Raw genomic sequence first — 72,089 nt, forward strand, 5'->3', positions numbered from 1 at the left:
TCTGCATAGCCTGCTCTCTGTGTCCCAGTGAACACATGGACACTCTTTCTACCTCTTGGGAGCAAAAACTCTTAAAGCCCTACAACTGGCAAAACATTCTTTTTTTTCTGGTATATTTATATTTTGTTTGCACTTAAAGATTGTTCTTTTCTTAATCTTGTTAAGTAATACCTGGCTGAGATTACCATTTGTTTCTTGCTGGAACACAGACTTATTCAAGTTTGGTTTCTATTAGCTACAGTGATAGAATTTATAGTTGAGGTAATTCAGGTTTCACAGAGACAATAGTCAGAAAACCCAAAAGTTCCCATGAAAGAATCAAATTTCAAATTCAGTCTAAAACTGTGCAGCACATTTAAAGAAATATTAATGAATTAGCATTAAAGATTTTAACAAGAAATAGTAGATCTTATATATTTTGCATTTTCATTCCTGATGTGCAGAAAAATGGTTTACAGTCCTTTATAATTTTCTTGCCTCTATGTAATTAGTTAATTAATCTAATTGCCCTTTGAACACATATTTAAAATTGTGTTACAGTTCCTACAAAAATATCAGCAGAATTTTATCTGAGTGGTTGGTTGTTTGCTTTTTGTTAATTCTGCTTTTCAATCTTCTATTTCAACAAATGCAATGTACCTCTAGTTGGCGGGTCAATTTCTCTTAATGGTACTTTCTGCTCCCTTTTTCCTCAGAGTTACAGTGGTGGAATGTTTAGGGCTTGGTCTTTTTTTTTTTTTCATGTGCACTAGCCAACTACTGTCCCCTGAGGAGCATCCCTGGTTCCTAAGACCTGGCCTTTGTTTATTTCCTAGGTCCTTTCTTATTCATCATTACCACTATTCTACTGTAATGCATAAATATAACAAATTTATTGAATTTAACAAATCTTATGAAGATTCCATAAAGCTATGTGGAATAAATATAAAAACATTTAAATTTTCATGAGGAATTTCAGGTGTGAGATACTTGAATAATAACCCTGAAGAAAAAATAAATGGAATTAAAAGAAGTACATTATATATAAAAGTGGATATTTCCATAAAACTGGGTGAAAATTAGGCTGATTCCTATTAATTAAAATTGTTCTAAAAGTTAATAAATGTAAATAGATGGAAATGAGAAATAACAGGTATGAATATGGATATTAGAATGTTAAACAAATAGAAAAGATCTAGCATTGTACCTAGTATTCTGTTTGTTTTATCTATTTTTGTTCTTCTTACTTTATTTTGGGTTAAACTTGCATTTTTTAAATTTCATGTAAATATTTAGCGTTTGTAGTTTTCAATTCTACATTATTTATTTGGGGATTGCTTTAAAGAATGCAATATACATTTTAACCCTCACAATAAGTGACGTCTATATGAAGTTAATATTGAACCAGGTCACAGAAAGTTTAAGAACCTTGCAACTAAAATGTTCATTACTCCCTCTCCCTACATTTACATTAAAGAAAATGCACAAAACTGTTATTAGTTACTACTATAGCTATATTATTCTTTGGGTGTTAGTTATATAAATTTTAAAGAAATTATGAAGAAAAGTATATTTTAGACTAATCCATGCAGTTATTATTTTTACTGTTCATTTTTCTTTCTGATGATTGGCGTTTTCATCTGTTGTCATTTCTTTATCCATCTAAAGGTTGTTTTTTGATGTGTCTTGTGATGCTTTTCTGATGGCAGTTCATTCTCATAAGTTTTATTTTATCTAAAAATATCTTTATTTCATCTTTGTTATTGAAGGGTACTTACAGTGAGCATGGACTTCTCAGTGACACTCTCTATCACTATTTCTAATGACAGGACTTAGGTCATGTGAGTACTGGATATCTAGATACAATGTTTCACTTTCTCTGGCATATAAATTTCTCTAATTTTGATTATAATTCTTTCTACCTTATTTTCTCTATATTTATATGCTCAGAGTTTGCTGATGTTTGGGTCTTTGAAGTAGTTCTCTATGTTTATAAGACCTTAGACTGTCATCGTTTTTTTTTCTTCCCACCCTCATTTTCTCCTTTAGTTCTTTTATTTTAAATCTATCATATTCTCATGAAGCTATTTGCTATTACCTGACAAGTTACTGATCCTGTATTATTTTTATCTTTTTCTATATGCTTCATGATTTTTATTGATCTGTTTTCAAATTTACTGATTTTTTTTCCTGCTATGTTTAATTAATTATTTATATAATATATCCTGTTCTATCATTTCCACTGGGTTATTTTTATGCTTTTATTTCTCTGTTGAGATTCCTTTTATAGTCACTAATTATGACAATGCTTAAATTTTTATTCAGCTAAGGTATACAAGCCTCTTAGCCTCTTTAAATTCCTTTGCTAATTCCACATCTGGATCATCTTATAATCAATCTACATTCATGACATTTTCCATCAGAATTTGTCAAGTTCTTTTTTGTTTAATATGCCTTTTAAATTTGAGTTGTGTTTCCAATTTTGTAAATGTAGAGACTTGAATTATCCTTGTCTCTTTAAAAATTCTTAACTTATTTTATTTTGCAGATAGTTTCCTGGGCTGGAATCAACTTACAAACTCTACTTTCTTCAGATGGACAGCAGCTGAGATGCCTCTTCAGTTAGTTTAGTTTTAGCTAGGCTGCTTATTGTCTATTCAATGCATACCTAGCTTAGGGTGTAGACAGAATCCATTTAAATGCATAGACTCCTCTTGTGTATGAAATATCCTATGTGTTTTAGTTATCTATAGCCACTGTAGTAAAATATCTCACAAATTTAGTGGTTTAAAACAATACAAATATATCATCCTATAGTTGGACAGGTCAGAAGTCTAACAAGAGTCTCACTGAGTAAAAACCAAGGCTGAGTTTCTTTCTGTAGGCTCTAAAGGGAGAATCCATTTTCTCCTCTTTTCCAGTTTTCAGAGTGCTCACATTCCTTCACCTCTGACTCCCTTCCTCCACCTTTAAGGCAAACACCAGTACACCTTTCTGAATCTCTTTTATACTCTTGTAACTGCCTCTCTCCACTTTTAAGAACATGTATGAGCTCATCTGGATAATGATTTGCCATCTCAGGGTCCTCAACTTCATTTAGATCTTCCAAGACTTTATGCTATGAATAGCATCACATTCACAGGTCTTAATATTGCAATATGGATATTTTGTGGAATTATTTTTTTTAAATTTACCATGATACACTATTCTTTATGCACCTACTAAAAGGTGATGTAGGAACTTCCTTATTAAGAATCATTGGGGGCTGATGTTCCTTTCCCATAAATCTAGGCAGGACTGAGACACATGTGAAAATAATATCATAGAATTTCTAAGAGCAGGTGATAAAAGGTAGTACAGTTTACACTTAGTTTTTCCTTTGAATATTTCTTATCAGAATCAGACACCATGCCCTGATACTATGTGTTCTGGACAATTGAGGTCTCTATTCACAGCATCAACCAACAGCTTGAAACCGTCTTGGTGATGCAGTTAGTGGCACTCATCATTGCAACCACAGTGACCAAAGGGAGTGGGCTAATAATGAAGCCAGATTTAAAGATAGGTAGTTATTTTAAGACTAATAGTTTAATAGCCTATTAGACTAGACTCTAATAAAGAAAATTGAGTCTGATCTGAGTCTCACAAACCAGAAACGGCACCTAGGAGATTGAAAAGTTAATGTCCCCAAGGCCTGGGCTCATCCTAAAGACTGTTAATGAAGCAGCCCCCATCAGATAGGGATTGCTAGTTAATTCACCCTAGGCCCGTCCTGCCCAGATACCTCCCTCCCACACCCCATGAACTCACCTGTTTCCCACCTTTTGGCTTTTCCTCCTGCATGCTCCATCCCATGTAAGATAAAGGACAGGAATGTAGAAGAACAAAGTAAACCTTAGATATAAAGAGATGGGACTTCCTCATTCCATGGATTCCGCCTTTCAGTCCCCTTCTTTCTCCAGGGAGAAGTCTGTTTTACCATCCTTAAATAGAGCCTTTTACTTTCTACTCTACAGTTGCCTCAGTGTCCTTCTCTGGTGTTATGCTTCAGCACTCAGGGAAACAAGACTGATTAAGGTAACTGGCAGTATCAATAGTGCCTCCTCAATGGCCCCCCAGAGCTGATTGCTGCTGCTGTTACATAGTGACAGTGATACCACCCATTACTAGTGAGGAGCCCTACTTCCTCACATGTTGAAGTATCACATTAGAGAAGCATGTTGAAGCAAGCATATAAAGCAGGATTTGTTTAAAAAGGGGTAACATAGACTCATATAAAAAAAAGGAACCATAGCTGGTATCCTGGGATCTTAAGAAGTGAGGGTTTTATACCTTTTTAATATGTCCTAGGCTTCCTTTGTTTCCCTGCTCTCTTCCCCTCATTTCTCTCCTTCCTGAGAATTTGACTAGGCCCAGGAGATGCTGGGATGGCCAAAAGGCGAGAAGCAGATGGGCTGGAGGGGCGAAGGTGGAGTGATCTGGGCAGGAAGGGGGCATAATTAACAACCCTCTGTAGGAACAGACAATCCCTGGGACAGGTTACCTTAGCAACAGATTGGAGCAGGGGCATATTATCTTGATAAAGGTGGATAAAGGGCTCTGCAGCAGTGTCTGGCTGGGCACAAATCATGAGTCTCCACACAGCTTGTAGATTCAAACAGCAATTCTTTATTCCCGAACTCACACCGGCCGTCTACAAACACGTTCTGGGGGAATCCACGTTCTCTGCCCAAATCCACACTCTGCCCTAATCCACTACTCTGCCCAAATCCGCTTCTGCCCAAATCCACTACTCTGCCCAAATCCACTCCGCATGGGCTTCTGTCTCCCAAAATATACTGTCTGACCCTAAGCACTCAAGAGGAACTCAGCAGCAGGATACGCCCTATTCTAAAGGGGGAACACCCTAATATCCTATTATGCTAAACTGCCCTATTCTAAAGGGGGAACACCCTAATCTCCTATTATGCTAAACTGCCCTATTCTAAAGGGGGAACACCCTAAACACGGATCCTGCCCTGGTCCTTGAGCAAGGTCACCTTTCAGAAGTCCTTCCACTAGACAGCATGGGAGTAAGCTGGCAAGAAATTTGTCATACCTACTTGGCTGATGGCTCCCAGCAGGGCTCCGAGAGAATTAATATTTCACTCTCCATTTTCTGGATCTGACCCTTGCCCATTTGCCTGTCTGATTTTGGCCTCAACAGGCTAAGTTTGACTGTTTCTTCTTTCCCTCTTAATTTCTAGTTAGTCTGCTTTCCCCAAACCACCTTTCTCATTTTTTTGTTTGTTTTTATTTATTTATCTATTTATTTTGCTTTTAACTGGCGCCAGCAGCTTTTAGACCAAGATCCATCACTCAGCAAATGTTATTCCTTTCATTCAAGTGCAGAACCTCCCTCAGACTCTGCCCATGTTTTTAAAATTAATCAATGTATTTATTGGTTCTAATTTGTTATACATGACAAAAGAATGCATTTCAATTCATAGTACACAAATGGAGCACAATTTTTCATTTCTCTGGTTATAGACAAAGTAGAGTCACACCATTTGTGTCTTCATACCTTTACCTAGGGTAATGATATCCATCTCATTCCACCATCTTTCTTCCCCATGTCCTCTCCCTTCCATTCCCTCCCCTTTACCCTATCCATTCCTCCCGTGCTCCTCCATCCCCATTAAAGATAAGCATCAAATTATCAGAGAAAACATTCAGTCTTTGGTTTTTCAGGATTGGCTTGCTTCACTTAGCATGATATTCTCCAACTCCATCCATTTACCTGCAAATGCCATGATTTTGTTCTCTTTTAATGCTGAGGAATATGCCATTGTGTATATATACCACAATTTCTTTATCCATTCATCTATTGAAGGGCATCTAGGTTGGTTCCACAAATTAGTTATTGTGAATTGTCCTGCTATAAATATTTATATGACTGTGTCTCAGTATTATGCTGTTTTTAAGTCCTTTGGGTATAAACTGAGAAGTGGGATAGCTGGGTGAAATGGTGGCTCCATTCCAAGTGTTCTAAGGAAACTCCACACTGCTTTCCAGAGTGGTTGCACCACCTTGCAGTCCTGCCAGCAATGTAAGACTGTGCCTTTCCTCCCTGAACCCTTGACAACACTTATTGTTTCTTCCATTCTTAATAACTGCCATTCTGACTGGAGTGAGGTGAAATCTTTTGATTTTTGATTTCTAATTGCTAGAGATGTTGAACATTATTTCATATATTTGTTGACGATTGTATATCTGTTTCTGTAAAGTATCTGTTCAGTTCCTTAGCCAATTTATTGATTGGGTTAGTTGTTTTTTAGTGTTAAGTTTTTGAGTTATTTGTATATCCTGGAGATTAGTGCTCTATTTTATGTATGCATGGTAATACTTTGCTCCCATTCTGTAGGCTCTCTGTGGACACAGAAACAAATCCGTACCAATGCAGTTATCTCACACTAGACAAAGGTGACAAAAACATATATAGGAGAAAGGATAGCCTCTTCAAAAAATGGTGCTAGGGAAACTGGAAATTCATATGTAGCAAAATGTAATTACATCCTTTCTCTCACCATGCACAAAACTCAACTCAAGAACCTAGGAATTAGAGCAGAGACCCTACATTTAATAGAAGAAAACATAGGCCCAAATCTTCGTCTTGTTGGATTAGGCCCCTATTTTCTTAACAAGACTCCTAAAGTGAAAGAAATAAAATCAAGAGTCAACCAATGTTATGATTTCAAATTGAAAAGCTTCTTCTCAGCAATCATCAAGTTGAATAGATTCAGTGAGTTGAATAGATTCTGCCCATTTTTATTCTTTTCCAAGTAGCTCCCAGTAGTTGTTTTGATTGTTAATTTTATTTCATAACTTGTTATCTATGAGGAAGGTTTTGTCTAATAGAAATATCTGTCATTGTGAGAAACAAAGGCCTATAGCAACAGATTTTAAACATGTTTACTAAATGATCAAGTTCTATTTAAAATATTTTAAATATACAGAGCAATATCTTTTCTAATATACCTTACATATATATAATCTCTATTTCCATTTATCAAACTTTAATTTTGCTTATTAAATCTAAACTACATTGGTGTAGTACATTTGCTTCAGGTATTTTTACTTCTTAATAAATAATGGATATGTTTGAATTTGTGAATCCCTCTTTTTTCTAAACTAGCATTTCTAGTATAAATCCTGTATGGTATTTTAGAAATATGCAGTGTTACATTAAAGTTGTTAGTAATCTACTGGGGACTTTTCCATTAATATTATAGGTGAGCAAAACTTTTAATTTTACCTATACATATGTGTAAGTAATTGAAATGTTACAGAACAGATGGTAGATTCAAACTGAATTAATTGATTTCCATTTTTTATTCTGAAAAATACCTCTACAAAATTTAAGTAAATAGGGATTTTTTTTTATTCAAGAGATTTAATAAATGTGATTTAAAATCTGTGTTGGCTACATGTTACTTTTGTTGGTGCATTTAATTACCACTTTAATTTTTTATCTATTCACTTTAGTCTACTACTGTTTATAGTAAATGGCGATATATTTCCCAATGATTATTTTATAACTGTATTTTTTAGTTACTAAGCATTTGTTGAGTCAACTTTTTTCTGTCAGCATTTTTTTAACTTTGGTCAGAGATTAATGGATTTTTTAAATTTATTGCAATTTGTTTATTTTTATTTTTATAGCCAGCTTATTGTCTGACTTGATAAATTTTCTATGTGTCTTTGAGAAGAATGTTTATTCTCTTTTTGTTAGTTGTTCAGAGGAGAGTTCTATAAATATCAATCATGTTGTGTGTTAAAAATTTTAAGTTTTTTTTATGTTATTTTTTGTACAAATTTTTTAGGGGTGCAAGATATAGACATTTCCAACAGTAATTATAAGTTGGTTTATTTCTCCTTTCACTTCTTTTGTTCCCCCATATGTTGAGAAGCTAAGTTATTAGGAATACACAATTTAGAACTGATGGAGTTTCCTGTTGATTTGAACTTCTTTATGTTATGAAATGTCCATCTGAATTTTTGGCAATGTTTGTCTTTTATAAGATAGGATATTATTAGTTCTTCATTTTCTATCCAATATGTCAATGCGTATGTACTATTTAGTGAGAATTTTCAAGTCATATTAGTCTTTAATGCAATTAACTACACAACCATATGGCTATATGACTTGAACTCTGTTATTCCTATCTGCTTGTGTTTTTGCTCTTTGCCATGTCTCTTCTGTTGCTGTTTCTTATTTCTTGCCTTAGATTAAATATTTTGGATTGAGTAGTTTTTGATCAACAAGGAATCTTGAATATTTTACTTTATCTCCACTAAAGGCTTACTATCTATAGTGCTTTATTTATAGCTTTCTCTTTTTAGCAATTATTTTATTTTTTAGAATATGTATTCTTAACTTGTAACAGTTTTCCTTCAAATAACACTATACCAATTTATTTCTAATTTAAGAATTTTACATCAGTATATTTCTATGTTTCCTTCCTCATGCTATTTCCTCCCTCATGATATTATAGTTCTATATCAGTTATGTCCCTTGTAATACATTATTTTTTAATATAAAACTGCAACTACCACTTAACATTGAAAAGTGAGAAATTTTTATACATTTACTTTTGTTTTTATCATTTATTATGCTCTATTCCTTTGTATATATCCATTTTTTAAAAATATCATTTTTCTTTATTCTGGCCTTCCTTTCACATTTTTGTATAGGTCTAGTACAGGTCTGATGATTAAAAATTGTCTTAGCTTCTCATTGTTTGCAAAGGTCTTTTTTCCACTGCATTCAAAAGAGAAATGCAAATGAATCCACTCAAACATTTCATCTCACTCCAGCCAGAATGTCAACTACTAAGAATTTTTTATAAGCAATAATAAATGTTGGTGAGGATGTGGGGGAAAAGGTACACTCATATATTGCTGGTAGCACTGAAAATTGGTGCAACCACTCTGGAAAACAGTATGGAGTTTCCTTAGAAAACATAGACTGGAACCACCATTTGATCCAGCTATCCCACTCCTCCATTTGTACTGAAAGGACTTAAAAACAGCACAATAAAGCGACACAGCCACATCAATGCTTATAGAAGCACAATTCATAATAGCTAAACTGTGAAACCAACCTAGATGCCCTTCAATAGATGAATGGATAAAGAAACTGTGATATATATATATATATATATATATATATATATATATATATATATATATACACACACACACACACACACACACACACACACACACACACAATGGCATATTCCTCAGCATTAAAAGAGAACAAAATCATGGCATTTACAGCTAAATGGATAGAGTTGGAGAATATCATGCTAAGTAAACTAAGCCAATACCAAAAAAACAAAGGCTGAATGTTTTTTTCTAAGTGGATGCTGATCCATATTGGGGGTGGGGGGAGAATGGAGGAACTTTGATGGGGCAAGGGCAAGAGAGGGGAGGCAAGGAATAATGGGGGCAGAAAAGATGGTGAAATGAGATGGACATCATTTCCTTAGGTACATGTATGACCGCACATATGGTACAAATCTATATCATTTACAAGCAGAGAAATGCAAAGTTGTGCTCCATTTGTGTACAATAAATCAAAATTCATTTTGCTGTCATATATACCTAATTTGAACAAATAAATAAATAATATTATTTGTAACTATTTGATATGAAATTCAGTAAAAGCAAAGGTATATTTACACATTTTAATTAAACTAATTTTGCAAATCTGTAAACCTGGAGTGATTATGGTCATATTGTCACATGTGAAAATATTTGTATTCATATCTAAAAATGCTCAAGTAATTAACATTAATAAATATTCATATTCTAAACAGTATTCATTATGAACAAGACATATTAACAACTAATGATTAAAAAAGCAAAAATATATTTTCACTGGATACCAAAATATATATCTATATCTGTATCTATCTATCTATCTATGATTCATTGAAAAATTCTTTTATGACTACAGATAATAAATCCCTGTTTTCTAGAGTACATAGTTTCTCACCCAAAATCTGTTTTTTATTTTAAATTTTAAATAAATTTTTATATTTGTTCCTCATTTTGTTTGAGCATTGTAAACTACTCTTAGGCTATTTAGAAAAAAATTCACCATTACATAGCCAAATGTTTGATTCTTCCATCAAAGAATTCTAGAGAATTGCACGTTAATGATTTTCTCATTGTGTAGACACACTCCAATTAAAATTACAATGCTGCATAAGTAAACCAAAATGTATTTCCTTAAAAGCTTCACTTGAGATCTGAGAAAATCCAAAATTGCTTATCAAATAAAATATAGCACACAATCATACTCTTTAGGAAACTCTTGTACCTATAAAATAATTAACTGTGAGGTTTAAAACAATATTGACAACATAAAATTAATTTGCTCATTAACACACAAGTGTAATTACTTTTATCTCTGTCCTAAGACAGCACATTTTCAAACCTGTAAACTAAACTGTGTTCTAGCCACTTAATAATAAAGATACGTTAATTTAGATAGGTTAATTTTTCTTCATTAATACATAATTGTGACCATTAAAGTTCTGATACTGAAGCTGTTTTAGATATCTATCAGTTTGGGGAGAAAATGTTAAAATTTTTATATTTGAATGGTCTTTGAATTATAGAAAATGAAGCTTACCTTTGTTAAAAATCGTCAAATATTGGAAGAAGTGTATTCTCCTGTTAATTGAAGTTTATTTATTATTCTTATAATGTGATCATCAGGAAAAATATGTTTTAGTGGTTATTTTATTAAATGATCTAATCATTTTATTGTGTTAGGAGCATGAAGTATCTGTGCAGGATTTTTCACTCGTCTTCCTTCCTTGTTCCTCTCATTCCTCTAAACTTTCCTTGAATCACATGGTCCTTCTCTTTTATGTCCTGTCTTCTAAGAAATATGCCCTCTTCCTCCATCATGTTGAGCCTTGAACTCTAGACAGATGGCCTCAAGCTTCTGCCTTGTATGATAACCTCTTTTTTCTCCAGATAGGTGAAGGATTGCTGCAGCTAGATATATGTAAGCATACGATGCCATTTTTTTCTCTTGGATTTTGTTCAAGGAGTTGGGAAACTTTCCCTGTAGTACCTACTATGCTCCTGCTCTGTGTTAATATTTGATTTATACCTTCATTTGTCATCTGATCTTTACCAGACAGACTTGAATTATCAAGCCAGTTTACTGGAAATCAAATGGACAATGGTCAATCTGTTGAGATAAAATAGTTCTATAGAATCTTTCATATTCACCACTCTGCACTTTGTTATGTGAAGAGGCAAGAAACCTGAAAATGCAGAGCAGGTCAAAGGTCAAGAATATAACTTGGCTGTGTGGAGAGTATATGGTATGAGATTTGGCTGTGAATTTTTTATTTGACTTTGATTTATATTTGGAATAAATACTTCATTGCCTTATATTAACTTAAAAAAATATTGGTTTTGTTCAACTATACTTTTATTGAGTTGCAGCTCTATGAAATATGCTTGGAATTTGTCAGCTAAAGTTACATATTTCCTTTTTAAAATAGCAACATTTATGGGCTAAGCTTGTGGCTCAGTGGTAGAGCGCTGGCCTAGCTAGTATGAGGCACTGGATTCAATCGATCCCCAGCACCACATTAAAAGAAAGAAAGGAAGGAAGGAAGGAAGGAAGGAAGAAAAGAAGGAAGGAAGGAAAGAAGGAAGGAAGGAAGAAGAAAGGAAGAAAGAAGAAAGAAAGGAGAAAGAATTTGTGTTCATCTACAACTAAACTTTTTAAAAAAGCAACAATTGGTACAATAAAATAATTAATCATTAAGTTGTTATATCTTAAAGGTTTGTGCTTAAATTTAAAAGAAAATCTTTAAAATATTGAAATTTTAAAACATGCATATTCTTAACTTGTGAATTCAGATGACATAGAGGAGAGTATAGAAAGGACCTTTGGGAAGTTTCTCTTTAATCAATGAATTGAATTTTCATGATTTCAATTCATTTCCATGAATTGAAGAATTAACAAGTAACATCACAGAAAAATTCCAAAATTATGTAAATGTCTTCCAAATGTTACATTATGTCATGTAAATAAGAATTTATTGAAGCATAAAACATGCAAAAAAAAACAATTTTAAAAGAGCACAAATGAGGAACTATTGCAAAGGAAATACACCAATGTAATCAAACATAAAGATACCCCCTTTTTTTTAATATGGAACGTTCACCAATTTGCCGGTCATCTTCTCTGTATTGTTCCAATTTTAGTATATGTGCTGCCAAAGTGAGCACAAGGATACCCTTTTATAAGCACATACTCATTTCCTTTGAGTATAAATGGAAGAGGAAATCCTAGGTCAGAGAGTAGGCATGTGTTCAAGTTTTTTAGAAACCATGACACAGTTTCTTACATTTAGAGTTGCAGTTGCTCTACATTCTCACCCACACTTGGTGTTATCAACATTTTAAATTTTAGTCATCTGGAACACCCTCCTAACCCAAATGGCCTTATGAACTTCATAAGTGTGAGAAAATGCATGAGTGATGTTAAATCTGTTCTGTTCTTGGCAACTTATTATGGCTCACACTACAAAAACAATGTACTCTCAGAACTGCATTACAAGAAATATTAAAAGTAATTTTTAAGTTGAAATCATATTTGGGCTTAACCTAGATTTTCAAAAAGGAGTAAAAACCCTAGAAATGGAAAGAAATATAAATATATAAGCTTTTTATTACTTTAAATGACAATCAGTTTAAAGCAAAATTATGAATTGTGTGTGAGAATTTTAAGGAATACAGAGTAAAATGTGACACCAACAGCACAGAGAGTGGAGTGATGTATATTATGTTATTGCCACAGGAGTTAAATTTCTTTAATTTTTTAAATTTTAATTGGAGGATAATATCTTTTTATTTATTTAATAGGAAGTTTTTTTTTTCTTTTGTACTTGTCTTTAGTACTACTTATCAGTAGTTTTATATTGATGTTCTTTGTGTAATTGAGGTTGTAGAGTTTACTAAAGTCAAAGACTGATATTTGTCACCACCTTTGGAAAACTGTCAGTTCTTAACATATTGAAGAGTCTTGCTTTCTCTCTTTCCCATTTCTGAAACTGCAATTGCATATAAATATTGGCTCGGTTCTATATTCCTGTATTATTTGTGTATGATATTTGTTGTGTCCACCATTTTTTTTTCTCTTTATGCTTAAAAGTGAATTTTTTCCTTTGGTTTATACACTAGATTATTAAATTCCTTTTTGTAATATTGATTTCCATCATTACATGTTTATTTTCTTAGCTTCTGAATCTCATTGTTTCCTATTTACATTTTCTAGTGTTTCATTTTAATTTTATAAGCATGATCCCATAGATTCTGATTGATACTACATTATTCTGGAGTCCCTGAGAATTCTTCCTGCAAAAATAAGCTTTGTTCCTGTCTTTTAGTCACTTTCCTTTGCTACCATGATTCCTGTGTGTGTTTACTATTTTATTTGAAAACTTCCAATTCCTTTTGTGACTTATGATGGGTTTACCTCCAGGAAGGAGCCACTGACACTGTGGCTAGTCGTACAAATCTCCATCCTAGATTACCATAAAATAGTCTAGGATTTATATCATTGGAAAGTAGGATTCAGTTCCTGAGTACAAATTTTGTCTAAAACCTGAGTAATTTCCAGGTTTCCTCCCCCTTTGTGGACCCTTTACTTCATCAGTACTTCTCCTACTGGTTTCATTGTCTCAGCCCTCATATCATGCCATTGACATTGGAAGATGTCTGTGGGGTCAAGCAGCCCCACGTGTTGTATACACCTCTCTCCATTACTCCTATAGATCATAGAAATGTTTTTGTGCCTTTGAACAAATGTATTCTTTTTATTTAATTATAACTTTTCTAGTACTCAGTGAAAGTTGACTTAATCCACCTATTCCATGACTTCTGGAATTACCAATTGATTTTTAAGCACGTTAATTTTTACAAAAGTTACCATGACAAGTATTCACTCCTGAAAATGTGACTTGAATCTGTAAATATAATTTGATCATTAATTTTCACATAATCAACCCACTGTCATTAGCGATATTTTTATAATTCTGTGTACAGGAGCATTTATAATGTTATGGATGAGTTAAATCATTGTTTGGTGAATTTATCTTTGCAGAAACAAACAGATAACATATACCTTGAACTTAGGTTTTTGTCAGAAATATCATAATATTTAAACAAATTTTCTACATGGTAATTTGAATTATTCTCAAAATTATCATTTCATAAACCTAATTTCCTTCTTATTGGAATCCTATACCCTAAACCTATGCCTTGAGTGTTCTGAGTGCCGATTTCAAAACACAACAAAATACGCAAGTTGCCGGACAGTGTAAGCCTCTAGAAGTCCTTGCATGACAGGTTGAGAGCAAGGAGGCCCGCCTCTGTTCCAAAATTATATGTCTTCATACTGTGAACCACAAAACTAAGACAATTTGCAATGTGGTTCTATATAATTCCTAAATGAATTAAATAAATGAGTAAAGAAAACAATTTGAGCATAAAGATGAGTGAAACTTTAAGCTCAATCTATGATATGTATAATGGGTTAGAGTTCTTGTAGAACAATCAATAGTGACAGCAGTTTTGCATTTTCATTTTAATTTTTTTGTAGGCTGAGTATCCCACCCAGGGCCTTACACATGCTAAGCATACATTCTACTACTAAGCCAAATACACAGCTCCAGCTTTGCACTTTCAATTTGCGGTAGATTACCAATGAAATATTAATAAACTTTAAGTATGTCTTGTCATTCATGCTTTATAATACTATTTTATTTTCAGAATATAGTTTCTCATTTTTCATACACTTAAATGTATCAATCTTCATTTGTGGTTTTTATCTTTTCATCACTAAAGTTTTAAAAATATATTTCAGTATTTTCAGTGCTATAATAGTTAAACATTATACTTTCTGATTTACATGCTGATAGATTAATTTGTTTAGACAGTTGTTAGCATGCACTGAAACGTTATTTAACTAAACATAAATTCTATAATCTCAAAGATAACAATCCTAAAATAAATACATGCATAAACCACAAAATCAGCTTCCAACAATACTGATAATTCATTTATATCTTGGCAACAACAAGTAGTAATTAAGTATAAATAGATTCTTAGTTTCTTAATTTTAAAGACATTCTTGTTGACTAACTGCAGATCACTTTATGCTTTTTGAAAAAATATGTATTTTTTTTTTGTAAGAGTACTTGCATGTGTTTGATGAGAGTGGATGAGCTCTGGTATAAGGGAGACATCAGTGATTATGTTAACATGTGCCATTTGGTTAAGAGACCACTATAGTCATGAGAATGTAAATTATATGAAACAGAAAAATTAAATATTACATGGGGAAAAATACATTCCCAGGAATTTCTAATTCATATAACTGAGAATACGTCTTATGAAAAATGTTAATGATACGCTAGATCAATATTGTTTGTGCACAATTAACATCTACAATTAAAAACACCTATTGATGCCAGCTTAATTCTGGTGATTACTTTTTATGTAAGTACCCATGTGGTGTGTATTTACTGCAGTCTCTAGTAAGGGACCAGTGTTTGTAGCTATCTGACTGTGAGCACAATGATAGCAAATCATTTCTGCACACACAATGCAAACAATCTGCGGAGAAAAGAACTCTTGCATATGCAGTTCCACGCAGATTCAAAGGATTTAAATCTATTTACTTTTTCAGCTGTGATGCAAATGATAAATTCCAAGCAAATCTCTCAACTGTGATTTAACTGAATGGTGAAAACTTTTCTTGGGAGGAATCCATGATTTATAGAGCTTAGCATCAAATAAAATTTCTTAGGAGCTTGAGAATTAATCATTTTTTGAAGAATTTTTTTTGGTATAAAAATACATACTCCTTTACTTCCACGCTACCCCCAGGCAAGCTCTCATTGCTATCCATTACTCACTGCTATGAACAGGTGCCTCCTGGCTTAAGCACCTTTCACAGCATTGGCCGCAGAAATGGTTAGCATTCAATGACTGTTGACTGAATGTGATTGTGAAAAAGCTGACTAGAGTTAATACAGTGAGGAAAAAGCATGAAATATATTCTCTCCTCCTGATCACTGCAGTATATCATTTTATGCTACTTTCTATTCTCAGGGGCAATTTTTATGTAGCAAAGTAACTCTGTGCATTTTCTTTTTTAATCCAAAGGGAAGGAGTTTTGTTCCAGGAACATGAGACTTCTGCCATACATAACTAATGTAATGAGTCAAATAACTAAAGTGGTAGATTTAATAGGTATTTCCCTTTTATGTGGCTTTGGTATTTCAACAGATGTCATCTTCAACATGGAGTAATGAACAATTCATCTACGAACTTTGGGTCACCACAGTGTGCGGTTGATTAAATAATTTGAATTGTGGACTGTCAGGAGAACTCCATGATCAGAAATATTTCTTTTCTCAGATTTATTGTTAGACTTAGGGTATTAAAGTTAAATAATATTCCTGAATAATATATAGAAGTTATTAACCTTAATACTGACCTATTATAGATTCAAAAATCACATCTATTCGAAGAGAATAGTTACAGTAGCTATCAGAATTTGGACTCATGCCAAATTCATTTAGTTCCTGATCAAACCACATTTCACAAATTTTAAAAACTTTCTGAATTTGTTCTATATGAATCATATGCTTTTTTTGTTAGTTTTAAAATTTTAAGCCAAAATTTCAATTTATGAATTAAGTATTATTGAGAAATTTAGAGTATTTTAATGGTGTTAAAATTGATATCCTATGATGACATATTTTAGCAGTTAATTTTCCAGGATACCGCCTCCTGAGAGCAAGTGGCTTAGAGGAGGTGAAGTGTTGGAAGGGGTGGTTACTATGGTGGAACACCTTGGGCCATCGAGACAAATCCTGCCTCAAAGAGCAAGGCCAACCTAATAGAATATATCCCCAGGAAAAGTGGTAGCCTCAGCTAGAATTAAGGGAAGAGAATGCTCAGAAAGAAAAGGAAAGACCACCAAAGGTAGCCCTGCAAATTAGAATCAGCATGAACACTGTTTCCAGTGATAGTTCATAGTGATGTTATTTTTGGAAAGTCTTATAATAAAATAGAAAGATCTAAGTACATTGTCACTGAAGTAATACTCTGCTTTATTAAGAAATAGAACATGAATTCAGACATGGTGGCCTAGGCCTATAATTTGCATGACCCAGGAGGCTGAGACACAAGAGGATCTCAAGTTCAAAGTCAGCCTGAGCCACTCAGACCCTGTCTCAAAATTAATTAAAAAAATAAAAAGGATGTTATTATTTGGATATCATGTGGCTTCCAAAAGCTCCTGTGTTAATGCAGGGATTTTTAGAGGTGATATGAACAGATTATGAGAGTTGAAACCCAATCAGTTCATCCTAGTTTGAATGGACCAACCATGTGGTGGCTGTAGAAAGTGGGATATGGCTGTGGGAGTGGGTCCTTGAGCTGTGCATTGGAAGGGTTCATGTCTTTTGCAGTCTGTCCTTCCCTCTGTGCTTCCTGGATACCATGAGGTAGGCACTGTCCTGATGTTCTGCTTCACCCTTGGGCCCAGGGCAAAGGAGTTGGATCACTATGAACTTAATTTCTGGAATATGAGCTAAAGTAAACTTTTTTTCACATAAGTTGTTTTTGTTAGGTATTTTGATAATGGTGATTAAAAACCTAACTAACACAAAGGGTCAGTAACACACACACACACACACACACACACACACACACACACACACACAGTGACTAATGTAATAGAGGAAATAAAATAATTTGTATGTCAATGCAAAAAGTAGAAATTGTATGGTTAAATTCCAAAAGAAAAAGATATATAATATTTTGAGGAAACGGTCTTTTCTGCCTTACTTAGGAGTATGGGACACAGCAATGCCAAGCTTTGACCACTGAGGAATTTATAGGAGCAACATCGCCAGGGAATGTCTAAGATGTATTAGTGTATTTGTATATTTCTCCCCTGAGGGGGCACTCATAGTGTTTTAAATAGGATTTCACATTTGTACCAACACAAAAATTATACTACCTATAATTTGCATAGTGCATAAGAGAAGAATAATAAGAGGTCAGAAAACATTTTAAGTTTTGATTTACTGCGTATATTTTCTAACTTTTTTAATTTGTTATTTTTAGTTTTTTAGTTTTACAGTGTATTTTGACACATTTATACAAACATGGCATATATCTTATTCTAATTAAGGTCCCATTCCTATAGCTGTACATGATGTGGGGTTTTATTGTGGTATATTCATATATGTACATAGGAAAGTTATGCCAGATTCATTCCACTGTCTTTCCTATGTATATTTTCAGCAGGAAGTCACATACATCCTTTTAAGGAACTCCTTTTCCATAAATTGTCAAAAATCCAGGTTGCTCATGGTCTAATGAGGCTGAATAATTTGGTGTGACAATCCTGTTTTTTATGAATTTTATTTATATTTATAACCAAATTATTATTTTGTATCAACATCATGTACTATTGGTCATGATTTGGTGTCAAGATCATGAGTATTTTTAGGAATTTACTGTAAAGTGAGATAAGAAGTATATGGGAATGGTTAGCAGATTAAGGAAGCAGGTCCTGATGTTCTAATCATGCCTTTATCATATTGCTCTATCTGGCCACTCTTTTTCTTCTTCTTCTTCTTCTTCTTCTTCTTCTTCTTCTTCTTCTTCTTCTTCTTCTTCTTCTTCTTCTCCTTCTCCTTCTCCTTCTCCTTCTCCTTCTCCTTCTCCTTCTCCTTCTCCTTCTCCTTCTCCTTCTCCTCCTCCTCCTCCTCCTCCTCATCCTCCTCCTCCTCCTCCTCCTCCTCCTCCTCCTCCTCCTTCTCTCTCTTCTTCTTCTTCTTCTTCTTCTTCTTCTTCTTCTTCTTCTTCTTCTTCTTCTTCTTCTTCTTCTTCTTCTTTTTCTTCTTCTTTCTTCTTCTTCTTCTTTCAGACTCTTCTCTCCTGTCAAGCTTCCTTAAATGTTATTGTTCACAGTCTTCTTTCCTAATCCAAGTACATACAACTTTAACTACAACAACAAAGCCTGACGAATACATGCATAAGGAGCCCCAGATCTCATCAAAGCTTCAGACCAAGATCTGTTTGCATATCATCTCCACCTGGATGGCCCAAACCACTGATTTCAAACCAATGTTTCAAACATAGCACTTTGTCTCACCAACAAATGAGCTCCGTTCCTTGTGCCTCTATTCAGGGAAAATTTCCACTGTATATTATTCGAGCCAAAAATTTGAAATTGTAATAGTTGTTATAATTACATTTATATAGTTTTTAATGATTTTTATGAATCTGATTTGAAAGTCCTGTCTTTTCCAAAATCCATATCCAATAATGAACAAAATTATTATTTACTTCATTCTTTCTCTTAAGTTTTAACTCTATACACTGGTTAAAGAAGCAATTCTCTATTCTATAGTCTACAAACAAAATTATGTGTGGAAAACTATATGACTTATAATTTCTGCTTACAGTATATTGTTTTTATTTCTGAAAAGTAGCCTTTAAAGTAAACAGTACAAATTCTGATACCTTTTGGTAGCTTTCAATCTTACAGGTAAAAGGTTAATCTTTCTTAACAGAAAGAAATGAATGTGTCTAGTATTCACTTTTTGAAAAAAATTATAATGGGTTTATCAGTGATTGTACATCTATGTTGATAGAAAAGAAGTAATTCAACTCTATGTGGTAGTCATAGCTCTTATTCTTCATGAAGAACAAAAACAGACTTTTCATGAAGTTATAAACACTATTAATGTCATTGAAGACGTGAAAAATAATTAATTGTTTATGATTCTGGAGACACAAATCTCTGCAGAAGTCAAGACTCTTTTTTATTTCAAAGATTAATACAGGATTGGTTGTTGTACTGTTTCAATAGATTTTATTCTGCAATATAACCTATATAATCAATGGATTTCCATTCTGTAATAGGACTTCTATGGTTTAATCATGATATGTGGGCATATTGTGCCTATATATACTGTGCTTCTGAATGTTAATTTTTTTTTCATAAATGTAATTCAGTTTCCTCTTAGATTCAGTGAACTTATAGAATGTACTGAATATTCTAGGGAATCAATGGGAAAATTTTTTGTTTTAGTCTAGCAATTCTATTATTTTGTTTTGTGGTACTATGTACCAGTGCTGCATACTCTAATATAATTTATTTATGTCTCTAAAATGATAAAATTATTTTATGTAATTTCAAAGAAATAATTATATTCTATGTGCTCCCTGAAGTGTTTGTTCTATAACATTTTTCCTGTACACAATATTTCAGAAATTCATATGATCACAACATATTTATGATAATTAAAACAATGATGACACTCTTCAATGTTTACTTTTGTATAATTATTTTATGTACAATTTATTTAAAAATATAGCTTTGATTAACTAATGCTGCAAATAGATGACAATTATAGGTAGTATGTTGGAAAATGTGTTCTTTAATACATACTTTGCAATTTGATGAAAAACTCCTTTCAAAGAGCTGCTTTACATGATTTATTCTCACTCTGTTGACATAGCTGAATATTAATAAAACTTTATGAAAAGTAGAAAAATAAACCTCTATAAATTCAATGGAAAAATCGTCATAACAATCATATAACAAAATATATTCATACTAGTGGTTCAACCATTTTTTGTGTAGTAATATGTAATCATATAAAATGTAAATACAGAAATTATGCTTCAGAGGAGAAATACACATTAAAATTTGGATTCATGTGATCTTTGAAGACAGGAACTTTTCTATTATATTTATATTTTAAAGGAGAAGATGAAATTTTTGTTTACAATTTTGAAGTGTAATTTTTCTTTAAGCATGTATCATTCTATATTTTGTATGCACTCTGCAGTCTTTAAAGATGTAGTTACCAAGGCTTTAAAAGTGAGTTATACATGTAATACAGATTTCTTATAACTGAGTATTAAAAACTTCTACCTCCTGATCATTATGATATCCTTAAACTTAAACAATGCTACAAATAAGAAATATTAGCTATACTATTTATTTTAACAAATTTATATTTTAGATAAATTGGAAAATAAGAGAAAAGTTCTTGGTTTACCATTATCTATTCCTTTTCCATCAGTCTTTCTTTCTTTATGTACTCTAATTTTTTCAATTCTTAAACTGGTAAATTCCCAGGAGAAACACCAGTTACAGAATATAGCCATGATTGCAAATTATGGAAGCTTACACCTCATTTTATGTTCATTGCAGAGTGGTTAATTATCTGTTCTTTCATTTCATTTCATTATAGAATTATTTGAACCTCTTCAAAGAGGTGGTTGGACACAATAGGGCGAAGAGATATTTAGTGGCAAAAACATGAACTTTTTAGAGAGATACTGTCCAAAGAGGCAAGTATTTAACAGGTAATTAAATAAGGCACAATATCCAATCTGTTACTAATCAGAACAGTCTGATTATTCCAAAAATGAGCTTTCATGACTTTCACCCTAATTACCCCTTTTACTCCAAAATTACTTCTCAACAATGTCTTTTTTTTAACTCTTTCCTGAAGTTTTTATATTATCTTGCACCTTTTCACTTAAACTTTTCCTCAAAATATTTGTCACAACCCAGTCATGACCTTCCCATATAGTCATTCTATACTTAGAGAAGTCTTGGAGCATGCTCTCCTAGTTGTTTCACCATTTATTTTCTATTTTGCTGATTTAATAGTTCGTGTACTACACATATGATTAAATATGATATGTTTTACACACCATTTCTTACAATGAGGGCCAGGAGTTGACAAATTCAGTGCTGACTGTTCATCCAAAATCATCATTAGCCCTTTCAATATTTCAATGCCTTTTCTTTGAAGTATACACCAACCACTTTTATGCAATTTTTAAAACTATATTGATATTGTTTAATCATTTACTTCTGTTATTTTTATTATAAGTATTCGAACATATTAATCATATAAATTAATGGGTTTCGCTGTGATATTTTCCTATATACATAAATATACCACACTTTGATTATATCCACCTTCCCTCCTACCCTTTCTTGCCTTTTTTTTCATTCATCTATCCCCAGTCCTCTTCCCCTTCTCTAATTGTTTGTTATCTATTTTGAAGTCATATTATTCATTCATTTATTAGTTTCCACATATGAAAGAAAACATGTTATAGTCATCTTTTCTATGTCTGGTTAATTTTGAATAGTCTGATAAATTCTAGTTATATCATTTTTTTTCTGCAAATTAGAGGATTTAACTCTTCTTCATGGCTGAATAAAACTCCATACCTATGTAGACATTTTTTATTTGTTCATCTGTTGGTGAGCATCTATGCTGATTCCATATGTTGGCTCTTGTGTATGATACTGTAAACATAGGTATAAAGATATCCCTTTTGTATGTTTATTTCATTTCCTTTAGATGTAGACTCAGGAGTGATACAGCTGTATTGAATGGTAGATCCGTTTTTAGTTTTTTGAGGCATGTCCATAGTGGTTTCCATGGTGACTGTACTAACTTGAATTCCCACCAACAGGATGTAAGAGGTTCTTCTTCTCCAAGTGAGAAAAAACATTTGTTACTTGCTGTTTGTTTTGCGTGTGTTGTTTGGTTGTTTTTTGTTTTGTTTTGTTTTGTTTTTGGTAATAGCCATTATCCCAAGGAGGCTCAGCCCTACAGTAGGGCACCCACACCCTCCCCTGAGTCCAAATACCTGTTGGCAGGGCCCTACTCTCAGAACACAGTGAGTTAGTCTCCTTTAAAATGTTGTCATAGTCGCCATAATGATGCATTGCCCTTCAACAGATAATTGAATAAAGAAAATGTGACATACATACACAGTGGAATACTACTCAGCCATAAAGAAGAATGAAATCATGGCATTTTCTATTAAATGGGTAGAAGTGGAGACTATCATGCTAAGTGAAGTAAGCCAATCCCAACAAAACCAAAGTCCAAATGTTCTTTCTGATATGAGAATGAATGCTAACTCACTATAAGGGGAGGAGTAGGCAAGAATAGAAATACCTTGCATTAGACAAAGGGAAATGAAGGGAAGGGAGGTAGAGCAGAAATCTAAAGACTGGAATTAATTTGACATTACTTTCCTATGTGCATAAATGGATATATGACCAGTGTAATTCATCATCATGTAGAACCAGAAGAATGGGAAATTATATTTTATATATGTATAATATGTCAAAATACATTTTACTGTCATGTATAACTAATTAGAAGAAATAAAAATAATATCATTCTGACTGGAGTGAGATAGACTCTCAAAGAAGTTTTGCTTTGCATTTCCCTGATGGCTAAAGAAATTGAATATTTTTCATATATTTATTGACATTTGTACTGTGTTTGAGAAGTGATTGATCAGATTACTTTCCCATTTGTTGATTAGATTACTTGTGGTTCTGTTGCTGATTTTTTTTAATTCTTTATGAATTATGGTTATCAATCTTCTACCAGGTGCATGGCTAGCAATGATTTTCTTTCTTTTTGTTTATTTTCTTTACATTTTTGATTGTTTCCTTTGTTAGCAGGATATTTTTAATTTGATGTAATTCAGTTTGTCAACTTTTGCTTTTAATTTCTGAACTCTTGGAGTTCTATTCAAGAAATCATTGTCTGTGCCAACATGTTTCAGTGTTTCTCCTGTATTTTCCTGTAGTAGTTCCAAATCAGTACCTTTTCTATACACCATAAATGAACTTGCTGAGAAAGAAACCAGGAAACAATGTCATTCACAATAGCCTCAAAAAATAAAAAATAAATAAAAATAAAAAACAGCAAAAAACCTAGGAATAAATGCAACCTCTGAAATACTACTATAATAAAAATCATTAAACACTGAAAAATTGAAGATCCTAGCAGATGGCAAAACCTATCAAATTATGGTTTGAGGATATTAACATTGCTTAAATGGCTGTGTTATCAAAAGCAATCTACAAGTGCTCCTGAGTTCCATCCCAGGTACCCCACCACCAAAAAAAAAAAAAAAAAAGAAAGAAAGAAAGAAAGAAAGGGAAAGAAAAAAAAGCAACCTACAGATGCTATTCAATACCTACCAAAATAGCAGTGATTTTCTTCACATAACTAGAAAATTTTCTAAAATTCATAAGAAAACACAAAAGACCCCCTAATAACAAAAGGAATCTGGATTAAAAAGAGCAACACTAGAGGCATCACAGTACCTGATTTTAAACTGTACTGCAGAGCTTTATTTACAAAGCCTTCATAGTATTGATATAAAAACAGACACAGAACTATGTGACAGAATACAGAACACAGAATTAAACTCATGCACGGATAGCCATCAGATTCTCAACAAAGGTAGATTGCACAGACTTTTCAACAAGCAGTGCTGGAAAAACTGGATAGTCACATGTAGAAGATTGAAACTGGATCGCTATTCCTCACTGTATGCAAAATTATTGGAAAAAATTACTATATTTATGCAGAAAAATTCATTTCTTTAGCACACCTCTTCCCAAGGAGAAATTAAAAAACAACAAAAAAACATTGTTTCCTTCATAATACCAGGCTGTTTGTTATGGACTATGATATGTGCCAGACCCTGTCTACAGACATATTATTTTATTTAATCTTATAATTTACTTTTTAAGTATTGAATTATTTTATGCATTTTATGGTATGGAAATGTGCAATGAATAAGTCACATAACTCAATGTCTTAGATATGGTCAATGTAATCCTGAAAATTTGAATATGGTTATCTAAAAAACTGTCACACACAAAAAAAGGAGAAATAAATTTTTCAAAGAAAGTATTATCTGCCTTTCTCATGACATGGGAAAACGTTTCCAAGTCAGCTACTTTCCCTATTTAGAACAAGAATTTTTATTTTTCTTTTGGCATGATTTGGCTTTAAGGTATTTTAAAAATTATTTTCTACTCTCCTGTAATCCCAGTGGCCCATTAGACTAAGACAGGAGTATCACAAGTTCAAAGCCAACCTCATCAATTTAGCAAGAGCATAAGGCTTAAGCACTTAGGCAGACTTTGTCTCAAAATAAAAACTAATTAAAAAAATGAATGGCCTGGTACAAAAAAAATAAAAATAAATATTCTCTACTCTTGTGTAGTCAGCTTTACCTTGCTGTACAAAAATAACTGATAAGAACACATCAGTGAAGGATAAATTTATTTTGACTCTTGGTTTTGGTGGTTCAGTCCATTATTGACCAATTCCATTGCTCTGAAAGTGAGGTGAGGCAGAACTTCATGGTAAAAGAGCATACCATTGTAGAAGGGCATATCACAGGAAAGCTTCTGAGTTCATGACAGCCAAAAAGCAGAGAAACGGAGAGAGAGAAGGAAAAGGAGGGATCTCAGGTGCAAAATATAATCCCTAAGGTCATACCCCCAGTGCCCCACTTCCTCCAGATATGCCTCATTTACCTATAGTTACCATTCAGGTATCCATTCAACTTATTAATCCATCAAACAGCATAATTCACTGATCAGGTTATAGCTCTCATAATCTAATCATTTCAATCAATTCTGAGCATTGCTGTATCAACACAAAAGCTTTTGGGGAGACATCTCATATCTAAACCATTAATACCTTTGAAAAGTGGCAGATTCATGTCTAAAACTTTCTTGCATTAATTTAAACTATGAAATTATTTTCATTAGAATGTACTAGTCTATATTAAAAGTATGTCTTAAACTAAAAAATATCTTCCACCATTGTAAGAATTTTGCATTTTTTCTAACAATAAGACATAAATAATAAAGTATACTTCATATTTAAAACATTATATTTTCTTCATTCAATAATGTGCTGGGTGCCCTTTGATTGAAATAAGAAATTTAATCAAATTTCAGTTAAAGTAAGTCATTTACCTCTTTCTTGATTGTGCTACATAAGAACTAATTTCAGCCATAAAACAACTAAAGTAACTAGATCCTTTTAACTGTACAAATAATAATCTCTGCTCTGTGGATTGTGACAAGTCTGCATATTTCTTAACATACTGTTATTGGTATTTTCCATTTCACTTGATTCTATTCATTGAGTTAATGTCTATTTTTTTGCTCTTCTTGTGACTATATGGATTCACAATAGTTGCTACTTAAATTGCTAACGATATAGTAACCAAGTGAGTTGAGTGTAGAAGACAAGGGTATTGAATAGAAAAGGCAGATGTTGATTGCAAAGTAATGTGGGTACAGGGGAATTAATGTGTAGAACATTTGGAAAAGAAACAGAATATCTTGAAAACATGATATGCTCTCTTGAGATTGGCTGAGCTTGTTATGGAAAGCCCTGAGTTGCTTTCATTCTAAATCAGGGGCAAAGATCTTTCTCATCTGCAGAAGATGATTCAAGGGATAAAACAAGCTATTTTTCCTATTGCTTCTTTCTATTAACTTTCTGTATGGTCTATTTGTTGGATGAATGCAGGGTATTAGTCATTATAGCACCTTCTGATTGGACAGGTCATTGTTGTTAACCTTAGATGTTCTTCGGAATAGATATATAGATAGACAGATATATGATAGATTTTAAAAAAAAGTCCAATTGTTCATTAATTTCCTTGATATATAAAAAAATAAAGACATTCTCATCTCGCAAAATAAGCCATCTATTCATTAGATGCAAAAGTGGTTTGAGACATATAATGATTGTTTTCTTGATGTAAATGATGTTTAAAAATTTATTTGTTCTTTTTAGTTATACATAACAATAGAATGTTTCTTTATATATTATAATACATGGAGTATAACTTCCCATTTTTTGTGGTTGTACATGATATAGAGTTACACTGGTCGTGTATTTACATGTGAAAATAGGGATATTATGTCCAAGTCATTCTACTGGAAAGACATTTTTGATACATGTTCATGCCTCATAATTACCTTAGAGTAAGTTGTTTCTCTAAATTACTCGACTTACCTCTAAAATGTGCATTTTTTTTTCCACTGAGAATTAAACCCAGGGACGCTTTACCACTGACTATGTCCCCATAAACCCCTCCCCCAATCTTTTTTCCATGTTTTTAGGATGAGGAAAGGTCTAAATAATTTGCTTAGGGCCTTGCTAATTTGCTGAGACTGGCTTTGAACTTGCAATTCTCCTGCTTCAACCTGGTATAATACGCATGTGCCACTGTCCCAGATCAAAATGTGCATATTTTTGGTTTAGAAATTAGTTGAAACTGATAATTAAAATAACTTTATGTTTAGTTACAGCTGAAAATTCCAAAGTCCCTTTCCAATAAAAAACAGACTCCTGAGGTACCCACATTCATGGCTATATTTTCAGGGACTGCAGTAGTTGTTTACATTCACATTTTTGACATTTTTACAATGATGGAACCAAAAACTACTAAAATAAATCAGGAGCTATTCTTGATTTTTCAGTTGAATGTGAATGTAGACATGAGTGTAGTGCAGTGAAATTTTCCATTTTAGACTACCAAGAAGGAGATTTTATCAGGGAACTTTCATAACCATACATGATCCCATCTGTATTACTTAATGGGTTAGAAGCAATATGAAATTATATGTTATTACATTGATTAAAGAGTTTATTTACTTCAAAACATAGTACCTACTCTGCATATACGTGTGAAAGAAATATTGAATAAATGGACTTGGTAAGGGGTGTCTAATTTTAGAAGAATCTAGTGTCTGAGTGATGCTTAGAAGGCATAGCTGAAGATGAACACTCTGTGTCTGGTTTATATTGTGTTCACTTAAGAACACCTAGAACATTATTGGTAAGTGGGTATTATGAAAGGGAATCTTTAAAGCAGCATAAAAAGAAAGATCAAAAAAGATTTTTAAAATTCAAGAATTCAAAAATTCTGTTTGCCAGTGTTACTTATTTTAGTCATGTTTTAAATTCTGTATAATAGGTATTATGTTCATGTTTTAGGTGAATAGTGGTGACTTATTGAGGTTCAGTCACTTGTTCAGTTTAGTAAGCAACTTGAGAGTGAATGGCAGCTACGTTGTGTGACAGGCTACAGGGCTTGCCTTCCTGTCATTCACTATGAGGTCTCTCTATATATATTAAAAAAAACTTGATAAATTAATGAATTGCATTCATTAATTTATCAAGTATTTATTGAACATATAATTTACAAAAGCATGTTCCCTACTTGTAAGAGCTACAGTCTCATCAGAAGAAACAGACATGTAGATCCAACATATCAGATGTTCTGATTTGCAGCATGTATTTTTATTTGTCATGGTAGTAACCCCTTATTACCTTTTATTTTATGATAGTCTATCTTTTATTCAACATGGGGCCCATTAAATCTCATGTAGTGATGATCAATATTAGCAGTAAAACAACAGTTTTCTTGATATGATTTAACAGAATAACTGAACATTGATCATACCCCATGATTTCCCATAGGAAAGAGCCAAGGAATCCAAATGAAAAGATGTCCCATCTGTGGCAAAACTGTGGTATCCAACTGTTCTCATTCAATCTAATTCTTAGAGGGAAAGAGATAGGCCTTATTTCTTACCATTAATACAATGGGTATTATTTGAAATTCTCTGGGAATGTGAATTCCCACTTGACTTTCAGGCAAATTTTGCATTATATTTCCTTGTGTTTGAAAATTTAAAGATTTACATTATAACATTACTTAATTATGGTGTATTATTTGCCTGATTGAAAAAGAAAAGAATATTCTATTTCAACTGAGTAGTAATATGCCTAACTTATAATTCCTCTAATTTGAAATAATTATACTCTGCAAAGTGTGAAGCCATTTATTATATTTGATTAGTCATATTAATTTTCCTTTAAATAGTTTCAGATACAGCAGCCTTGCATAAATCATTTTTGTAGTTTGACAAAATTTCAGGAAAATAGACAAGATATGCACATTATTTACCCCTGAGCAAATATCTCAAACTATTTAGACAGTGGAAATTCATATATATATATATATATATATATATATATATATATATATATATATATATATATATATTCATATGTGGTAAAGAAAGTAGGAAATACAGGGAAAATTAAAGAAGGAAAATATAAATCCATTAGGAATACAATAGAGGAAAGTTTGGGAAATCTCTTAATTTCTCTCTTTTCATTAATTCTATATATCTTTCAATTGCTAGTAAAAAAAAGTCACAGTTGGAAAAATGACTAATTTGGCTTAAGTACTCTATTCTAAGGCTGGAGAAAAACACTGAGGTGGAGAATTACAAAGCTTTCCTTATCTCAAGAAATACACATTGTCTAATTTTGAAGGGAACATGTGAGAAGTACAACCAAAATAATTCCCTGGGAAGCACTTATATTTAAGATGCATTTAACTATACTCACTTAAGTATCTTAAAAAATATCTGATTTCACATCATGGACTACATAACAAAAGAAACAAATATAAATACTAGCTAATCTTATATATTTTATATGATAAATTAGGGAAAAGGAATATATAGGTGAAATTTGTGTGGACATTCCCTAAATTATTTTGCTGTCATTTTTGGAAGACCAACAGCATAGCACACTAAGAACATGATATATATGGAGCAACCATGCTGCCTGTGTTCCATCAGCTGCACTATCTTAGAAAAGTTCTTAATTTCAATTTCATAAAATGGACACCATAATGCATCTGGAGAAGGAATGATGATGAGTTTTAAGTATCATCCTTTCCATATTAAGCAAAGATGAGGTGATAGTTATCATCAGCCATTTTGCCTATTGCTGTAGATGGAAGTTTTGTGCCCAACCCCCATTCATGTTCAAATTCTGATCCCCAAAGTCATAGGAGGATGGGAATAAAGAATAATTAAGTCATGATAGTGGACCCCTCATAACTACAATTAGTGTCATTATAAAAGGAACCATAGAGCTAACTTGTCCCTTCTACCAGACAAGGTTGCAGTGAAAAGCTAGCAATCATAAATACAAAGAGGACCCTCACCAGAACCTGAGCTTGCTGGTACTCTGATCTCAGATTTCTAGCTTCCAGAACTCTGAGAAACAAATTTTCATTAATTATGAGCTATATTTTATTTTATTATAGCAATCTAAATATACTAAGACACTTTTTAATTTACAAAATATGGGAAATTAAGGCATTTAAAACTATATGCATTTGGTATAATTAAATTTTGGTTTTCAGACTCTACTGTAATATAATTTAGTTGTGTAATCCAAACCTTTCTCGAGGTTTCTACTTAATTCTACTCACTCTATTTACTGCAGGCACTAGCTAGAAATTCAGGATACTTGTACTAGACCAGGATCCAATAGTATGGTTGTGTGGGGTTTAGATAGTGACATTTCCCCATCTGACAACAGAAAAATCTCTGAGACATCTTACTGTCAATAGAATTTGGTGATTCCATGATTCTAGTCAGAGTTATCATTGCATTAAAATAGATAACGGTTTGGGTAACAATTCTGGAGGACTACTAGTACATAAGTTTGAAGATACATCCTAGTCATTGAGATTTCCCTCTAGTCCTTTCTAGTATCAAAATGATAAGAAATGTAAAACAATAGCTTCTTTCAGGAACAAAACAGAAGATAGAGAAATGTGAAATACTAAATATTCATTCAATGTATTTTTGAAATTTCCTGGTATACTTTAAATTTTATTTAAGATAAAAATGTAACTATGGAACAGTTATACTTCTCTTTTAATAATAAAGGGGGGTGGGGTTGGAGTTACCGATCACAGTGTTCGGTTAAAGAAATATGCTTCAGAAAAGTTGAGATTCTGACCAGACTAAGCAATTACAGACCTATTCAAGTAATTCAGTCTTCACATTTTTTTCCAATAATAAAATTACCTTTTAAGTTAAAAAATTGTTGTCAAGGAACAATGAAAGAATTCCTTCAAGGATGTAATTGATTGAAATGCAAAACAAGTTTTGAATAGTCATTGGTGAACTACTATATAATTATTTTATTTTTGGTTTTAAAACCTTCAGTCTGATAGTTTTCAGTTATGTGTTATAATCAATATGATCTTCTCTCTCTGACAGATAATTCAACACTTATTAATTTCAGCTTTGGAATTCTTTCAGAGAGACAATCATATAAATGGCTAAATACTATGAAACATCTTTATTTTTTTTTTTTACACAGCGGTAGAAAGCCAACAGATTTCTTAATCCTCCTACGTTTTTACTTTGTCTTCATCTGATAAAATAGAAAAGAATTGTTTTGCATTGGGTGTCCAAAAGTCTGAAGAATGACTAGTGTTGCTACCCTTCTTCAAACATTTATTTTATCTAACATGAAAAAGAAAAATATAGAAACTGTAAAATAAATTAGTTCTATAAGTTATTCAATAAGAAATTATAAGAAATACTCATGTGTTTTTTGGGTCTATCATTTTGTTTCCTATGTAGATCAATAATAAGTGCTAAATTTTTGGCACATTGAATGAGCTACATTTTACTCCAAATATTTGCAATTAAATCAATAGTTTAGTCAACAGTATATTATTTCTTAGCTGGCATAAAATATTATGTTTTCTAATATATAATAGACTTTTTATTTATTCAGGAGTCTGTCTCTGAATTGTGTCCAAAAGTGTTTCTGAAACAGAATTTCACTTTGTAGATTATTTGAGATTCATATGGACCCATACCTATGAGTTCAACTTTACTCCTCAGGTTTCTTTGTCATATTTTTTGCTTTTGATTTTAATCTTTTTGATCATTTCTCTATGAATCTGGAAAAAATAATTATATGTTTAAATAATTCTTAATTTTGCAATTTGTTGCATTGAATTTATGAATAGTTTTGTCATTTTTAAATACTGAACTTTTCATCCAGAAATAGCATTATTTCCACTTATTTAAGCATTTATGTGCTTCAGTAAGATGTTTTTCTAATAATAAATATTTCATCTTTTAATTGCTCAAAGTCCCAAATAGTATTGAAAATTATTGCTATATAGGAATCCATTCTAAGGAAGATATTTATTTTTAAAAATCATGTAACTAAGACAAAAATAATATTTAAAATACTATTTGCCAAGTAGGATTTGGAGTCAAGCAGTAACTAAAGCAAGAGAGGGGCTATAATGTAAATATGTGGCTTTTTAAAATTGATTTTGTATTATCTTTTTTTAGAAATTTAGTAAAATTTTATATTGTATTTATATCTAGGTCTTACATATTTGAATAAATCTATTTTTTATTTATATTTTTTATTTAATAATGATATTTCTGGTAACTTTTGACCTAAGTAATGCTGATGCATATGAAAGTGCTCTTAGTGTTAGAAATAATTTATATCTAGTTGAATTAATGAATTTATGTGGTATAGTGCATAAGTCATAGATGAGATAATTTGTTTACTTGTGTTCAAATCCCATACCTGACGCTTTCTATATGAGTAACTTTGAAGAAATTGTGCCTTACTTTATTCATCCACAAAATGGGAATAAGGAAGCACAACTGTTTCATAGAATATGGCAGATTTATAGACTAATTATTTTGGGGTTAATATACATCTCTGAATTTCTAGAGGAATATAAAAGAATAAAAATAATAATATCTCGCTTTTAAACAATATTATTCTTTATTTTATATTGCTTTGGCTTCTTATAAGACCCTTAGAATTGAAGAATTAACTCTTTTTTAATAAGACATAATATTTTTTTCATGTTAGTTTAATAATTTTTGACACAAGAGCTATACTTAAAAATAAACAGCCCAATGTGGTATACTTAATGTAGGTTCAGCATTGTACAGCAGATCTCTAGAACATATAACTAAGGTTTTATGCCCATTGGACAGCAGATATAGATTGCTTACTGCCCACAGTCCCTGGTATCCCTAATTTTCCTTTCTGTTTCTATGGATTCACTATTGTTGGCATCTCAAATGTGTTAGAGCATGATATGTTTGTCTTTCTTAGACTGGCTTCAGTTGGCACAATGTCCTTCAGATTCATTCATGTTCTCACATGTGACAGCAACACATTATACTGAAGAATATTCTTTAGCTTTAAAGAAAGTGATATATACCAGTTTCTTAAATTCACTCATTGTCAATGAACACTTATGTTATTACTGTATATTAACAATTGTTGTTAATGCTGCAATAAACATGGGAGTGGAAATTCTCTTCAAGAGTCTAATTTCAATTCTATAGAACCACAAAAGACCCTGAATAGCCAAAGCTATTTTGAAAAAGAACAAAGATTGAGGGACTATCCTTCATAATTTCAAAATAGAGCACAAAACCACAATAGTTCATATAATGTGATAGTGGCACAAATACATATGTATAGACAAACAGAAGAAAATAGAGGACTCAGAAATCAACCCGTGTATACATACATGGACAACTGATTTTCAACAGGTTGCCAAGAATACCAAATAGGGAAAAGATAGCCTCTTAATTAGTGGTGATAAAAATTAGTTATTCACATGCAAACACGTATACTTGGGTCTTTACCATATACCCTACACAGAAATTCATTCAAAGTGGATTAAAGACCAAAATCTACAAAACTCCTATAAAGAAAAAATGTGGATAGGTTCATGGAATTGCCCTTGGCAAGATTTCTTGAATATAGCCACAAAAGCAGAAGCAACAATAACAAAAGTAGACAAGTAGGATTATATCATACAGAGAAGCTTCTGTTCAGTGAAGAAAATAATCAGAATGAAAACACAGTCTAAGTAATGGAAGAAAATATCTGCAAACCATAATGTAATAATAAGGTTAATATCCAAAATATACCTAAGTAACTACCATAACTCAATAACAAAAACAACCACCACCACCAAAAAAGACCCAAGTATATGTGTTTGCATGTTAATAACTAATTTCTATCAAACAAAAGCAAATACACCTGTTAAAAATTGGCAATGACTTATATTGGTATTTCTTCAAAGAAGATGTACAAAAATCTATTCATATTTTGAAGGGAACCTAGGTTGGTTCCATGGTTTAACTATTGAGAGTTAAGCTGCTATAAACATTGATGTGGCTACATCACTATAGTATGCTGATTTTCTCCTCTGGGTATAAACGGAGGAGTGGGATAACTGGGTCAAATGTTAGTTCCTTTCCAAGTTTTCTGCGGATTCTCCATAATGATTTCCATAGTGGTTGCACCAATTTGCAGTCCCACCAGCAATGTGTGAGTGTACCTTTTCCCCTACATCTTTGCAATGTTTATTGTTGTTTGTATACCCAAAGGACTTAAAAACAGCATACTACAGTGACACAGCCACATCAATATTTATAGCAGCTCAAATCACAAGAGCTAAACTATGGAACTAACCTAGATGCCCTTCAACAGAAGAATGCATGAAGAAAATGTGGTAAATATACACAATGGAATATTACTTAGCCTTAAAGAAGAATGAAATCATGGCATTTGCCATTAGTGGATGGGACTGGAGAATATCATGCTAAGCAAAGTACACCAATCCCAAATAACCAAAGCCAAATGTTTTCTCTAATATACAGATGCTAATTCACAATAAGGGAGAGGGCTAGGGAAGAATAGATTAGAACAGATTGGATTAGGCAGAGGGGAGTGAAGAAAGGGGAGAGGTATGAGAATAGGGAAGGAGAGTAGAACAAATTGAACATTAATACCCTATTGCCTATATGACTACAAGACCAGTGTGATCCCACAACATGTAGAAACAAAGAAAAGTTATACTCCATTTATATATGATGTGTCAAAATGCATTCTCTTGTCATGTAATTAATTAGAACAAATAAAAAAATCTAATAGGTTGATGAAAAGGTTTTCAATGCTAATGATCAGGGAAGTACAAACTGACACCATCGCAAGATATCATCCCACAACTATTAAGATGGCTATTTAAAAGTAAACGGAACAAACACTGATGAAGATGTGGAAAATGGAAACTCTTGCACACTGTTTTTGGAAATGTAAAGTGGAAGGTGGTATGGTAAGGGTTATGGAAAGCAACATAAAATTTCCAAAATATTTACAAGAGAACGTAAATATGATCTAACTACTCCATACCAGTAAATACATAAATAGACTACATTCTTCCCATATGTCAAATATTCTTATTTGTTTTACTTAATTATTTCCTCTAAAGTAAACAATAGAAATACTCTATTTGGGTTAACATATGAATCTACATTTACAACACCTCCAGAGCTGTTTAAATTGCCTGGAGAAATGTAGTCGCTAATTTTAAAGGTGCCCACACTGGACTACAGTTACGTGTTTTCAGAACATTTGGGGCCAGGATGTCTGGTGAATTTCGTCTCTAGAATATTCAGGTCTCACTGTTTACTGTGTGAATAAACACCATGCGGGGCACTTCTCTTAACTTTGTTTTGCTTTCTCTGTGTATGAAGAAGTAATGTGCTGCACATGTTAAACTCTTAAAATAAATAACGGAATTTCCCCAAACCCACAGGTGCTCTGGCTTCCACGTTTCTTACTTCTAAGATTCACATTAGTTTTGCTCATTATGATTTTGAAAACTAAAATATATGGAGCCTTCAACAACATCTTGTATTAAAAATCCACAAAATGTATCTATCTTGGAAATATCCCCCCCCCCCGCTCTGGCTTTTTTTGTTTTTAATTCAATATCAACTCCAGTAATGTAAACTTATTCTTATTGCTTTTCAGTAAAGAAAATCAGGAGTTACAACTTGTCTTTTATGTTCAAGATAACATGCTTGATATTAAGATTATTTTCAGTTTAATTTTAGGACACTTTTGCTTTGTTCTCCTCTAGATTTCTTAAATGGAAGCAGATATTCTATTCATCTGAGAGGTCACATCACAGCTGTTCAAGTCCTCACATTTTATTATGATCATACTGCAGGGCAGTATGATAATTCCATGGTGGGTATGTAACTAGCTGTAGTTAACTGTGCTGAGAGCCCTTTCTTCCACAGCAAGGATGTTAAGTCTTGTAACTTGCCACTCTCCTGGGTGTAGGTTTTTCAGAATATTGTCATGCACATTTTGTTTTGCAGAATGTCTTTTTAACTATCTGACTTTCAGAAGAAAGTGTGATGTTTCTTTATAATGTCAATGACAACCTCACTGTATTTAAATAAATCAACTACTGGATATTCAAACCCATGGGGGATATTTCACATAGAGAGATTCTATGGAGAGTCATCAGGCATAATATGTCCAATCTACTTATGTCTAGGCTCTTGGTAACATAGTGAGTCTTTACGTGATTTTTTTTTTTCTGAACCTGCATTGTGTTATAAACAGAGAGAGATGAAAATAGCATCTTTTGGTAGAGCTCTAATTGAACTGATCAAAAGTTAATGATTGCCTTGATTCTCTCTTTGGTAAATATCTACTAGGATGTGTAGAGGTGAAAGAGAGTGTCATATCATAATCACTACATGGTGCTTTTTAAAAAACTGGTACATTTTGTCTCATAGATTTGAGGAGAATAAAAGACCATTTCCAGGTGGACTGGATTTAAGAGAAAATCACCATGACTAGACAGTGGCTTTCAAAGAGAAATTGCTTATGATTGCCAGATCTGTATGAGGATCCCAAATCACATCACTAAGGTGGATTAAATCTGTTGGTGTTTTATGTTATTCTGCAACCTGCCCCGTCCACTGATGATTGTACCAAGACATGTATTAACCCCACCCTTTACTTGCCATGTTTCTAGAAATGAAAATTCCAGACTTAAAGTTTTCTATCTTTTAGCAACTTAGGAAGGAAACTAGGTTCTTTTTGACATAATTTACAGGAATAAGCATTTTAATAGACAAACAGATGGTTTCTTAATGCTATGGGGCTATTATAAAAGTATTGTCTTAATTGTGAAATATGTGGTACAAATTACAATTCATTAGATATTAAAACGTACCAACAAAATTTTTGCCTTCACCGTAACTTTCACCATCCTAAATTGCTAAAGTTCAGGCACAGGCAAATAACATCTTCATGTTTGATATCATTGCTATGGACCACAAAGTACAGACAGCATTTTAAATTATGTTAGCCTATATTCTTCTTTGTTTTATTTATTTATTTATTTTTGTTTTCCCAATGTATCTGATGATTTCTAGGGAGGAATCATACAATTGGCTCTTCTGAATTTTCAGAAATTAGGCTTGATTCTTTGTTGAATAGAACCATGTACATAAGATTTGAAGCATTCATTCTCTGCAGTGCTCAGTCAACAATAAACACATTTTTCAGAAGCCAATCAGCTCTTTTCTTTAGGCTAAATGTGCTAATTAGAGAAAGAACACATGGGAAATTTTAGTCTTTTTTCCTCTTCTGATGCCTATTATCCATTTTGGGATCCCTTTGCTCTAGTCTCTCTCTTTCTTTTTAAATATTTGGTGCCTAGCTTGTTATTCTAAAGTGACACTAGACTCCCCCATGTGAGAAAAGGGGTTCTTATTTTTATGAATTTTTAAAATATAATTTATGGTAATTACTTCATGGCCAAATTTCAAGCAGATTACCTTCCTGTAGTTGATGCTTGAAGATATTTCCTGAATTGAATTAATCACAGGGTTGCTAACAAAGGACTTTCTATAATTTGACACATAGAATTACATAAATAGGTAATCACTTTAAATGATATGTTTCATTATTCTATTTCCCTACCTATTCATTTTTCTCTGTGAGTCATATATTGTTTATTTCAATTTTGAACTTGAGTTATTAGCAAAATGATAATTTTAAATCTTTCAAATTGATATGTAAATGTCATCATAGGTTGTTCATCATAGGAACACCCTCATATATTTCAAGGTTCAAAATTCTGATAGCTAGACGTGACTTCTATTTACTGCAAACTTGTTCCTGGTTACAATCTGTAATTCTGGAAGAAGCATGATGATGAGGAGGAGGAGGGAATTTGGATAAATAAGGCTTCTGCTTTTGTAAAAAGTCAAATAGTTTTGGAAGGAAATCATACAAATGATTCTATTCTATCTCATTATATCAAGCTATAAGGCTTTGTCAACTATATTAGGGTTTCCATTTCACACTTTGTCATTTGTGGTAGCACCCAAGTTAGTTTCTTGTTCAGATATTACTGAATAAACCATGGTATGTCTGTGCATTAATGCAAACTAATATTTGCATTAAAAACCTATTGAAGAATTATGGAGACTACAAAATGCCAAAAAGGCAGCTAATTTAAGCATTATTTCTGAAGCAGAAGATGGACATATAAAAACATAAGTAAATAAATCCATTCATTAATAAATTCTCACTCAAAGAAGGCAAATCACTAATTCTTGAGGGATCTCACTCTAATACTAGAAAACATTAAAAAATTAGACATAAAAATTGCTTTCTTTAACTATTATTTACTATTTATAAACATATTTAAATTATTCCTCTTCATCTCCATCAATGAAGCATTCACAAAGACAGTTTGAAGAACAGGTCTATAAATGTCCTTAGCCACTCATGTAAATATACTAGTTACATTATAGATATGAGAGGCCCTGTTAATTGCTTATTTACATTTCGTGAAGGAAAGGTCACAATTAGGTCCAAAGCACAGTTGAGCAGCTTTGTGGAAATGTAAGATACTACTGGGTAAGAGTTCACAGGTCAAAAAGAAGTGGCCAGATGATATGGCTTCCAGCATGGAGCACTTTCTGTTTCCCTTGCTGACACAGGAATTTAGCTCGGTCAAGAAAATAATTTACCAGATGTAAAACCTCAGGATTGCACACAGATCTAATTATCATCACATTCAAAGATAATGCTAATGTCACTTAAGCAGGATCAGTTTCAGCACTGATAACTGCTCAAAGGTGAATTGCATTTGCTGACGCGTTTAGGGAAAAAAAATTGTCCTGGGTTTAGCACTGATTTTCTCAATGACATTTTTAGTAAGCAGTAGTATTTTCAACAAATTTAGCCTTTATTTTTGGTCCTGAGTAACCAATTTCCAGAGTGCACAAAGATTGTTACTAACATGATGAGGTGATAGGATAGAAACATGTGAGTCACTCTCAGCAATCCCAAGGATAAAATTGATACTAATGGATATCCAGTGTGCTGTGTTTTGCTCTTCAGACTGCCCTTGTAGCAAGTAATGGACTAGATTGATCCCTTTATTGATTTATTACATCTAGTTTGTTGGGTCAACTGAGGCCAATAAGTTACTATTATTATAACTGAGCAGATGCTAATAAATATTTGTTGTTTTAGAAAAGTAATTATATTATTTTATAAATATCCTTGTAATTTCTTGGTTGATTGTAAAGCAATGGTAAAGAAATAACTATCTGCCTACATATGTATGTCTCCCTCTCTCTCTCTTCCTTCTATCTCTCTCTCTCTCTCTCTCTCTCTCTCTCCCTCTCTCTCTCTCTCTCTTTCCTCCTCTGTATATAAATAGACATTTTATATACACACATATGTCATGTGTCATCTGACAGGTACCAGTTCTGAGGAATGCATCCTTGGGTGTCTTGTGCAAATACCATATAGTACACTTACACAAATGCATATGGTCTAGATCAGCCACTCAAGGTGATCTCATGAAACAGGAGATGCAGCAAGTAGGAGAGGTAAGAGTCTGCTGCTAGGGTAATACAAAATTTAACCACAATAATCTTCATTAGTAGAAATACATTCTGAAGTAACAATAGGTAGTACAGAGTAGTAAGTGCATAAACCAGTAACATCCTCAGTTATTATATTTTCAAGTATTATATGCTGCCACAGTCCAGCTGCAGCAAAATAACGGGGGGGTGATGAGGAACTTGTGTAGATTGATACAGCAGGAGTGGGAGCCATTTATTGTAGGACAGGAGGGGTATATATACATTACACACAGCTTATCTTAATTAACATAAACTAGATATAGTGCCGCAGTCTCTGGCTGGGCACAAATCAAGAGTCTCCACACAGCTTGTAGATTCAAACAGCAATTCTTTATTCCCGAACTCACACCGGCCGTCTACAAACACGTTCTGGGGAAATCCACGTTCTCTGCCCAAATCCACTTCTCCCAAATCCACTACTCTTGGGCTTCTGTCTCCCAAAATATACTGTCTGACCCTAAGAACTCAAGAGGAACTCAGCAGCAGGATACGCCCTATTCTAAAGGGGGGAACACCCTAATCTCCTATTATGCTAAACTGCCCTATTCTAAAGGGGGAACACCCTAATCTCCTATTATGCTAAACTGCCCTATTTTAAAGGGGGAACACCCTAAACATGGATCCTGCCCTGGTCCTTGAGCAAGGTCACCTTTCAGAAGTCCTTCCACTAGACAGCATGGGAGTAAGCTGGCAAGGAGATTGTCATACCTACTTGGCTGATGGCTCCCAGCATCACAGCAGTCAACCAATAAGGAATCCCCACGCTTAATGGCTTGCTGGTGTTACTTCACAAACCACTCCCTCTGCAAAATGCCAGGTGCCATCTTGATATTTTTACAGACTCTAACAATATGCAACACACAATTGGATCCACTATATTTTTTCTGACTGCCAGCACAGTGATTTGTTTATACCAACATCACCAAAAACAGATTGCTCTGTGACATTGTAATGTCTGCAATATTACTAGGTGTGACAAGAAACTCATAGTTTCATTAAAATTGTATGGGTACACTTTCCTATATGTGGTTGGTCCATCATTAACTAGAATGTCATTTTGTGGTGCATGAGTATATATTGTCCGCTCAATTTGAATGGAAAGGATTATCATCACTACCTTTGTGTTTGAGGAAAAACAGACTCAAGTAAATAAAAATATAATTAGTGAGAAAGGCAAAATTAAATCATGATATTTTAACTAAAAAACCATCTGCTCTTTCAATATTTTTATTTGAGAAGAACTGACACAAAGGAAAAACAAGGCAAAACATAAATACTGAGGGTTTTATATGCAGCAGTAACACTTGTGAGTCCAAAAGAATCCAGGTCAAAAATCTGCTTCTTATTTTGTCAGTGGTATTCACGATTTACCTTCAGAATCCTACACATAGCTTCCTCTTTCTCAGAGAAATAGTTTGATGCTCCTAATGATAGAGACATGAACATTTCTCTTCCTTCGTTCCATGTTTGCAAAATTAGAGTTTAAACAAGACATTCTTGAAGGCTTCTTGCATCTCTTATCCTGGAAATCTCAAACCCAGACACATTGATCTGGTGGCTGCTCCACTGCCATATGTCCTACTATCTGACTTCCTTTTTCTTCTTGATGGATTTTTTTGGACTTTGTTTATCTAATAAAATAACTGGTCCCCCATTTTCTATATGACAAGTCTTCAAAGACAGAGCCCTATATCCTCTTCTTATTAAGCTGAAATTGTAGCTGGTTTAGCTCTGTTTACTTTATTGCTATCTAAAAATCTTTAATTTAAAGATCTAAACATCTTCAAATACAATGTGTTCAGTCCATAATAAATTCCTAGAAGTTATTGGAACCATTTCTAAGACAGTGATCATATTAGGTCATATAAAATATTTTCTTTTATCTTTTTTACATGAGCAGAGAATAAATTAATTAAAATCTCAATGAGAAAAGCACGCAATATTGCTATCTCTTCAATTTAATAGTGTTGAAAAATACTTTCTTTCAAATTTAGGAAAGTTAATCTTGACTCTTTACTTGTGTGATAGGGTCTAAAGTCAAAACTTTTCTATGATTATTTATTGTGTTAACCTTCTACTCAGAATTCTTCATCTTTTAAAAAGAGCAATGTTATATGCCTTACATCCATGGTTGATAAATGCAGAATAAGTGTAGAACCTTGTAATATCTGAATATTTGTAACATCTATTTTTGTACCAATAATTGCTGTTCCAGTTTCGACATCATGTCCCCCAAAAGGTGAAATGTAAGACAATGCAAGAAAGTTTGGAGGAGAAACGATTGGGTTACATAACCTAATCAGGGAATTGATCCCTGATAGGATTAATTGAGTGGTAACCAAAGGCTGGTGGGGTTTGGCTGCAGGAAGTGGTTGATTTGGGGCATGACTATGGGATATATACTTTGTATATGAAGAGTGAAGTCTCTTTTTCTGCTTTTTGATCATGATGTGCACTTCTTCCCTCTGCCACACTTTCCCGCCATGATGTTCAGTCTCAGTTTGAGCCCCTCTAGAGGAATGGAGCTGGCCTTCTATGGACTAAGACCTCTGAAACTGTGAGCCTTGAAATAAACTTGCCTCCTTTACAGTTATTCTGGTCAGATCTTTTAGTCATAGCACTGACTGACTAAAACATTGTGCTAAAAGTGAAAATGATTCATACACCAAAATGTCAGAGTACATGATCAAAATATGAAGTAAGAAGGCACCATCCTAGGACAAAATCCTGCACTTTAGGGATTGAGAATAAAAATTAGAAGCCAATTACATGTTAAGTGAAATAAGCCAGACCCACATCTGTCTTGATACTTTTATTTTGTGTAATTTCAAATGAGGTGGTTGTCATTTTAGGCATTAGAAAGACTAAAATTTTTAAATATTGGAAGCCTTTTTTTAAGAAAATAATATAAAGCTTTAAAAGGATTTGTTTCAAAAGTGAATCTGAGTTAATAATATTGAATGCTGTCATATAACATCAGCATAAAAAAATCAAAACTACATAATATTTGTGTTCATTGATCAGTAAACTCACCCTGTTTTCTAATGCATTTGGATGGTCGCTCTGATGGCATCTGCATAAAACAAGGATTTTATTATTCCAAGAAGTAATTCTCTTTAAATTGGCTGATAGAAATTTAAATTTTTATTAATATTTTTAATAATATTTAGAATCTATAAAACACATAGCTTTACTCATATATTCGATATAGCTGGCTAAATTGCATTTTGGGATATTTTTTATCAAATATTCCTAAATGAAGAAAAATTTTCTTAAAAAATAATTTAATTGTACAATACTGCATTATCAGGTATTTTCCAGAGAAAAGAAAATTGCCTTTTTGACCAAGTACTTCTGGTAAGAACTGAATCTGTCACTAATTATTTTCCACAGTGACCTGCCAGCACTGTATATTCAAAGCTTGCTTGTTCTTTACCACATATACTTGCACCCTTGTGTTGTGGCCACACTAGGGCTACCAAAAGTTCTAGCAGAAATTATGGCAACAAGATGGTCAGCAATAAATTCACTGTTTGCATAAGGGACCAAAACAAAATAAACACTAGTCTCAAAATCCCGGTAAAGCCACTTTAATACAACTTCAAGGGAAGTGTAAAAAAATTGAGAGAACATATCAATAGTTGGTAGATAGTATTAACACATTGCAAAGAAAATAACTCACATTTGAAAATTCTGCCAGAGCAATTGAACACCTTTGAAGGTTTGTCTAAGACTTTGGTAAGGAGTTACAAAGCAATAGTTGTGTTGCTCAAGCTTATGCTTTATTCATTTCATGGTAGATCTAAATTGTGTTAATGTTATGCTAAGAATGGCCTGGATTATGGAAGAACTATAGAATGCTGCAGTGAAAATAAATTTTATTTTACACATTCACATTTTTAATTATAAATTTGTCAGGATGTTTCTTTAAGACAAGGCAGAAGATGATCAGCATTTCAGGATGTTAATGCAGGTATCTTAACAATATGGAAACAAGACTTAATTGTCTATGAGTTATGCTGCCTATTGACCTGTAGGAAACTGCCCCTAAATGTTTCTTTGATCCCTTTTGGTCGTCTAGATGGCATTGCCTCTCCAAATTTTTATTCTATGATTTTTGTTTTCTATTTCTAATTTAATTGCAGTTACCAAGTCCATTCAGAGTCATAAAACATCAAAATTTTAATTAACAGAGACCTCCAATGTGGTACAGGGGTCACCATGAATAAAGACTTGGAGTAAAAGAGATATCTTCATATTCAAGAAAGAATATTTGATCCAGTATTCTTATATTCTACTTAATTGTGAAACACTTTATGCTTTTAAAAAATTATTCATCTGCATTATAGATTTCATTGCATCACATAGGAAATAGTTCACCATCATACTGAAAACAGAAGAAGGTGAACAAATGAAAAATGAATTTATTCAAGCTGAAATTTTTAATTAAAGCCTAAAATCTAGACTTTTTTATAAGTGTCATAAAATAAATTAATTCTTATTCTACAAGTGAGACCCTACCTTGAAAAAAATTAATCAAATTTTAATAATCTCTAACTAAGCATTGGAATTTACCTCTAGTATCTACCTTTTATATAGGTTTCAGATTTTGAGAACATTCTACTTGTAAAAGGAACAACACCAGCAGCAGCAGTAATAACATCCATAAGAATAATATATTTTCACTGTTGATTGGAGTTTTTTAATAATGTTATCTAAGAAAATGTCATTAATATTCCACAAGTGAAGTTTTTGTTATTTACTTGTTTTTCGTATAAAAACCACTGATGCTCATGGGTAAGTGTGTCAATGTGCTCTTGTTTTCTCAGTCACCAATCACAAGGATTCTTCTAGCTCAGTTGCCCAGAGACTCTGAAATGGACTTCATTCCCATACATAACCATGGGATGAATAGTCAATTCATATGATTTGCTTACCTGAGATCCTGACTAGACATCAGTCTTGATGGTTTCTTTTTTTGTGTGAGAAAGCTAAGAATATACCAATGTGCAATGTAAGGCATCCACTTTCTTCTGCCTGGAAAGTTCTCTCTGAGGACCTTTCTCATGTCAGCCTCCTCCTAGTCATCCAGAGCCTCTCTTCACTCTTTGTTTGAGCCCCAACTTCCAATCTCTACATTTCATTCTTTTTGCCCATTACTTTCTAATTTACTTTATTAAATTCACCACTGTGCATTTTTTCTTTTATTCTTCTGGTAACTATTAATTGAAAATCTGCCTTTGGAATTTATGCAATAAAATGATAGGAGATAGTTGTTCATGACATTGACTCCAGAGTTCTGTTTATATTTCTTGGCATATGCTCAATAAATTAATCAAATAGTTACAATACAGGGATAGATGCATTGATAAAGATACTAAAAGCAAACAGAAAAACAAAAAAAGAAAGAAGTAAGGGGCACAAAGGCATAAAAGAAAATATCAGAGGCAGCAACATTATAGCTAAATCTTACAGGACAAATAGACATTTTCCCCACAAAAGAAAATGGAGTACACTTTACAAAAGAAGTAAATAGCATCTGAAAAACATTTGGGTCACCCTATTTGGAAAAAAAAAGAGGTAGAGAAATGTGCCGTGTGTGTGTGTGTGTGTGTGTGTGTGTGTGTGTGTGTGTAAATATGGGGTATAAAATAATATTTATGAGTTGGTACTTCACTCATAAAGGTCTTGGTACTTCACTTAAGAGCTTGTGTCATTGTTTAAAAGAACAGAGAGAAGGGCTGGGGATATAGCTCATTTGGTAGATTGTATTCCTAGCATGCACAAGGCCCTGAGTTTAATCTCCAGCTTTACCAAAAAAAAAAGAGAGAGAGAGAGAGAGAGACAGAATTTTTGCTGTTTTTCATCTCTGAAATAGAGATCATATGAGCACCACGTTCTGAGTTCTAGATGTTAATCTGGCTAATATGTATAAATTATTGAGAAAGAGTCTTTCTACTTGTCAAAACTTGTAAAACTACCATTATATTAGTGTAGTAGAAGAAATTTCAGTCTTGAATTTCAAATTTAATAAAAGTGAGTAGCGTTTATTATACTCATATTGTGAACAACCATTTTAAATTCCACATAAAGTAAAATAAATAATAGGTTGAAAACAGAGGTTTTCTATTGGAATGAACAAAAGATTAAAAGTGGTAGAATGGAATTAAATTCTTGAAAGAAGGAAAGTGCACCTCATGAAATTTGTGTTTATAAAACATGTGTGCTAAGAGCTCCCTGCAGTTTTGGTGGTGCAATGTGTCTAGAAATCAAGCCAAAATTATAAGTCTTTTTGTTCCATAAATCATAAGATATAATTTGGTAATGCTGACTTGGCTAGAAATGAGGGGAGATGATGCATTATAGCATATAATGCTTAAACTAATGAATATCCATATCAAAAATGAAGAAAAAATGAATCTTCATATCACAGAGAGAAACTGAGATAGATCATAGACCTAAATTAACAGTTAAAATGGTGATATTTAGAAGAACAAAGGAGGTCATCTTTGAGACATTGGAATTGGCAAAGAAAAAGCAAAACAATGTAAAATGGACATTACAAAAGCACTGAATCTTAAACAAAAGCACTAGATATACAAAGAGATAAACTAAAAACCAGGAAAAAAACACAATGCATGTTATTGCATTGACTAATAATTTCTTTCCACAATCTGTAGGAAACTCATATAACTCAATGATAAAATGACAAATACATGTGACATGTGACAGGTAAAAGACAAATGGATGTGTCACCAAAAGGATAATCCAAGTGGAGCATAGGCACAGGAAATAAACCTTGATATCATTATGCTAATGTTCATATTAAGTGAATGTCTTGGGATAACAGTTCGGCAGTTTTATTTTTCAAAGCTGTAATCATTTGCCATTTGATCCAGAATTTTTTCTCTTATTTACTCAAGAGAAAGAAAAAAAAACATGCCAGCACAAAGGTTTCCTTATGATTTTCAGAGCAGCTATGTCTATAATAGCCAAAATTGGGGGTAAAGTGTTCATTAACATGTAATAAAATGTGATGTAACATTTAGCAATAGACCTGAACCAATTACTGCTATCTTTCAAATATTGATTTATCCCAAGATGTCATGTGAAGCAAAAGAAACACACAAGTGCACACTTCCTATGATTCTAGTTATGTAAGTTCCATAGCAGACAAATGTTTTTTATAGGAATAGCAATGAGGATAGTGACTGCCTGTAAGGTTTTGACCAACTAAAAATACAAGGAGCATAAGAAAAAATTTAAGGGTGAAGGAAATGGAGTGTCAGTATTTCTTAATTAACATTAGGGATACACTGATTTGTATATTTGTCAGAGCTAATCAGACTATATATTAGGAATCTGTGCATTTTAATGAATGTGAATATACATCTACACATTTTTAAAAAATCATCATCCCCATCTTTTCCAAATAAAGAGAAAAATAGAAGGACATGTGAAGAGGAACACATTGATCACATGTAGAATTTCAAAAGCATACATGCATTATAAAGAAGAAAACATTATTTACAAACTGCCATATTAAAATAAAAGAATATGGTATTAATTAAGAAGAGCTGTTGATGCTACCATATAATATATAGTTTATCTTCTTGTGAAATTTTCTCATATTTAAGATGTGAGTGTGTATCTTTCAGGATATTAATGTGCCGATTGTGTAGGAGTTTGACTTTATTCTGGAAACATTAGCTAAGAGGTTAGCATATCTTTTATACTTTTTAAATGTAAGTGTTTGATTTTGTTCAGAAGCTGAACTGCCAAAAAAATCAATTGGTCATGAAATTCAACCACCTCTTCTTCAATAGAATCACTTTCTAAACAATCCAATCTAAGACGCTCTGTGAGGTTATCAGTGAAAGTGTTCTTCAATATCTACTCAAGAGTAGCGCTAAATAAATATATGAAAGATATATTTCATTGGGCAGGTGACTGTTGAACCTGGGGCATCAAGAGTTGAGAAATATATGAAACATTTTTTTTTTGAACTTTCATGGGTAGTACAGTGCCCTAGGTGGCTGAAAATACTGAGAAATTAAGATCAAACTATTGCTTTTGAGATTGAATCCTCTCATGCATCATGTCTATCTCTTATTTCACAGAGCTAAATGAAAGATTAAGAAGTACTTATTGCTATTCACCAAGGTGGAAATTACAAGCCATAACAGACCACGCTCTAGCACATATTCTCTACTGAGAAAAGGAGCTTTCAACCACTCACTGCCAAAACATTCAGGTGTGTGCCAGGATCACCAGAGGCAACGAATTGCTAAGCTCAAGAAAAAAGGAATGTTGAAATTTAGTTCAATCAATTTGCTTGAGATTTTAATCAGAGTGTAATATCTTTGAAGAAAAGAAGTGGCAGTTAAGAGAAGAATTTATTGGAGATATCAGAAATGAAAAACATAATTAGTGAAATTAGAAAAACATCAATAGGTGGGATGAGTACTAGAATGCTGAGTGCTGAACAGAAATTAATGGTGTGGAAAATTAGGGGGAGGAATTTTTCCTAGCACACAGTACATAAAGATAAAATGGAAAGTAAATAGGAAAAGAAAAGACAGGTGAAGAATAGAAATAGAGGATCTGAACTCTCTGGCAGAGTTTCAGAAGTTGAGAATAAAGATTAGGATAGTGATGCAATTATTGAAGTAACGAAAACTGAGAATTTCCCACAATGAAAAGAAGACACAGTCCTCATGTTAGTAGGTTAGCCAGCTCTGAGCAGGTGGGTAAGGGAAGGACAGTAAAGGGTGATGACCTGCAGGGAGAAAATCAGACATCTGCATCAAAGGGAGTCTATAGGTCACAGGACTGGTGACAATAGAGAACTTTATCAAAGTAGTCAAGAACAAAAGAAGCCCTTATGGGGCACACTTGCTTCAGGAGGAAGAAAACTAAGCCATATTGCTCTCCGCTCCAGAGACATTCAAAGTCAAATTGGTAGGAAAGTGGGTCTTATTCAAAGCCAGCTTTGGAGGAAGGTGGAGCGAAACCACAAAACACCTCATTGTTTCAAAAGTTCTATCTTCAAAAGCTCAGGGAAGAAGAGAGCTTTTAGAAAGGGGGAGGAATGCATGAGGACAAAGGATAAAATTTCACAGATTTCAAACAGGTTTCCACTTTCAGAAATTACACAGGTTTTAAATGGGTCAGAGTCCCAGGAGCCTTCCTTAACTTGTCTAAGGGAGCTAAACTTCCTGGGCCATCATCTGTATCTTTCAGTTTCAGAAGGGGTGGACTTCTAAGTTCTTTAAGAAACTTGGGTTTTGTAAGGCCCAAGTTGAAATTCCTAAGGTGACCTATTCATTCTGTCCTGAGCAGCTGTATTCTCCATCTTTTTAGTGAACTCCTGTCTGCCACTCCATGAGATTCCTGTGAGATTACAAAAGCCAGAGAGGATTCTTTCTGCAGTACTCAGATTAAATGACCTTATTGAGCATGAATTGTACTTAAAGGCAAAAAAAAAAAACCCTACAATTTTTAAAGTATTGTTCATTTTTGCAAGAAAATCTTAAAAGCTAGCAGAGTGAAAATGTGGATTACCTATAGAGCAAAAAAGATCAGTGATTTCAGAACTATTGTCATCAATGTTTGGATCAAAAAAAATGAGCATCTTCTACAAAGAAATGAACAGAAGTTTGATTAAATAAATTCATGTTTAGAAAAATGGTTTTGAAGCTCACAATATGAAGGATGAATATAATGTCCACTCAGTAGAATATTTCATAAATTTATTGCCATGATTCCAACAAATTCTGTGTTCCACTAAGAATGAACAAATAAATTCAGAAGAAAGAAAATATGCAAAAGCAAAAAAGAACATGATAATTTTTAATTATAAATAAAATATCTAAAATAAAAATTTTAAATTACACATGTTCTGATGCTAATTTAGAAGGGGAACTTGACCAACTATGAGAGAAGGGGTGTGGTGAATTACCTATCTTTTGAGGACATTTATATATTCTTAGAAATATTCAAGCATGAAGAGGTTTGTGAATAAAGAAGTCAAATTATCAATATTTTGAACATCGAAAATATTTAATTCCTTCACAGTAAAGCCTACAGTTAGATATTCAGTAATCTTATTACATGTACTAGTCAGGGTTCTCCAGAAAAAAAAAAGAAGAACTAATCAGGTCTAGAGAGATCTACCACATGGGACTGAATTGTGCGGTTTTGGGGGCTGAAATCTCAAGATCTTCAAACCAGAAGTCAAGGAAAACCACTGTTGTCATCCTCATCCAACCCTGTGAACAAAAGAACCAGGGGAGTCAAGAGTTTAAGTCTCTTAGTATGAAGTCCTGCACAGTAAGAGCAGATAAGTGTCCAAGAGAGGGGGCTAAAGGCAGGTCTCCATGATTACTTAAAAATTAACAGAGTGAACACCATGCCTTTTAAACCTTTTTAGCACCCATGGTGCTTATTTCTCAAAAAGTGAATTGAAATGATTGTGTAGCCCAGTAGTTACACAGATTCTTGGATTTCAATTCTAAAGTAGATTCTGGACAGTAGAAAAGAAATAGAATTGCTATATTATTTTTCTTCAGGAATATAGGAAGATCCTTGATGTTTTTCTAATATACCCAAACCCTGGAGGCAACTTTTCTTATTAGTTATTGCATCTATGATTTAGTTGTTCTCAAAGATGATTAATTATTTTATAAGGAAAATAAGAGATATGTTTTAAAAAATATAATTTCTAGTAGGTGAAATAAAAATAAGGAATGAATAAATTCCTCCATATGTTTTTTTACAATATATCCCAATGATTTATGTGTTTTGGTGAGTGATTTTGTGTATGCATGTTGATGTATGTATACATGCATGTATATTCCCAAGAACATGTAGTCTCTTCTCTGGAGGAAAAATATACTCCAGGGTTTTGTAAAGAATTGAAGACTCATTCTTATCTCTGTCAGGGTAGGAATATGATATCTCTAATAAGCATATGATACATTCTTTGGAAAGATTGTTGAAGGCACTGTAGTTATCTGCAGGTATTTCTTCCAATTAGGAAAGGTAACCAAGGAAGGATTTCGAAGGAGCGTTGTGCTGTCAGGAACAGATGGAAACCCTAAAAGTAGAAGTGGCAGAAAATCTAGGTGTAGATGTATTAATAGAAAGTTAAAGTTGTTATAGCACACAGGAAATGTGAAGAATGAGAAAGGCATAGAGTTTATGGTGGGAGCTCTCAGTTTGTCACAATTACTGGTCTTCGGAAAATCACTAGAGCATATGTTAAATGAGATGTCGCTTACAGACAGTAGGGTTGGTTCACTGTAGACTAAGATTTTCAACCATCATAGCAATGATTGCAAGCATAAATGTATCTGTTCAGCCCAATGAATTTCACAATTTTAAATGTGTGAGGTTCAAGTTTCTTTGATTATATGCTAATAAATTTATGAGGATGTATAAGGGAGTGGTGTCAGTGTCCTGCTCCTGCTGGTTGTAGTAGAAGGGGGAATCAGCATTTCAGTTTCAGGGTCATATAGGAATTTGAGTCTGGTATTTTCCAGGACACTGCTTCTATTTTTATTGAGTGAGAATAGTAAATACTCTAAACTTGCTCCTCCAGCCATCTCAATGAACTTATTTATTCTCTGCAAAATGAAAGTTTAAAAATGCATGCAGATATTTTATCCATTGATTTTCCCTTATTTTTCTTTTTTTTTCTTTTCTCATCTTTTCCTTCAGTAAGCTCTACTTTTCCCTTATATTCTTGTCAAAAAGACACAGGAAGCTTGTCTACACCATAGGAGAAAGGACCTTGGGAGTAGAGGAAGAGAAGTGGAGATATAAGGTGAAGAAAACAGTTAAAGGTGTTTGGAGATTGGTAATATTCAACAAACAAGTACATTTTGAGCAAATGAAAAGATTGGGGTATAATGGAGGTATTGATGCAAGCTCACCTTTTAAATTTTAATTATTTTGATTGGCACAATATCTATACATATTTATAAGCTATAATGTGTTGTTTTGACTCTTGTACATATTGGGTAGTGATCAACTCAGGGTATTTAGCATATGCATCTCTTTATACTATTATAACTGTTTATGCTGAATATATTCAAAGTCCTTTGTTCTTTCCAGACATGGTGGCCCACATCTTCAGAACAACTGACTAGGGAGGTTGAGGCGGGAAGATCACTTGAGCCCCTGAATTTGAGACTAGCTTGAGCAACAGAACTCCATTGAAACCTTGCTTCAGTATCTTTCCTAATTGGAAGCAGTACCTGCAGTGCTATCAATAATCTTGCCAGAGAATGCACCATATGTTTATTAGAAATATCTTATTGCTGTCTTGCCAGGAATAAAATGGATGAATTTTTTATTCTTCAGAAAACCCTGAATATATTTTGCGTGCTGAGTGGAGATTATATGTGCATGGCAACACTTACACAAACCTCCTCTACTGTAACTATTTTGACTATGTACTGTGTTACTGTTAATTATATGCACCCTGGTGTGCCATAGAAGACTATAAAAGCTTACTCCTTCTGTCTCCCTGCAACATTTTGTCCATGGATCAACCTTTCCTCCTTCCTAATGTCTCTACTCTCCTTAGTCTCTGGTAGCCACTGACTACTTTCAACTTCTATGAGATCATTTTTTGTTTGTTTAGATTTTATATATGATTGAGCTTATATGTTTATCTTTCTATGTCTGATTTATTTCACTTGACATAAGGTCCATCCAGGCTGTTGAAAATGACAGGATTTTATGCTTTTTTATGATCTGAAAAATATTCCACTCTGTACTTATGCATTACATTTTCTTTATCCATTTGCCCATTGAGGGTTACTTAGGTTGTTCCCATATTCTGGCATTTAGGAATAGTGCTCCAACACACATGGAATGTAGGTATCTTCATGATATGTTGATTTCATTTTCTTTGGACATATGCCCAGGAATGGGATTGCTAGCTCACTCAAAAGTTCTAGTTTGGGGCGGGGGATGTGGCTCAAGTGGTAGCATGCTCGCCTTGCATGTGAGTGGCCCAGGTTCGATCCTCAGCACCACGTACAAACAAAGATGTTGTGTCCGCCAAATACTTAAAAATAAATATTAAAAAAATTCTCTCTCTCTCTCTCCCTCTCTCTCTCACTCTTTCTTAAAAAAAAAAGTTCTAGTTTTTTGAGGACCCTCACCACCTTGACAGCTATACTAATCTATAATCCCACCAACAGTATATAAAAGTTATTTTTTCCTCTACACTGTTGCCTGCATTTGTTATTCTCCTGCCTTTTTGACAATGGCCATCTTAATTGGGGAGAGATGATATATCAAGCAACAGAAATCAACAGAACAAAAAACAATCTAAGAATTGGTAAAAAAATGCAAACTATGCATCTGGCAAAAGATTAATAACTATAATATATAAAGAACTATGGTTTGAAGTTGTAGCTTGGTGGTAGAGTGCTTGCCTATCACATGTGGGGCATTGGGTTTAATCCTCAGCACCACATATAAATAAATAAAATAAAGATGTTGTGTCCATTTATAACTATATATATATATATATATATATATATATATATATATATAACTAAAACAACTCAATAGCCAGCAACTAATAAAATTAAAGTGGATTAAAATCTGAATATTTCTCTAAAGAAGATATGTGTACTCATCTCCAACAGATGCATAAAAACTGCTCAACATTGCTACATATTTGATAAATGCAAATGCCCCCCAAAGTCACTTTTTAACATTTACATACAAATAGATTTTGAAATAATTATGGTTGTGTAAAAGTGTATAACATACTTATATTTTCATGCTATGCTCTCTGTGAAAGTCTAGAAACCATAAGCATACTGAATACACCAGTCTATCAATTAATGAAAAAGAAGTTTGTGTTACTATATTTTTTAGATTACTTAGGACAATTCAATAACTTTAGGAATCTGCCCAGCTTCTTCTTAATTAGACTAATTGGATCAAAGTTACACCCATTTCATAAATTATTAAGGTTTAGTATTAATTATATAATCACCCAAACTTATGAGTTTTTTATCAGTATTGTCAGATCTTGGCTTATAAATGAAGTAAAAAAAATTATCGCTTTAAGTAGTCATAACAAATTCATTAGAAGAAGTGCTCCAAATCTTCACTTGCTTTTATGGAATTGTACAGTCTTGAAAATGGACAAGAAATGTTTGGTTCCAGCTATTAAACTAATTATATTCTATTCATTTCATCAATCCATATTTTCTAAGGGTTCATGTTGACAAATGAAAAAAAAAATACTATTTTGACCATCTTGCTTATAAAACATTTTGAAAAAGTGGATCAATTAAAGTATCTTAGTTCCTTAGAAGAAGCTGTTTAGAAGTATCACAATGACCAGCTCTGAAAAAACCCCAGGTTTTATTTTTCCCTTTATGTGAGTTAAGAAGGATGAGCTTTGGCAGATTAAAATAAGAAATATAAATTCTACCTAGTGTTCAAATCAAGTTTTTAAACTAATACGATATTCCAAAGAACTAGGTTAATGCTTATTTATGGAAGTAAAGTGGTGATTATTCAAATTGCAACTTCAATATTGTTTTCATTTCATTAACAGACTGGAAAGACTTAGAAATCAAAAAAGACTCTTCTTAGAATTCTATGAAACTGAGATAAAAATTGGTGATAGTTCTTTTATTTTCTCTGCATCAACATTTTCCTAATTTCCTCCTATTTTGTTGGATGAAGGTAATCAGGCTACTGATTGAAAGAAATTTTGATTTGGGATATCTTTTTGTAGACAGTTCCTTAAAAAATTATCATTTTTTTTTATAACTGTAATATCATCAACTGGGCAGAGAAAACAAGCAAAAATAAGTGTTCCTTTTATTTCTCTTGTTTTTAACACTCACAATAAAGCAGACTATCTTTTAAATGGACTATCTAATGGAATAGTCAAAATGGTGCAATGAAATATTCATGACTATTTTCCTAACTTAAAAGAAGAGAACACAGAGGATCAGAGAAATCATGAAATATGCCAAAAGTCTAGGAGTCATATAGTGAGGTGAGGGAGCCACGATTATTGCAACATAACAACATATTAGTTTAATGGTTTTACTTGATTTTGTTATTATTCTAACGGTTTAAAAACCTTCATTTATTTTATAGCTAAGCACTTTTTTAATTAATTTAATTAGTCTAATTCAAAATTCATATAGGTCACTCTTAAACTAGAAACAAAAATCTGTTTTGTGGTGGAACTGTGTTTATTGATTAGGGATAACAATGACATGTGGGTTAAAATTATACACACACACACACACACACACACACTAATTTCATAATACTTTGACCTTTTACATATTATTTTAATCTTATTTTACTTTGGTCAGCATGCATTAATTGTGCATTAATTGTTTGTTTTCTGTGATATTTCAATGCATTCATACATTGTGCACTGGTGAAATTCAGCCTCCCTTTATCCAACCTCCCTTATCCTCTTCCCTTCTTTTGTAATCATTACTCTACATTTGGATTGACTTATTTTAAACGTCCACATATGAGATATAACTTATCTCTCCATGTCTGATTTATTTTACTTAATATAATATAAATTTCTCAGAAAACTAAAACTAGATCTATTATATGATCCAGCTATACAAATCTTGGGTATATATCCAGAAAAAAAAATGAATTCAGCATACCAAAGAGATACCTGCTTGCAAATGTTTACTACAGCACCCTTCATAAGAGCTATGATAAGCAATCAACCTAGGTGCCCATGAAGGGATGAATGGATAAAATAAATATGGTATATATGCACAATGAAATATTATTCTGCTGTAAATAGAATGGAATACTGTCATTTACAGCAAAATTGATGGAACCAAAGGAATCTTATTGATAGTCCTTTTACTATCAAAAGAATTATCAGTCTTCTCACTTTTGGAAATGACTATTTTTACTAATATCAATCATGTCCTAAATATCTAAAATTAAATATCTTTAGGCCACTTACTGCCTATCATTAATGTTCAGTTTTAAAAGGACTCAGGAAAATGAAATATATATATTTTTAGCTCATGCAAATTATTACAAAATGTGGTCTCTGTGTATATTTTAGACTTTACAAACCACAACTGCTTAGTTCATACTTAACCAAGCATAAATTGTTTAAATTATTTTGAAGTGCAACATACAGAAAGGAACACAAACCATGAGCAAGAACTAAAATATCTTCATTTTCTCAATTTTTATCTACCTCCTTCTCTCCAAAAGTAGCCATTACCTCTAGATTTGATTTAGTTTAGGTTAGTTTTGTCAATTTGGGGCATCTATACAAACATAATGATCCATGTTGCATTCTACATCTGGTTTATTTCACTCAGAATAATTTTAATGAGATTTATTAATTTTGAAAGTCAATCAATGCAATTGAGCACTCTGTAACATAAAGGGGAAATGAATGACACTTTCAGCAAATTGAAGTAAAATATTTGGCAAAATTTTTAAAAATGGCAATAAAAAAAATTAAGACACTTGAAATAGAAATAATGAATACTTTAGTAAAAATGCACAGATGTCCAAAAGTTTCAATGCATCTTCAATTTCAAAAATAATATGAAATATTTTGTTGTTTCAAAAATAATATGAAATATTTTGTTATTAAAGTTGAATCAGTACCATCATTATTTTATTTTATTATATTTTTAAGGTAGTGAGGTTGATATAGCTTGATTATCATTATGATACAAATCATTTAAGACATCATTTATAGATTCTTAACTTTATTTAAAGACTTTAGTTTCTTAGAGCTCCAGAACAAATTACCCCAAATTGGGTGATTTATGTGTATAGAAATTTATTATCTTGCATCCTGGGATATTAGGAGCCTGAAATCAAGGTGTTAGCAGGGCCAGGCCCTCTTAATGGTACTAGGGAAGGTTTCTTTCTTGTATATTTTTAATTTTTGATGTTTTCAAGCCATTCTAGGTGTCTTGGTTAAAAAACGGGTTCATTAACCCAGTTTCTGTCTCTCCCAGAGTGTATGTGTATCCTCATATGAATTCAAAGGATGCTAACCATACTCTAATCCAGAGTGGCTGCATTTTAACCCAACTCAATTTCGTCTGATAAGACCCAATTTCCAAATGCGGTCAAACCTGAGGTTCATGAAGATCATGAATTTGGAAAGACACCATTCAACCCATAAAGTCCATTTAAATGCATGCAAGCTTATGTTTTTAACAGGGTCACTTATCTTCAAAAACATTGAAATCCTGTTTTTAATTAAAATAAAACCAGTAATTTTATAAAAGAAGATTCAACATTCAAGTCATTTTACTTTAAAATATTCATTTAAAAATATTAAATATAGCTAATATTTATAAAATGCTAATAATATGTAAAGAAATGTATTTATTTTATACTTATCTATTTTATAGTAATTTATTATATGCTTTGTTACATATTTATGAAACATTTTCAAATTATATGTAATCAAACAGTTCTCTATACAAAGTTGGATTGATTTAAATCAAAGTCACACATTACTAGATTACTTATATTCTATCATTATTCTTGATCAGGTTGACTTGGTTAAATGTGATAATCACTATTGGTATTATTTTCTAAGCTTCTTGTAAGCTCTTTTGTATATAAAAATGTACAATATCTGAATATAAATATTGTTATTAATTTCAAAATAATAATCTTGGTGTTTTTTATGTTGAATTATTTTAGTCTCTTACAATATTTTTCCCATTGTACTTCTTAGATATTTTTGTTTGAAATATTCTTATACACATTTTTTATTTTAAAACATAATTACTGTATATAATATTTAGATAACATGGTTATGTCATAACATTATCTATTTATCAAGGCCAAATGCATTTGGAAATGCAAGAAAATAAATATACATTCTTTTAAGTCAATGACATTGTCCTTAGGTAAACAAGAATGACATTCATTATGTAGTTGCCAGCACATAACCTCCCTGACAGATGCCACCAAAGCTCTGTCCTAACCAGTAGAAACATAGACAAATGATTCAGTTGTTTATTTTTTTAAATCTCCTATTGATATTTTAAATATTATGGTTTGTAAAATGGCATGACTGCAAATTAGTTTACTTTTAATTGAATATCAAACGAGTGGGGATTATTTACTCAAATTGACTGGTGAATAATGAAAAATAAAGCTGATTAGTGAATGCTGTATTTTATGAGAAACTATCTGACATAATGTGGATAGTCATGTAAACCACACTAATTATTAAAACTGACAATCAACATAGCACACAATAGTAATTGGAGACATTTTGCTATTCATTATTGAGAAACTTGTATTTGATTTATCAGTATATCATCAAAGTATACATGCACACCCCATTCTCCTTGAAAAATATTTTTCTAATTTTATTATCCTGTTTGCTAAATTGACTTTAAGAGAATATTTAGTTACTCTGAGTGTACATTATATGTATTTTACTAATGAATAACTTCATCAAACACATGATGAGCTAGGAAGATATAATTTTAAAGAAAATTTTATTAAAAATTATTTATTTCAAGTGTAATTATTTAACTCAAGACCAATGCATCTTTTTTATTGCTTAATACTAATGTTTCTATAGTATTCATTTTTTTTTGAATTCTAGAATTTTTATATGTTGTTTTATATATACATGACAGTAGGATGTATTTTGACATATTATACATACATGGTGTGTAGCAGTACAATTTTAATTCCATTCTTGTGGTTGAACATGATGTGGAGTTATACTGGTTGTGTTTTCATATATGAGCACAGGAAAGTTAATTCAGTTTCATTCTACTGTCTTTCTTATTTTTATTACCGCCTTTAATTCCCCTTTGTCTAATCCAATCAACTTCTATGCTTCCCCTCTATACCCTTCCTTGTTATTGGTTAGTGTTCATATATTAAACAGAACTGTTGACCTTTGTTTTTTGAGGAATGGCTTATTTCACTTAGCATGATATCTCCATCTCCATTCATTTAGGAGCAAATACCATGATTTCATTCTTCTTTATAGCTGAGTAGTATTCTATTGTGTATATATACCACATTTTCTTCATCCATTCATTTGTTGAAGGGCACCTAGGTTGGTTCCATAACCTGGCTATTGTGAATTGAACTGCTATAAACATTGTTGTTGCTGTGCATGGTATAGGCACAAAAATAGAATTGAATATCAATGGAAAAGAATAGAAGACACAGAGCCACACCTACATAAATATGTCATCTCATACTAGAAAAGATCACCTCTCCAACACAACATGCTGGAAAAACTGGAAATCCATATGTAGTAGATTGAAATTGTACCCCTATATCTCACTCTACACAAAACTCAATTCAAAGTGGATCAAAGACATTGGCATTAGACCAGAGATCCTGCATATACTAAAAAAAAAAAAGTAGGCCCAATGCCCCATCATATTAGCCCAGGAACAGACCTTCTTAATATGACTCCTGAGGAGCAAGAAGCAAAAGCAAATCCAAGAATCAATAAATGGGATGGCATCAAACTAAAAACTTCTCCATAGCAAAGGAAACAATCAAGAACATGAACACAGAGCCTATAGAATGGGAGAAAATCTTTACCACCTGAAGAGCAGATGGACCATTAATATCCAGGATATTCAAAGAACTCAAAAATTTAATACCAAAAAATCCCAAATAACCCAATCAACAAATAGGCAGAGGAACTCAACAGGCTTCACAGAAGACATACAAATCATCAAAAAATATAGGAAACAATGCTCAACATCCCCAGTGATTAGAGGAATACAAATCCAAACTACACTGAGATTCCATGTTCCTCCACTCAGAATGGCAATTATCAAGTATAAAAGGAACTATAAATGCTAGTGAGGATGTGGGGAAAAATATTGGATGCTGATTCATAATGGTAATGGGCAGGGCATGGGGGGAATAGAAGAACTCTAGATAGAGCAAGGGGAAGAAAGGGGAAGGGAGCGGGCATGGGGTAGGAAAGACTATGGAATGAGACAGAAACCAACACCCTAAGTACATGTATGAAGACACAAATGGTGTGATTATTTTGTGTACAAGCATAGATATGAAAAATTGTGCTCTATATGTGTACTATGAATTGTAATGCATTCTTCTATGATATATAACAAATTAGAATAAATTTAAAATAAAATAAAATATTCACTTATACATTGCTGGTTGGAATGCAAGTTGGTACAACCACTCTGGAAAGCAATATGGAGATTCCTTAGAAAACTTAGAATAGAACCATGATTTGATCCAGTTGTCCCACTCCTTGGCTTATATACAAAGGATTTAAAATGTAGTTGTCCCACTCCTTGGCTTATATACAAAGGATTTAAAATGTGTCTCTATTAATAAGACCAACATTAAAATTCTTATTTCCGTATACTAAGAAAATATTGATTAAATCTACAATACTAAGTATTCCTTGATACAGCTTCAAAACTTACTGTGCAATATGCCTCTGCTAACAAAGTTGTCCAGAAAGCTTCAGAAACACACCAAACACAGAGTTTACAAAATCTTAATTTATGAGATGTTTCTCTATTGTTTTTAAGCTGAACAACTACAAATAAAACTCTTATTTTTGCATCTAGAAAGTATTCATATTCAGAAGAGGCATTCCTTCCAATGTCCCATGCAAATTATAGACCTTAGTTTCAATTGTTGAATAAAAGAACATGAATAAAAATTCTAAATATATTTTAATCTTGTATCACTTTGTTTAAGCAGAAAAATCTATCTTAAATTTTAATTAAATTTGCATGTTTTTATGCTTCCAAAGGGGAATATTTTACTTAGAAAACAAAACACTTCCTTGCAAAATGAACAAAACCTCAATACTTGGTTTCTTTTATTATTGGAAAATAGAATGGATGTACTTTTTTCCTCTTCCTCCTGTTTAGTAAAAGTAAAACCTCTACATAAAAGATAAAAAGGCTGTGGCAAGCAGAAGGAAGTCAGAGGGTCTAGAAATCAGAGAACCCAAGGACTGACACTGTAGTGTCACTCGGGTTTTTTTTGCCTCATGCATTTCAAAGTTGGAGTTGAAGAAGCCAATAACCTGCAAATGTCAATGAACATGGACAAGGAAAAACCCCAACACAAACATTCCTCTTTAGACAAAGAACCCTGGAAATGTCATCAAGCCCAACAGACATGTTTGACACTGGCTGCTCTACTCAGGCCAAACAACAACCAGCTCCTTAGCTTCACCCCCGTTCATTCCAGTGAAGCTTGAAGAGAGATCTTTGTCATATATCCTGGTAATCTTAAAGAGATCCTTCAACCCTTAAGCTTCAAACCAATTCCTGGTTATTTCAGGAAAAAAAACAGTCAGGGAGCTGGGATTATCACTCCATGGGGTGTAAGAAAGACACCTTCACCTGCTGTATCAGTATAGACCTCATGGGGATCTTGGACTTCCACTCCATCTTGCAGGAAATGTCCTGATCATCTTTGGGAGAGGAGTTTCAGAAAAAAACAGTAGAAAGTCAATACTTACTAAGACATTGTGTCAACTTGATGTTCTGCCTAAGTGAGTCATAGAAGGTCACAGGGGAGCAGGAATGGTTCACTACTAGCATTCCTTGCCTGGAATGTATTCAGTGGAGGCATATTGGGGAGCTAGAATTTTCACCTCTGCCCAACAGTTGTGAGGATGCCTAGGGACTTAACAAGGATCATTTGGGAAACCTGGACTTTTATTCATATATTGCCAATCTCCTGGACATGATGTGCAAGGTGTTATCTTAGGAAGAAACTGACAAAAGATTATGAAAGAATGATACTGTTTCTATAACCACACATGCACCTACAAATCTCAAAGTTTAATTTTAAAAAGTTGAGTTTTATGATCAGGTGCAGTGGTTCACATTTGTAATCCCAACAACTTGAGAGACTGAGGCAAGAAGATTGCAAGTTTGGACTAGCCTCAGCCATTTAGCAAGGCCCTAAGCAACTTAGCAAGATCATATCTCAAAATAAAAAATAAGAAAGGGCTGAGGATGTGGCCCAGGGATAAAGTGTCCCTGAGTTCAATTCCCAGTAAAAATAAATAACTTAATAAAAGTTTAATTTTATGGGTATATTATCCATAAGATATTAACAATTTATATTGTTTTATATTAACAGTTTTTTCTTCAAACTATAATAATTGTTTTTTAAGGTTTTACTTTTGTATTTTGATATTCTGACAAAATATCTGAAATTGGGAAATTTATTAAAAATTATATGGGGGGGGGATTTGACTCAGTTTTGGAGGCTAAAAGTCCAAGATAATGCATTCATATCTTGTGAGGATCTCATGTTGTGTCATACCTGGCAGAAGGTATCACACAGCAGGAACATGTGTGAGAATGAGTGTCAACAGATTAGAGAGACAGCAAGAGAGTGAGCTGAGATAGCCACTCAATTGATAATAACCCATTCTTGTGGCAATCAGTTCAGAGTGGCAAGACCTATTCTACTCCATTGAGATGGCATTAATCACTTCTAAGTGTAGTTATTGTGCATGACTTCATCACCTCTGCTGGGTCTCACCTGTTGAAGATTCCACCTACTCTCTACACCTACAAACTGGGGACTAAGCCTCTAGCACATGAACCTAGAGGAGACAACACACAAATCATAGTTCTATTACTACACTTGGATGATCAGATGATAGCTTTCAAAACAAATTTAATTGTGTTATTTTGTGGTAAAACAAAACTACATCATTTTATTAACATACCTTGCAAACAGAATGTGGATTTCCAGATTATCCGGTCAATAATTCTTTCTTTATATCCCCCCAAAACAGAAATTGTCAGTCCCTGGTAAAGGGTAAATTTTGAGTTTGGACACAGGTGTGATGGTGGTTATAACTGATCAGTGACCCAGCACCTACATAGGAAAAAAAAGAAAAAAAGAAAGAAAGAAAGAAAGGAAGGAAGGAAGGAAGGAAGGAAGGAAGGAACGAAGGAAGGAAGGAACGAAGGAAGATAGCAAATGCTAGGCCAATCAACTCCAAATAATCAAAGCAACAGCCTTCACAAGTAAAAGAAAATCCCAGCACAAAATTTAAAGAATGAAATAAAAATAATGAGAGGATGAAAAAGAAACAAACCAACCTTGATATTGGAAACTGTAATGAAATTTCACACAGCCGAAGAGGGTAGTAATAAACTTTCTCAAAAAATGTTTCTGAGCTCTTTGAGTAGATGGGATCTATTAAATGGTCCTGGCACTGATAAAGCAGTAATAGTAATTTGAGGCATGACTCATTAGAAAATTAATATCTCATACATAATTCTAAAAGAGATGTACTTTAACAACTAAAATAATGTACCTATCCTATAGGTTTTTAAGAAATCAAATCAGGCAATTTGTAAATATTGGTCTTACATGTCATATAGATCAAATAACTTTGATTATTTTTATTGATAGCTTTTTCACTCAAGTGTATAAAGCAGTCTCCTTGGGCTGATTTATTTTATTGGTTTTCCCATAATCCACCATAATTTTACAACTGTACTGTATTAACACAGCCACAGAATTTTTCTGCTATCCTAAACCAGAGATTTATTGCCCTACCCAACAAAAGTAGTTGGAATTTTTGGTGACTTTTGGCATGCTAATACATTACTTTCTAAACTCATTATTCTCTTTTTTTCTTTAAACCATTTTATTTTCCTTTGATTCTGTTTTCTATGTACATTTCCAGTTATTTCAGAGCAATCTATTAAAAAGATAAACCTTTGTCATAAGGCGAGTGGCTAATGTGTGGTTATATTCTTGGAAAAAAATAGAGTTTTTTCTTTGCTTTGTTCCAGAACCACATTTTCCTAATTATTCTAGCATTATACAAACTCTAGAAATCTAGTAATATAAGTTTTCCTACTTCATATTCAAGATTACCTCAGTTTTTCAGCTTTTTTGTCTTTTTAACTAATATCACCAATGACTTACCAAATTTGCACATATAAACAAACTGTCAGAATTTGATAGAAATCACACTGAATACAGTAATGAATTTCGAGGATAGTGGTATCTGAACAAAATTAAATAAAGCCAATAATGGTTATAAATGTCTCTCATTTATTTAGAAGGTCATTAATTACATGAGTTTTATTACAAAAATTTGACATATCCCTTGTATATTCTTTCCAGATATTTGAAATTTTGATACCACTAATTATATTTAAATACTTATTTTATTATAATTTTGACACTTTTTGGAAGTGATTCAATATATTGGCCTGGAAACCAGGACTTGTTGCATTAACTTATTGTTTCAAAAATATATTTATAGATTGGTTCTATCTGACACACAATCCAGCTTAAAAATCAATTTAATCTGATTTCCATTTTTTACCACATTAACTAGATCTAAATCTGAAATATATCCATATAAATGTTACCAACCAATCACCTATTTGACTTTTTTGCTGAAGTCTTTTTTATGAAGCTGATCTTTTAATGGCTTTAGGAACTTAAAAAAAAACAGTTATTCTTTCCAGATTTCTGAGAGTACTTTTTGCTATCAAGTAGACTTTTACCTTTAGCCTATAATCTCTATGTGAAATTATTTCCTGTTTTTTTTCTAGCTGAGCTTGAAAATAAGCTAACCATTTTCTATAGATTTATGCTCTACTTGTGTCAGAGATGGAAATTATGTAGAATGTTATATAGAGTGACTTGGCTGTTTGAAATCTTTTCTAAAATTTCAACTAGATAATTTTCAAGAAAAGTTTATTTTCAAAATTTACTTATTAAAATACTTTTAAATCACCTGGGTATATTTGAATGTAAAGTAACATTTTCTTATAAGTATTGTTGGAGAAGGCAGTAATTTTCTTAAATTTATTAAGTTTATTGACTGATTCTCTTAAGAGAATCGAGCCTCTCCCAATCCTCTGATGATTTATAAAGTGATTAAGTCACGGACAGCAATCTTAAAATTAGATGAAATCCAATTTTTCCCACATGCTCTAATTTGTAAATAAGTTTTAGTTATAGGTAAAATGAGGGTTCATAATCATGTACTGAACAATTTTCTCATTACCGAGTTTAGAGAGAGTAGTAAATTCAGGCAAAGAGTCATCCACACGTCCATTCTTTAAATATTTATAGGGTACTATGTGCTTTTAATGTGCCACTAGCTGTGCTAAATTCTGATAAAATGGCAAAGAAGGAAACATGTTGAAATGTTCACACTAGTGCCCAAACTTCCATTTGGGACTGGTTCTGTAGGCGGCAGCCAGTTCTCTAGCTTCAACTGTGGACCTGTGAGCAGGATTCTCCTAAGAGGCCAGTTCTAATGGGAAATTGGATAGTTCTGCAGAGTGAACCAGGATAGGATCAGGGACACCTGATGACAGTGGCAAAAACAACAACAACAGCCTTTTATTTCTCATTGGTTTTAAAATTATAAAAATAATTTTATAATTTTAAGTATAGTGGTTGATGTAAAGTGGAGTGAAAACCTGGCTCTACAGAAAAAAGTTTCAAAGTTTATATGCCTTTGCCCCGTCACATAAGCATTCTATTTGGGAGATGACTCTTAGAACTGGTATTTACTAATTTGGGGAAAAGAGTGTCACAACTGCCATTTCCAGGCTAAGTTTTAGAAGAAATAATTACCTTACAAGATCTTGAAAAACACATCCACTCTTCCTCCTGGAATAATCAGTTCTCTCAAGGAACTTTGAAGAACACCTTTGCTTTGAAAAATGATGATATAACACACTACATATTTTAAGTATTCAGCCGATAATAACCTTCAAGCTTTTATGATTAATTTTAAATTGTCTATTAGAAAAGAAATGCATACTCAGCATTAGTAGGGCATTGCTATTTTATTTACATGCATTTCAAGGTAACAGGGAATAGTCCACTCACGCTCTCTTTGTGAACTGTTAAGAGAAATAGTACAGAAAGACAATCTAAATAAAAGTGGTGAAATTCTCCATACAATTGATACCATGGGTTATCCACAATGACTCCTGCTTCCCTCCCCACATGTTGAAGTTTGAACATTAGAGAAGCACACCGAGCCAAGCATATAAAGCAGGGTTTATTTAAAAAGAGGTAACATTGACTTTTCCCAGGAGGGATAAGGGGGCCACAGCTGGTATCTTGTTATCCTAAGAAGTGAGGTGTCTGCCCTTTTTATATGCCCTAGGCTTCCTTTGTGCTCCTGCTTTTTCCCCCTAATCTTTCTCCTTCCTGCATGCATGACTAAGCCCAGGAATGCTCAGTGAGATGGCCCAAAGGTGGGAAAGAGGTGGGCTGAAGGGGCAGGATGGAGTAGACAAGGACACATTAACAACCTTATAGCTCCCTATAGGGAGGGGCAATTCTGGGGACAGGGTACATTAGCAACAGGTTGGAGCAGGGGCAGGTTCTTGGTATGGGTGGAGGAAGAGCTATGGAGGAATTAATATCTCAATTCCTCAGGGGACAGTCTCCAACTTCCTGAACTCCTTCAAAATTGGCCTCCTGGATTGGACCTGACTGGATTTACCTATCTATACTGACTGTCTGTCTAATTCTGGCTTCACAATCACAGACACACATTGAATTTACTCTCTAGATCAAATTATTAGAAATTGTAAACCAATAGTATATAAAGCGGTAAAATAAAGCTCTCAGTTATCGTTCTATTCAAACATCTCCCTAAAGATAATTTAATTCTAATAAATTTATTTTCACAACATTTATTTTATATTGATGTATGGTAAAATGAAAATGATTCCTTATTTTGATGTGATGCAAATTATTATTTTTTAAATTACAGAAAATTTTAAAGTAAACTTGTTAAAGTCCAATGATTGGTTCAGGAGACCACATGATATTAAAAAAGAATGATTAATCAATTTTTCTATTTCCATAATAATGTTTCTTCACTCCATATTTTATTATTTCTTCACTTAATAATAAAGATACAGATGAATCAAGCTCATCTTTTCAAACTCTTCCAACAAATAATGCAAAGTAAGCTGAAGTGTTTGCTTTAAATGGTTATTAAAACTAAAATTTCTTTGTCAATCCTTCAAGATCCATTCTCTTATTTCCCAAACCAAAACTGATTATATTGCACTATGGCCAATATTATTAGCTTCTACTAGATGTATATATAGCTGGATATGGTATATTTTATTTTTTTTGAAATGGTCTACTCTAGTTAGCTTGGATCACTGTATTCTTACTTACACTATGGGGTGCTGATTCTTAGTGAATTATGCATCTGTGTGGTATGCAGAGCTGCCCTGCACTTTTTCCTCCATAGGAATCAAGCTTGCCTAGGACTTGCTATGTCCAAGCTGAAACTTTAAAAAACATTGCATGTGTCTGCTCCTGCTCAATCACCTATCAGCCATGGTCTCAGCATAGGAATATATCCAGCAGAATGACAGTTGACCTACTGCCAATGTGTGACATGAATGATAAGTGAATTGTTGTTGCAGGACATTGAGATTTAAGATTGTTTTCTGAGCATAAAATAGTTTAAAAAAATGACTTACACATCTGTCTTTCTGAAGCTTGTGTTTTCACTCAAGATATATATATATATATATATATATATATATATATCATATATATATACATATATTTTGAGTGTCTGTAATGACACATATAGCTTTAGTTAGGAAGTTAGCAAACTAAAGTCTATGTACCAAATCTGGCCTCCACAAGTTTTTGCACAGTATGGTTTCAACATTTTTAAGTGGCTAAAAAATAATAACAGAAAGAAGAATGTGAAGTTCAAATGTCAATGTCCATAATGAAGTTTTCCTGGAACCCAGCTGTTTATTTGTTTATGTACAGTTTATTGTAGCTTTTAGGCTGCAATGGTAGAACTTAATAGTTGGAGTACTAGAGACCAGAATGTGTCTTCCTTCACTTCAAACCCAGCCTTTTAATGAACATGCACATTTTATTTTCAGTAACACTCCCTGCACAATATACCTTTTGACTCGGAATATCCTGGAATCTGTGTTCTATGTCTGGGTATAGCAGAGCACTTAAGAAACCTGGGGGATGGGAGTAGGGGGGGAATGGTTCTGGCTGAAGTAGTTGTCTGTTTTCTTTTCTTCACTTTCTCTCTTCTCCACAGAGCCTCTCTGCTTTTGTTCTTCTGTTGGCCACAGTCTATGACCTGCCTTCAGTTTTCTCTTCATTCCAGTCCTGCTGTATTATAGAACTTTAGTCAACTATTGTCACAAGTTTTTTGGATAAAAATTGTCAGACTTTGTTCTAGGTGTTTTATAGAAGATGTGCATAACTTTCTTGGTTTTTGCTTTTTTGACCACAGAACATTAATTATCTGACCATTTTTTTTAAAATTAGTAAGACTGGCTCTTACTCATTCAACTTTAATTTTGTATGTTTTTTCATTGTAAAAATAGGCCTCTGATTATTTATGCATTTCTTTCTTTATCCATTGATGGATTTTTTTTCTTTCTAATGCTTTGCTTTTTAAGGTAATACATTAATAAATACCTTTATTAGGTATATTAGTATACACACACACCTTTTACTTCTTGTCTCTGAATTAAGCATAAGAATATTCATTGAAGACTTGAGAGTAGAACTATTTCACATTATTTTTTGTCAGATGATGCCCAAGTTGTCTTTTGATAGTAAATTCTATTTGTTATTTTTTTTCTGAAGAATATACAAAATGTACAAATTTCATTCCAAGTTATCTTTGTTAAAATTAGGGAAATAGTGGTTTTTTTCCCTTTTGTTTGGAGGGAGTTTTCTGACATGCCCCAGTCTTTGCATTTAAAGTCTTGTGCATATGTATGCACTTACATACATACATATGCACTTACATACATACATAGTATACATACTATGTACTCATTGAAAAAAGGCACACCCTCTCCAACTTTGGCTAGCAATATATAATTTATTGATAAATTAGACAGTTTTGATATGACCACTGTTGTTTGAGTTTGGAATGTAAGTGTTCATGTGTTGAAAGCTTGGTTCTCAATGTGAATATGTTAAGAAGTGGGTCCTAGTGGAACATCTTTAGATCACAGGGCATGTGTCCTAAAAAAGAATTAAAGTAGCTCTACAGAGACCTACAGAGGAGTTCTCTGGAAGAAAATTGCTATATAAAAAAAAACAAGATTGAGTCCTCCCCACATTCTGACTTCCAGCCCCACCACATGGTCTCTCTGTCTTGCTCAGACTTCCCCCATGTGATGCCATCCACCATGAAGTTGAGCACAGCTGATGCAAGTATCACACCCTTGAACTCCCAGAACTATAAGGTGAAAAATCCCCTTTTCTTTCAAGAAGCTTCTCTCCGGCATTTCTCTTACAGTGGTGAAAAGAGATCACTACTTAGTTTTCCTTACAGAAGGTATAAGAAAATAATTTTGAAAATATCTGGTTTCCTTCATTGTCTCAGAAATATATACAGTTATTAAAATTAAGCTTTGGTAGATAATGTACAAAGTATTTCACAATTAAGATCTTATATTTAAAACCAGGCACTTATTATCTCCACCTCTAAATATGGTATTGATGTAAGAAAGTTTATTCTTAATTTTTTCTTGATATTTACTTGAATTAAGGAATATACTATAAATAAATATACTAAGAAAACATTTTTACAATGAATAGCTCTAAATAATTTCTGAAACAGGAATCTGCATTCATGAAACTACACCCTTGCCCCAATCCCTGTTACCCACTCTCCCCACAAAACCACTAAAATATTGAGAAGAAAATTGGAGATTTTTTTAAAAAAAATATGCATACACTCACAAATACAATTTTATTTAAGAAATTTTGAAATCCTGAGATTAATATCCCTAGGCACTAACATTTCAAATATAGAAATGAATACCTGATATGAATGTTGGAATACAATTTTGTAATTTGTTTTCTAAATTCTAAATAATGGATATGACAGCATTTCTAAAAATTTAAGCATGTTAGCCAGAATTTTACCAAAGACAATTAGAGTCTATCAGTCAAGACACATAACCTTGATATTTAAAAATTAATTAATATTCAAGAGACAATGGTACTGTTTATATAAATTACTGTAAAAGTAAGAAATATCAAAACTTTATATGCGGCCATTAAATAATCTCATTGTTCAGTATCTAGCAGTTACCAGCAAACCTACTCAGCAAACAAAGCACAAAACATTTAAAGTTTTAGGCTTTGGAGGTCAAAAGGCAAAATTAAGGATGTTCTCCAGATCTTTGTCACAGCTACTCAGCTCTTTTGTGATAATGCGAAAGCAGTCAAATAGAAAATGGGAAAAAGAATGAGTTTGAGAATGTTCTAATAAGTCTGTTTTACTGTCACGAGAATTTGATTATTCTCCTTTCAATCCTTACAATCATTTAAAAGTGTGAAAGCATTCTTTGCTCCTCTGCTGTGTGGACAAACATAGGTGGCAGGCTACATTTGGCCTCAGAGTTGTATTTTGCTACACTCCAATTGAGGATGCCATACAACAAATGATCTTGCATGGGGATAAAAGTTAGAGCTATACGATTAAGTATTGATCATTCCAATATCTGTTTAGGATATAACCTAGACATAAACTTTGAGGCTGTTGGTTCTTCAGATTTGGACTCAATGCACAGGGTTCTACTCACAAATTTCCCAAAGATGGGTACTGAGTGCTGACTTTCTGACAATTATTTTGAAACCATCTTAGTCTAGATCCTGCAAGAGAAAAGAATGCATGTGCCCACCTTCCAAGTCAAATTTCTATTCTACAGAAACAATCTTTGAAGGTTTTCAGAAAGAGTAATAGTGTTTTAAAAATTCGATCTGGGATCTCAATTTTTTGAAATAAAACTGTAATTAAACAAGACCACCCTGTTTTTCTGTACCTCTGTTGTGGGTAGAATAATGACCTTCATAAAGGTATGTCCACATACTAACTGCAAATAATGCCAAATTATTTGAAAAGGGATTCTTGCAAATGTTAAGCTCCTGAGATAAATGGTCAAACTAGATTATACAGGAGACCCAAAATCCACAGCAAAGTGTCCTTGCAAGACTCATATAAGTGAGTCTCTGACAAGGAGAGGAGAAGACCATGGGAAAATGGAGGCACAGAGCAGAGTAAATGTAGCCACATGTCAAGGAATGTTAACAGTCACCACTGAAGCTGGACTTGGCTCAGGACAAACCTTCCCTAAACTCTCTGGAGGGAATATAATGCCTTAATTTTGAACTTCTGGCTTACAAATTTGTTTTGGTTGATGTAAGCCGTTAAGATTGTAATTTGTTAGAGCAGTTGCAGTTCAAATGCAAAGACTTGGGCAAGTCAGAAAACTCCCTCCAAACAACATCGAAGATAACACCTTCATTTACCTCTTAAATAGGTAACAGTAAAGAAAAACACTCCAAAGTTCCAAAATGCCACCTTTTTGATTTCCTAAGTATCAATGAATTTAAAGAAAAATTAATGTAACACTTGTAAACAACTCAGTGAACTGTTGGAGATATTTTAGAGTAGTGCAGATGAATCATGTAAAATAACAGTATTGTATGCTCAGTAACTCTACTGAAATTAAGAAAGCAAGCACAAGAATCCAAAGTAGAAAACAATGAAGACTTATCAAATCAATAAAATTGACAGACTGAGGTTTAATCTTCCTTGAATAAGCTTAAGACCTTGAAGGAAGCTTCTGCAAATTATAATTTATTATTATTGTTGTTATTACTCACAAAGCCTAAGATAGTGCCTCCTTACATCAGGAGAACAATTTGCTTTTGGAATCAGTGAAGAGATCCTGGGAGCCACCACGGCTGTGACATTTTTTATTTGTCCTGTGTTTTCACTTAATGACTAATTTCTGTGAGAGACTTTCATCTTATTCTTTACACCAGAACTGGTGCTCTGTGTTCTGGAGCATTTATGAAATGACTTTGGAGCCTAACATAGATTTAGAAATGGAGCAATGGAATTTTTCTTTATCATCAAAAATAAGGTTATATTCAAGTTAAATTTGCAGTTGGATGGGGTAGCTTAATATTGTTTTACATGGGTAAGTTGGTTATTTTTTCAAGTTTTGTTTTTGAATATAAAAAGATCTTTACCTGTGCATTGTATTTTTCCAGGGAAAAAACAGAAAATTATTTGAGGAAAAATTTCTGCCATGAAAACAGATATACTTAAATCATTCATCAATTGAATTCCAGGTAAGAAGAGAATTCTGAAAAAATGAGACTATGATGTTACTACAAATGAAATTGCTTAAGAATAAATAAGTATCTCTCTTATATTCTCTCTTGTTCAGAAAAAACAAAAAAACAAAAACAAAAAAACAACATTTCTGCTTTTGCCAAACAGTCAGGAAGTAAAGTGATACTAAATTGGTAAAATCCTCAAATATGCCCCAAAGTCAATTTGCTTTTTCTATGGTCTGAATGCTGTTTCCTTCCAAATTCATATGTTATGACTTAATCTTCAAAGTAG

The sequence above is a fragment of the Callospermophilus lateralis genome, unplaced genomic scaffold (genome assembly GCF_048772815.1).
Source record: "Callospermophilus lateralis isolate mCalLat2 unplaced genomic scaffold, mCalLat2.hap1 Scaffold_89, whole genome shotgun sequence".
Lineage (NCBI taxonomy): Eukaryota > Metazoa > Chordata > Mammalia > Rodentia > Sciuridae > Callospermophilus > Callospermophilus lateralis.